Genomic DNA, 72,089 nt, shown 5'->3' on the forward strand with positions numbered 1-72,089 from the left:
GAATTCCTATCAGGTAATACAAGCACACTTTAAAGAAAAGTTGAAGACTGGCACATTAAGGCACTGCGGGAGTAGAGATGAAGGCTTGGCTCCAAAGGGAGAAAGGGATCAGTTTAAAAAGCTGAGTCCCAAGTCCTCTGTAGTGACTCTTCGGGGAGACTCCAGAATCAACATTAGGGCATGAACAGCTTTTCAAGTATATGAAACTACATACATTTCCTTGGTTGTGAAGACATTTCATCTCCAGGCATAGGGGAAATTCATGTGTGTCTTCCCTTAAGCTTTCTCCAATCCAGATCACTGGGTGAATGCTTAGAGGGAGTGATGAAAATCTTTCCTTGAGTGTTCCAGCCTCTGGCTAGCACTGTCCTCTAGTGTGGGACCACCAATTCCACCAGGATTCAAGGCTCCAGGGACTGTCAATAGTATGCCTAGGTCTAAGACCTTATCCTTTGCTTCTGGCCACTAGACTTACTTGGATAAGCAAAGGACATCAGCAGAGACCACTGAGCAGAGAACGGTCATGACTGTGTTCCAGAAAGATAATTTTGGTAGCAGTACAGAGGAATGAATTAAGGCAGAAAGAGAATGATGGCAGGGAGTAAAGTCATAGCTTTTCATATCCTTTGAGTGAGAGATGATGAAAATTTGAAGGAGGACAGTGGCAATTACAATGGCCTGCCTGTGACTACAGTTATTGTTATCATGAACAACCACTGGCTGAACAAACCTCCACATGACCTTAGACCACGTCATGCCTACCATACTGGCTTAGAGTCTATGCCTACTTTCTCCCATGAGATCCTCCACAACCTTCTTCAGCCATGAGTATATATGTCATAAGCATGTCTACCACATAAGAGATGTGTGGTGAATTTATGGTTCTGGCACACAGCCATTTCCTCATCCTGCTCATAACTAAAGCCAGCAGGATTTTCTTTGCCTGAATCACATTTAACTTCTGATCACAAAGGTAGGCAGGGCAGGGATGAGCACATGATGACAGCTACGTAAATGGCCTCTCTCTCTCAGGATGACTAAGGTCAGAAGACCCTACAGCTGAGATCAGTGTGGACTCATACAATAATAATAGGAGTTCCCTTCATGGCTCAGCAGTTAATGAACCCTACTAGGATCCATGAGGATGTGTGTTCGATCCCTGGCCTTCCTCAGTGGGTTAAGGATCCAGCGTTGCCATGAGCTGTGGTGTAGGCTGCAGACACAGCTCGGATCCCACATTACTATGGCCGCATTACTGTAGGCCAGCAGCTATAGCCTTGATTTGACTCCTAGCCTGGAAACTTCCATATGCCACAGGTGTAGCCCTAAAAAGCAAAACAAACAAACAAACAAATAATTATGACAGCTTTATACTGAACACTTGCTTTGTGCTAAACTCTGGGATGTGTCTTACACAATTTTTGTCATTTAGTTCTCACAACAACCCTATGAAGTAGGTAATTAGCATTCCTATTAAAGACAAAACCAAGGCTTAACTAGAATTTAAGAAATCTTAAACAACCTTAAACTTACACAATATGTCAATTATACTCAATAATACTGAGACAAAAATACAGACTATCACACACATACACCCTTAAAATTTCATAGGTAGTAGGTGGCAGAGCAGGGGTTCAAATCTAAGTCTGCCTTATTCCTGAGCTCAAGCTCTGTGACCTTGTACCATGAAGAACACTGGCACCTCATCATGCCTGCACAGATGCTAATCTATTTCTGGTACAACCCCATGTGTAAGGTCAAACTAAACCAAACAGCAGGCATTTCTTCCAGTCTAATTCAATATAGGAAGAAGAATCTGTCCTACATCATGAGAGACTCTCTTAGATTTAATCCAGCACTTGGAACCTGGGTCTTGGCAGAAGACCCAGAACAGATGAACCCTCAGATTCACTACACATGGGTCCAATCCAGGTCTTACAGGAAAGGAAGAGAATGTATCCAGCATCCACATGAACCTCTTTCCAGGGTTGGCCCTTGACAGGCACAGGTTCCTTTCCTCAGTTCATAAAATTTATGAGCCAGTAGATAGTCTTGGCAGACTTATAAAAAGGCTCAGGTGAGGTTTGTACCTGGGCATTAGTGATATATAGTCTCAATGAGCACTAGGTTGTCATATCTGCCAAGAGAAGTGGGTCTATGAGCCAGGGCTCCAAGACCAAGCCTTTACATGCAACTGCGTATTGTCAACTAAAAACTCAGTCCCAAGTGGAGAAGCAGCTTCTGGTCATCAGTTAAGAGTGTATTGCAAAGAACTTCTAAAAATCTGATGGTATAGAGAAAGTAAACAAAAGATTAATATCCGACATTTATATGCAAGCAATACATCATTAATGATCATTATGGAGAACTTGCTTAGTTCAAATGAGGTTCCAGAAGACTGGAAACATTTCACCGCAGCTCCAGTATTTATAACAGCCACCCCGGGGAACAGCAGGCCCATCAACTTGACACAGCTAATATGCAAGGTAATGGAAATAAGCAGAGGTGAAATGGAGCACTGAATTATCTTGGGAGCCAAACTCCATGCAAATAATTAGAGACTGCCCTGTTTATTAGCACAGTGGAGAGGACGTTCCTCAGACACCTTAGGTCACACTTTCACTTACCATTTGAAACTGGCACATCAAGCACCCTGCTGCTTAAAAAATCACAGCAAAGAACATTCTGATGAAATTTGAGGACAGAATTTGTCCACAGGGTTTGGGAAGCAGCATTATGTTGGAGAAGAGGGTGGTCTGGATTTTAGTCCCAGTCCCAGGAGACTCACTGTGCAGCATTTTCCAATTCACTTAAACTACCCTGTCATTAGTTTCCTCAACTAAAAAATGTGGATACTATTGCCTAACTTATCCTATAGTTTGTATAAAATAAAATAGAAGAGCCTACTTGAAAGTGCTTGGTAGTGTATCAGACAGGAAAGGGACATGCAAATGGCTCAATGGATCACAGGAAGGCAAAGGGGGAATTCTGCAACTGGTGATTCAGCTCTTGTCCAGTTTTTTAAAAAAATTAAAAAAAAAAAAACTTTATGGCTGCACCTGTGGCATATGGAAGTTCTTAGGCCAGGGACTGAATCTGAGCTGCAGCTTCAGGAACGCTGGATCCTTTAACCCACTGCGCTGGGCCAGGGACCAAACCCGAGCCTCTGAAGTGACCTGAGCTGCTGCAGTCAGATTCTTAACTCACTGTGCCACGGCGGGAACTCCATGGTCCTCCTATTTTAAAGCAACACTGGAAGTACCTTTTGTGTATGTGAGTGAGAAATCTCTCAACTTTAAAATGCAGCAACCAGGGAGTTCCCATTGTGGCGAAGAGGAAACGAATCCAACTAGGAACCATGAGGTTGCGAGTTCAATCCATATCTGGCATTGCTGTGGCTGTGGTGTAGGCCAGTGGCACCAGCTCCGATTAGACCTCTAGCCTGGGAACCTCCATATGCCAGGGGTGCGGCCCTCAAAAGACAATAAAAAGACCAAAAATAAATAAATAAATAAATAACATGCAGCAACCAAAACAAAAATTTCTAAAACTCTATTCATGCAGCTGGCATTCTATTCATAGGCTATTAGTTTGCAACCTCTCCCTAATGGATCATCTAGTATAAGAGCAACTGGGAATTTTATTAGTTGATAAAAATAATAATTGCTAATATTTTTAGAATGCTTACTATGTACTAGGTACTCTTCTAAAAATTACATGAAGTAGTCCCAAGAAGCCCAAGGCACAGGTAATTTCATAACCCCTATCTTACATATGTGGAAACTGGGTAAGATTATTACTGGCTAAAGTTATCTGAATTTTATAGGAGCTTTAATGTTGTTTAATTCAGCAGAAGGTGTGATGTAGAAACCTCTGCTCTCAACTTTTCTTAACAAAACACTTCTCTGTGGGAATATTTTCTTAAAACATGATTAATTCTTTATGTTGTAGATAAAATATCTACACAAGATGCATAGATATTGCTTATTAATAAATACAGAGAATTTGTCCACATTTCCTCTTATACTTTCACTTTAGCTTACCCTGACCCATGGAGTTAGTAAGCCAAATAAAACTAACATTCATTTTTACTTTGTCGAATAATAATCAGTATCTAGGCTGCAAAGAACAAAGAACTTTATCTAGGGTCTTAAGAATTGCAGTTGAGGAGACACGGATTCAGGTAAAGCTGAAAGATTGTTCCAAGAAAGAGAAAAAGTCAGGGGCTTATAAAGACAAAAAGTCACAAGATTGTTAAAGTTGCTGGGCGAGAATTGTGATTAACTCTGATGCAAGTCAGAAATATTTGTCCTTCAAGGAAATACAGGTTATTTTAGGGTAAGGGTTTGATAAATAGATAGGCTGTCCTGATATTTTAGGGTAAGGGTCCAATAGGTATCTTGGGGAGGACAATGAGTGGTCAAAAGGTCAGGAGATTTCATGCCCAGTAAGACATGCATAGTCCCACTTCCTCACTGGCCTCCTAGCTCCATTTCAGAAAGCTCTCTTAGCAACACCAACTCCATTTTAATTCTCCTCTCAATTTACCTGGGCAAAGCAGGGAGTGGCCAGGGGAGGCAATCTCTTAGCCTGACTTAGATCCTAGGGCTGCACGTGGAGTGGAAGAGGTAAGCTGCACAACCTCCGCCTTGGGTCAGCTTCCAACACCAGATCACTGAGCCCAGAAGTGGCACAATAACGTTTCAACTTCTTGTTATTGTGAATTAAAGACTCCACCAGAAGTCTTTTGTTTGGAAAATAATATGGGAGGGGGGAGCTTTTCAAGTTTAAGAACAGTATTTCCAAGAAGATGGGTAATGAATAGAGAGGAGGCTGACTGCAGAGAGAGGCCTCTGTGTGTGAGCCGTCAGGAGGTCAGGTGGTTATCATTGGAATGACGCCACCTCACCGTCCCTGCCTCGTTCTCCCTTAGCAGGCCTTTGTCAGCATCTTTGCTGGTTAGCATGACTGCCAGAGAGCACATGGAAGAACCCCTGAAAAGCAACGTTCCTCATGGGACAATGAGCAGAAAATGATCACGTGTTGAGATGATTAGAAAAGGACTAGCAGGGAAAGACTTTTCTGAGGCCCTAAAATCCAGGAATGTACAGGAGCCTCCCGTCTCTTGGAGTTGGTACGCCTCCCATCCGGCATCCTGTTCCCCACACTTGCGTTTTCTGGCCCAGCCATGCCCATTCTGTCGCAGCCTGGGGATGAAGAGCTCCCAGGTGGCAGAAGGCAATTAAAAAGTAAGGAGCTGGCCGGGCAAGGTCACAGCAAAGGGAGGTAAGAGATGGAATCTTACCAAGGCTCAGTGTGTGGCACTCGGAAGATTCCGGTGCTGCACGTGAGTGATGAACTTGGGGTAAGAGAAGCCCAAGCGAGCGGCCCAGACGCAGAGGAGCCTGAGGGGCTCGGGGTCCTCACCCCTCCGCTTCCTGTCCGTCACAGGCTGAGTCCTTCCCCAAGGAAATGGCGAATTAGAACAGGATGTGTGTAACCCCCAAGGGAATGTGAAACAAAAGCAAAACAAGAAAAGAAACTTCCCTTCATGTGCCCTTCACCAAAAGGGCATTCATTCTGAGAAGCAGAGAGAGTTCGCTTAAAATGGCGTTTCCTTGGCCTGTGAGAGGGAGCTAGTCAGTGAATTCTCAGAAGCAATGACAAAGGAAGAGTCTTGGGATTATGACAATTTGTAGGTATCCTTGATATTAATCATGAAAGGAAGTGCTGACCATTAGAAAATTCCCATGAATAGGTTATACGGGGACAGAGGGGAGAACGGCACTAATTTTTTTTAAAGGAGCGGCACACCTCTCCTCTGCACTCCACCCCTCCCTGCCCCCCACAAAAAAATGCAGCCTGTGGATCTTAAGCCTTCTGAAACACATTCAACTATTAGGCATTTAAGGAGATGTGCCTAGGACTGTGCTAGGTGTTTCTTTTCATGGCCGTTAAGAGGAGGCTTTTTTCATTAAGCAAAGTCATCACATTGGGAATGGAGCTGGCAGGGTCAGGAGTGGTTTTCAGGCCCCTCAAGCTTAATGAGGATTTTTGTCCCAATCCTCGATCTGAAACAGGAGAACTGCCTTTGTGAACATTCCACAAGTGGGCATCTCAGAAGGTGAGGGCATCCTGACTATGGGAGAAGTCATGGGGCTTTCAGACAACTTGCAGTCCATTGCAGGCCCAAGCCTGATACTCTAGGAGAACTAGACTCGGATAGGCTGGGGGACTGCTTTGCAAGTGCCAAGTTTCCTGCAACTTATGATTTGGAATAAGGAGTAGAGGCAGCCCCAGAGCAAAATGAGCTGAGTCGGGAAAGGGGGAAATAGATTCAGAATGTAAAAAACAAGATTCTTTGATGGGCTGAGGAACTGACACAAGGAAAATGTAATGCATTATTGACAAACACGTATGCTGGCTGCAAAAATAATTAACACAAGCAGAAAAGAAATAGGAATGAAATGGAGCAGAAAGACTTTGAAAGATTGTGAAGTGGCTGCTGAAACTGCCAAGCTAATGTCAGAGAGATGATTAAAATTTTCCAATAGAACAGGTGACTAGGTAGTTAGGAAAGTAGAATGAGAGACAGTGGCTCATTCTATGAATCTACACTGAGGTACTAATCAGCATTTTATGTGAAACTTTGTAGTGCACATTTCAGCAGATGGAGGAAGCTCTAAAAAGCTGCTAGCTAAACCAAGTCTGCCTGCCTTTCTGTTCCATAATAACCATCCTTGCCCAAGTGAGCACTGCAGGAACAGTTCACCAAATAGAATTCCAGACATATCAGTATGCTCACAAAGACAAGATATCTGCAAAACACCAGGACCAAGGGGAGGAAGGGGAAGCAGTGGGAGGTTTCAGTCTTCCTAAGTAGAGGTGCCTGGATGAACAGGCTCTAAACAGGTAAGCTGGAGGCTCAGTAATCAGAACTCAAAGTGAAGATCAAGTAGCAACAAGGAGAGATTCATCTGCAGGCCAAACTCTATGCATGCTCGCAGACACACACACACATCCGTGAAACTGTATTGCTGCCATAACAAAAACAATTAGATGGTGGATTGTGGGTATGTTAAAAGGGAATAATTCTTCATGATCAGAGTGACTTTTTTGCTCATTCAACAGAAAAAAGACTCTTATTTTTTATTTGTTGGCAAAGTCAAATTAGAAAAAATATATATCTTTACGACCATAGGAGACAAATGAATGATACCAAATATCACTAAAAATGCTATTAATCTACAGTGATATAAAATTACCATCTCAGCACAAAGAAAGCCTATATAATCTGAATTTCTCTAGCATCATAAAAACGAATGAGAAGCGAAATTGAGAGTAAGTATGCTTTTGAGATGCTGTTAAGAGTTACATGCATTGTTAACAAATGTGGCTGGGCACACTGGTGATTTACCTTGAGAAACAAATCTATAAAGGCCCAGAAAATTTCCAGATGATACCAACGCATTGCCCTTCTCACTGGCTGATGACACCTTTGATGGTGTCATTCTCCTTTCTTAGATATTTAAGTGTGGCTGACTAGCCATTGACTTTGGGGATTATTTCCCCTTGTTTTCATTTGCCCATTTTCTGCACACTTCCAAAGCCAAAAGTAGCTTAGGGTGGGGGTGAGGGTGCGGCAAGGAAGAGAATACAAGTCAAGCTTCTGCTTCAGGTACCAGAGGGACCCCAGGGACCCTTCCCCCTCCCCTGCATGGCCAGTAAGGAACAGGAAGCCCTGTTGGCTCGATCGATCGATTACTGGGGCAACCCTCCTCAAACCCAAACAAGGCCATCTCTCTGTTATTCTTCCACTGTGGCTTGCCCAGTCTGGGGGAGTGGCATATTAGCTCAATTCAAGGATGTTTCACCAGCCTCTGGATGAGCTGGAAGAGGGTAATAGCCAGGTCAAAATCCAACAGGAAGTAGAGGACATTGGCTTTGGGCTGTTGATGGGGTGGGAGGCTAATGAGGAAATGGCAGAGGAAGAGTTAAGGTAAAAAGACAGAGAAATGGGACTAGGAGGGAAATAAGTGTTTCCGCTTCTTCCATATATAAAAAAAAGAAAAAGAAAAAGAAAAAACACCAGCACCACCATGAGCAACAACAGCACTTTGGGGAAATTTAGCAAGGGACATTTGACAGTTTTTCAACTGGTCTCAAGGGTGGTGTGGGAAGAGCAAATTAAGGTGGTAAAATAAAGCCTTATCAAGATGCTACCTGGAACCTCAGTTTGCCGCCCACCAGGGAATATGCAAGGAGTGAGAGCAATGGCTTTTTCCTTTTTGTTGGCCCCCCTCTTCTGCAAACGTTTTAACATCTATGTTGTAATACTTCTTTGCAGGAGGGACATCCTTGTGACATGAGGAGGAGCTCTTATTTAGAATCCCATTTTATTAACAGGAAAATGTCACAGAGCATTACAGTCTCCTGCCCAGGGACACGTAATTAAAACAAAGTTTATCAGAAATAGAATTATGTCCCACTCCAGTCCATTGTTCTTTCCGTGAAACTGAGCTAGACACTGATTCCTAACACTCTTGTCAGCAGAGATATCCCCTGAGAACACAGGGGGTGTGGGCATGCCTTTTGCATCCCAGCGGAAGTTCCAGGAACAGATCCTCATTTGTGGCACCTGAAGCTTAAAATTTTCACTCTTTAAGAAAAAGAATTATAACAGATGAATGCAAAATCAAGTATGAACAAGAAAATTAATTTGAATGAGTAAAGAAATAGCATCAAATCAGAGATTTTATAAAACTGGAAAATATCTCAAATTTCCAAAAATTCAAGAAAAATAACACTATATTTTTTATTAACTGTCTGATATAGTTCTGTAATGCTGGTTCCCCTACATTTTTTGCCTTCATACTCTTTGATTGCCTCTTGCTATGATAATGATATTTCCTAGAAAGAAGATAGACAGGTAGTTTGATCTTTCCTCTAGCACGGTTGATCAAAATCCATTTATTACTGATGGTTTCAAAATATGACATTTTGCTTCAGCCTTTATTGGCAAGGCAACACCTATAAAGTCCTTCAGCAGTTTCTTGCTTGAGAGGTGTTTCTTAGCTGAGGCCACAGCTTTGGGAGACTGTAGCCATCTGATGGAGCTGAGAGCCTCTCCCTCCCACCCACTGCCCCCAGGCTTAGGTCCTCACCTTCTTCCTCCCCAGACCCTACCTGGAGAAAAGGGGCAGGACTGCCAGGTGCCGTGACCGTGAAGCCCAGATCAAAGTGGTAATGAGCTGACTCCAGTTCAAATACTTTCTCATTGAAAGCAGAGAGAGGTCTGCCCGCCAGAAGAAGCTGTCATTAGGGGCCAGGCCAATGGAAAGGTTGTATTCAGCCGTCAGCCCAGCCAGCAGCCCCAGAACTACTGCAGGCCAGGGCAGTGACACCGAAGTTCTTTGTCTTCTAGCTCAGGTGACTACCTTCTCCTGTGGGCAGGAGCTTTGGAAAAGACCTTGACTTTTCGACTTCTCCAGCTACGATGTGAATTTGCCTCTAGTGAGCCCTGGCCACAGTGTGAAATAGAAGCCTTGTTTTCAGAACCTCACTTTCTCCTGGAAGCATTTCCTGTTTTTGGAATCTAACTGCATTGGAAAGTCATAGATAAGGCATTTACAGTATTAAGTGCTGAAGCTTAGAAGAACTTTTCTAACCTATTGATCAATAAACTATCAAATCTTGATTAATCTTATTAGAGGAAAGACTAAATTATTGTTCTCTCTATAGTAAATATTGCAAAATTGCAATCTGAAGAGTGAATCAGAGTATCCAGCCAAAAACAAAAAACAAAAAAAAACTGTAGTAAAAAGCACTGTAGTGGTTTTGCCCCCCCCCCCAGCTGCCCCAGAACCCAGAGGAGCTACTACCCCCCCCATCCCTGAGATAACCCCAACCCTATGGGGGACTCACTCTTGGCTTCCTGATAGAGCTCATTAAGAAATGCTTCCCTCTCAAATAAATGCCTGGGAACCATTTAAGGTGCCCCATACCTTGAGTGACTGAATTTAGATCAGAAATTTAAAAGAAAAATCGTCAAGATTGTAAGGAACACAGCTGCAACTGCGAGGCTCCATGGAAGCAGTAAGGAAGATATTGTGATAGAGAATGCCCCTCAATTAAGCCAAAAAAATAGGCACATCCATCACATGTATGTATACAGTCAATACCAAGTCTGAGCTTGGCAGGTTTTGACCATCCACCAGCTGTATGAGCTGTAACAAATTTCATAACCTTTTTATTAGTCTTAGTTTCCTCACTGATTAGAAAGGGAATGATGTTATGGTTATACTTAGCTTGAAGGATTTGAAAGCACCTATTGCAGCGCCCTACATATGGTGCTTAATAAATGCTATTTCCTCCTATGACTTTACAATATAGGCTCTTGAATTTTACAGACAGTTTTCTATGGTGTCTTTCATCTTCACTAATGCTTCTTCTATGTAACTTGAGTTCCTGCTGGAACCCAAGAGACCCCATTGTTTTTAAGACCTTACTAATTTTTGACTTTGTCTTCTTCATCCAAAGACCAAATTCTGAACTCTTGCTTCCACCCTACAGTGCCTGTTTTCTATGCGTTGACACTAATCCTTAGAACAAATGAGGTGACAATGTTAGATCATTTCTTCATACAGCTTTTGATGTTCAACCATCCCAGAAAAACTGGTTACACATCTCAGAGGGGGTATAAGCCATCATGATACTTACTACAACTTTTTCTCCTACTCAGACTTCTCCAGGCTGCACATATTTCTAATTTTAAGAGTGCCTGTAAGCAGTTAGAAGTCACGCACTTACATATTCAATGGTATGTGCCAAAGCTGCTCATGTGTGATCAGATATCACGTGCTCAGTTATTCTGAGCCGTTTCCTTTGAAATGGATGCTTTAATGCTTCAAAGTTTTCTGATATTTGGTGATATACTTTCCCAGACCTCTTCCTAAAGCATGGTGATTTTCAGGTCTGCAGTCAAGCTTTTAACTGCTCCTAGCTATTGAATATATCTGGTTCATTTACTATTATATTTTAAATTCTGTGTCTGCTTGTAGAAAGGCAGGGGACTGAGGACAAGAAGGCAGGTAAGGTAAGATTTTGGATTAAAACAAGTTGATTAGAAAGTAGGGATTGCCTTTCAGATACTTGGTATCACTCTCAATTTGAGATAGTTGTTTTCAAAGGTGAAAAGAGATGGCTATAAATGAAGGCAGGTCCACTGGGATATAAAAGTGATCAACCTGGACATAGTCTATATTAGCAGTGCCTTCTGATTGCAGAGGAAAAGGGTACCATGTCTTCCTTCAAACTTATCTGTCTTCCCAAACTTAAAAGAACAAGACAAATGCTTGCAGGGATTTTTAACTTGGACAAATACGCTTGCAGCATTAGCATAGTACCTTGAGCTCTTTGGAGTCAAGCTGCTGGCTAGATTTTCCTTGCTAATAAATGTTTGGCCACCAAGTCGTATCCAATTCCATGGTCTGTGTTGGACATGCAAGTTTCTTTGGTTTGAGCAGACCATTTTGTATTAAAGTTATTTGAAAATCATGATCCATTGCTAAGATGTATCCTCACAAGAAATGAATCCTTATCATGACCACAGAAGCATCAGACTGTTAAAGATAACTTGACCATTGAAGTAAACAGACTGTCGAAAAGAAGCCTTAGGAATAATTTAATTTAATCCAGTCATTTTACAGATGAGAAAACTGAGGCCCAAGTTGTTCATGTGATTTGGTTAAAGAAAGTTAGCAGCCAGCCAGCATTAGCATCCCAGTGTGCTGATATCTGCCTGAAGCCAAGACAAGATGTGGTAATATTTGTACACCATATTGGAATAAACTAGAGGGGACTCGAGGACATCTAGGTGAAAATATTTATTATAATTTCTTTATACTTTACTTTTACGATAAGCATTAGAGATGGATATTAAATATTGGATTTGTGTAAAAGCCCCAAATAAAATATTTTCCCAAATTTTTAATGAGAAAGTTGAGCTTGCTTTCACACACATAACTGTTTTATACCAAGTTTTATGTTTGAAATGGCTAAAAGCAAGTCCTGATGAAGTCTTTTTAATGATCTCTTCAAATTCTTGATAGTCACCATTGAGGAAACTTTGTTCCCACAAGTAGGTGATAAAATTTAAAGCCATTTTTTATAGCCATTCAAAAATTTACAGTAGTCGGAATTATCTTTAAAGAGTTGAAGAACTTTTTTATTTTCTTTGACCGATGTAAATGTTGAAAACGTCTTTCCATAACAGAAATATATTTCAAATCCAGTCAAATTTTTTCACTCTAAGGATTTCAAAAGAAAGGTGCTTGAACATGCAGAATGTGCACGCAGCACTAGAGTTTTGCCCTGCCTCCTGCGTGGACTTCATTAAAAGGCACCCCTATGCAAATAGTCTTAAGTATCAAGTACATGTGAAAAAAGAGGTTCAGAGTTTTTGGAGCTCTGCATCACAGAAGTCCCACCTGGCCTCCTTGCCTCCCTATCTTCCGCTCTCAGCCCAGGTTTGGATCACACATCACATTCCTCAAGCCCTAGGAGCAAAAGTCTCTAGCATCTCTGCAGACTTCATGCCCACAGTGGGTAGCAGTGTGCTCTGCAGTGGACTGTTGAGGTATTTAGCAAAGAGCACCTTCTTGGGAATGCTCAGTGCCTTGTCGAGAAGCTCAAGGACTAGGGTATTGGCCATCTACAGGGACTGTGGGGTGTGCCGTCAGAGCCTCTCAGAGCCTTGATGGGTCCTGGATTAACAACCAGTTCGGGGCCTCAGTTACCCCAGACCTTTGGTGCTGAGGATTCATTAGATTGCAATATACCTGTGACTTCTTTGAGCACAGCCATCAGGAAGCCCAGAGAGGTACTGATAACTGGTCCAGGTGACAAGTGACAGGGCAAGAGCAGAATAGGATTTTCTACCACTCAACTTGCATTCTCTCTCCTTTCCAACATGCATCTTGGTTAATAATCTGGCCAACAGATTGTCCTTGAGGCTGAAGGTAATTTCTCCCCAGTTCTACTGGTAGGTCAGCAAATGTGGTAGGTTTACTTCTGTCTAATAAAGGGTGGTCCTAAAAATTCATACAATTAGTATCCAACTAAAATTTTATTTTGCAAATAAATTATTACACTTAATCCTATTATGCCCACTGTGAGATCAAGCTTTCTTCCCCAAAATGCTCAATGTCCATGAGATCTGCACTATTGACCTCTTTAAAAACAAACATCACCATGGATAGAAAAAGAAAATCAAGCAATTTCTTTATCATTTTTTCACCCAAACTCCATTCATTAGCTGACTTTGCATACACTTCATCCATTTCAATTCCCTTGGGCTGAGCAGTTTATGTTGTAAAGAGCTGCAGCCTGCACGAAAAATGCCCTTCTTCCATCTTTCTTTTCAAAAAGAAAAACTTTTTTCTGTTCCTGGTAAGAAGTGCTGAGTGGACAGTCCTGGCGGCTTCTGTTTACTCTGTGAGCAACTGCAGCACAAATCAGCACCAAGTTTCTCTTGATTTCTGCCTGGAACAATATTATCCTGCAGAGACCCACTCGGGGGGGAGGGGGGGAGGCAGAGGCTGATGTATTCCTTGCTGTCATATGCATGTGCCTAAGAGAGCAATTTTAGCCCCTCTGAGTCCACCAGAAACAGTGGACGGTGATGGGGTGGCACCACGCCACCATATTCTTTGCATAACCCATCAGCAGCACATGTTTATTAAATCCCTATATGTACAAAGCTGTGTGTTAAGTTCTATCTGCTAGCTTTATGTACTAAGTACTATGTACCATCTATGTGCTAAGGATAGAAGAAATAATAACAAATATTTGTTGAACATTTCCTATATGCCAGGCACTAAATCAAGTATGTTAAACATCTAATTAGGCCTCCCTCACTATGATTCAATGAAGGCTTTATTGTTATCCCAATTTTATGCATAAGCATATCCCAAGATTATGACACCTCTATAAAAAGTTTCTCCCTAATTCCCTTAACTGATGCAAGTACATTTTTCTCCATCTCAACTCCTTATTTGTTTTCTTCATAACACTCCTCATACTTTTACATTTATTTGTTCATTTATTGGATTTTGAAGAAATCCCCCAATGAAGTCATTGAGGAAAGACAGCCCCCACCCAGCATCATCAAGGGAGGTTCATGGGTATTGATAACAGGCAATGAGCCAACTAGACCTTTCAACCTCATGCATAAAGTAACTGGAGTGTCTCTGCAGCCCATCACCATGTGCATTCAAATGAAGTCCTCTTCACATTACTATCTCAAATTATTTTCTCTCACAGCCTCACCCTGCTCTAACCTCCCTGCCAAGTCTTCCCAATATATTCTTGGGAGTCCCCAAAGAGTGTTTCATCTGGATTGCACACCTTTCACGCAAGTCTCTGAGCGCTCCAACATTCTTCTACTCCTGCTCTGGATCCTCCACTCATGACACGCTGGAAGAAACCTCACCATAGCAGCAAAGATGATGCCCATGACAGGAGCACAGAATTTATAACACAAGCAACACCTCCCTAACCCACCAATCTGCAAGGAGCCAGAGCTCTCTGGGTTCTTCAGAGAAGGAAGGGTGGATGGTCCTCCCCCAGGTTCTGTGCCACACTTCAATATGCACAAGAGGGGTCACTTTGGGGTCTAGATGACAAGGTCTCTCATAAAAATAGCTCCTTCAGCTTCTCCCATCAGGTGATAATCCAGTCCAGGGAATCTGTTAAGACAGAGGCTAGACCATGTCTTCCGTTCTCCATGTCTCTGTGCCCCTCTCAGAGCCCATGCAAAACAAAACAAAACAAAGCAGCCACTAACAAGGACAATACTAACATACTCCGTCCTCCAGTTCTAAGAACAAGAGCTCTCACAGATACCAACTCATATAAAGTTGTAACCAGAATAGTCACCCAGAACAGAATAGTTGTACCCAGGTACATACTGATGTGTGTATATTGATGTGTGTATATGTGTGTGTATATATATATGTATAAATATATGTATATGTACATATATACACATATATATAAATATATGTGTGTATATGTGTGTGTTTATATATAAAAATAATATAAATATATTTATAAGTCTCTCCTGTTCCACAAGCAACCAAATTCTAACCCTTGATCTGTGTTCAGCAAGAGCATCACACTACCGTGCACCGAGGGTATGTTCTATATGCTAGCCCCTACCGTTCATGGCTTAGGGACTCCACCATCTCGCTCACTCACTGTGGCCTATAAACACATATAATGCATACTTCTTGCCTCCTTTACTTGCTCAGTCAGCAGTTCTGCGTATGTCAGTTAGCTGTCGCCACAAAATGTTACACAACAAATCACTCCCAATCTCAGTGGCTTAAAAGAATAGTCATTCGTTCTCACTCATACATTTGGTTTGGCTGGTCCAGGCTTGGTTCAGCTAGCCTTGATTTCAAGCTACAGACTGGGTCAAGATCTGCTATACATGTTTTTTTTCATCCTTCTTAGACCACCAGGCTGGCCTTGGCATTTTTTTCTCATGGCGGAAACACAAGAAGGGCCAGCTCAAGTGCACAAGGACATTTCCAGTCTCTGCTTCTGTCACGTCTGCTAATATTCCATTAGTCAAAGCAAGTCACCCAGCCAAGCCCACCATCAATAGAGCCGGAAAGTATACCCCTCAGTGAAGGTATGGAGGGGGAAGAGTTGGGGGCAAGCGTGAATATTTGCTGAACAATCACCTCATGTACCACATACCCAAATCCAAATGTACAGGGTCAAGACGTTTACGTGAAATACACCCATGTCTCATACAGTACAAATAGTTCACATCAAAGCATTACCACTTGGCTTCTGGGTCAGCTCCTGGATGACCTCGTTTGAAAGTCATGACTTGACTAGTAAGGGACCCTGGTTTCCAGAACCAATGCAGCCCTGTCATTAAAAGAAAGCACCACTTCTTTCTCTCACTTGTATTATATATATAAGTGGAACTTTCTGGGGTCCAGAACCTTCTGTTTGCTTTCTCTCTCCCAAACCCATGCCCATTTTCAACTCTCTTGGGTTCATCCTTTTCTCCCTGTCCTAGACTACTTCTAGAGTCTGACGGCTTTGTAAACTCAAAGTAAGAGGAGATAGAGATCCCTCCCTAATGCCTTCCTCCTTCTTCTAGTTCATATTACATAAGTGTGCGGAGATCTCTCTCTCCATATATGATACACCACGTTCAGCAACCACACACACAGCACTTACCCTCCCTACAGGGAGGAAGTTACAGCCCCCTGCTTGGGTCCCTTCTTGCCTCTATTGTTCTGCATTGCCTTTGGTCTGAAATAGTTACATAGAAACTTTCTTTTACAGGGACAATGACATAATGTTTAGTCCCATGTTTAATACTTGAAAGTCAATATTTGTAGAAAACATAAGCACAGCATGATGTTGCCTTAGAGTTGTTGATTAATCCCTTTCTGAGGCTTCTCTTCTTTGAATTTCCTTCTTATTTTCAGCTCATCATTAGTCCTGTAATGGAGTGTGGGCCAGTTTGTGTGAGTGCATTATCTTGTTGCCCTAAAGCCTGGTAAGGACCACAGTGAACCTTTATTTTGGATGAAGTCATACAGACCTCCTCCTTCCCATCTTGTTCCGGGAAGAACGATAAGAATGACTTAATCTAGCATCCTTGGGAAACAGAGACCAGCCATAGATGGCTGAGAGAAGCAAAGTTGGTATCGCTGTAATCTGCGAACTAGATGATGAGGATGTTTGTCACCTGTTTAGAAAGCTAAACATCACCGTAAATAGTTCTTTGATATCTATTTCATGTACAAAGAAAAGAAGGCACATGGACATATGAAAAGACAAATAAGAATCACACTCTGAATTGGTGGGGGCTTTAAATGAACTTTAGGAGACTCCGCTTCTCAAGGCATTGAAATTCTCTACTGAGACTTAGCACCATGAATTTTTCATTGTGCAAATCCCCTTTGAAGTGGCTTTTTAAATTTATTTTATTTTATTTTATCTTATTTTATTTTGTTTTATTTTATTTTTTTTTTTTTGCTGTTTTAGGCCACGCCAGTGACATATGAAGGTTTCTAGGCCAGCGGTCAAACTGGAGCTGTAGCATCCGGCCTACAATACAGCCACAGCAACACTGGATCCAAGCTGCATCTTCAACCTACACCACAGGCCATGGCAACACCAGATCCTTAACCCACTGAGCAAGGCCAGGGGTAGAACCCACATCCTCATGAATCCTAGTTGGGTTCGTTAACTGCTGAGCCATGAAAGGGAACTAAGGGAACTCTTAGGTAGCTTTGAGGCGGGAACAATTAAATTGAGAAAATATCAGAAAAGTTCTGTAAGAGAAAGGCTGAGCCCCTTCAGTTTCTTACCAACTTTGTGTTCCTCCCTTCTCAAGGTTTAAACAAATTTTAATCACAAATCTTTTGGCCCACTGGTTTTCCAACCCATCTGTTACAATACAAGATAGGGAATTTTCATTTTGTGTGTCTGTTTGTATGATTGCTTATGTAGCCTGCAGACCTCAGAGAAATATAACACTGGTTTCTTTCATGTATTCGAGCTTTATTTTATGTTCAGTTCCAAAAATGTAAATTATGAATGTCTTAGCTTGGGAACATTAAGTGCCAAGAAATTAGCTGAGTAACGTGGCTCATAGAACTTGGGACAATTACAACTTCTTGCAAAGCTGAAAAGAAGAGCTTTTGAGTCAAGGCCATTCAGCAAAGCTCATGTTTAATAAAAATTCCATTAAATTTTGTAAAATCTTTTTGCTGGGCAAGAAGTAAAAAAATAATTTAGATACCAATGAAGAAACCTAAAAGTCATTCAGACAGACTTCTCTGGGGAAAGGACCTCAGTAGGTTTCTGCCTGTTACTGGAATTCAAAACATCTAATGTCCATTAACTCTTGGGTCCTATTTATTCCCCACCCAGAGCTCCTAGTCCTCCTGTTTCCAGTTCGTCTGTGCCAGCATATCTGTTAATGCCTCAAGTGACTTCCTTTACAGCCGTGTGATCATCTGTGTATTATTAACTAACCACAAATTAAAGTCATTACTTGGTGCTTAATTTTATGTAACATTTCTTTGTAATGTGTACAAAAGAAATTTGTTTTTACAAGAGTTTGGTAAATAGCATGTGCCATGATTAATTAGACAATATAATGGTTCTGCTGATTTGAAATTAAATTCAGTCCAACAATCTTCTCTAAAAATGATTTCTTAAATGACATTTCAAGGTGTGTAAGCCTATTTTAAAAAGTGAACCTCCTGCAGTCTTTATGCCTTGTCCTAGATCTGTTGTATTTCACCTGCTAAATGTCTCATTTTTCTTTTTCCCAAATCTATAGGCACTTTAAGGAACAGCAACTTTCAAAGAGAATTTTTTTTTTCTCTTTTTTTAGGGCCGCACCCACATCATATGGAAGTTCCCAGGCCTGGGTTGAATCTGAGCTGTAGCCACTGGCCTATGCCCACAGACACGGCAACACCAGATCTGAGTCCCATTTACAGCCTATACCACAGCTCATGGCAATGCCAGACCCTTAATCCACTGAGCAAGGCCAGGGATGAAACCTGTGTCCTCATAGGGTTCACCCCTGCTGAGCCACAGCAGAACCCCTCAAAAAGCTATTTTAAATCCTTTTTAGCATGTAAATGAATAAACTAACAAATAAGCAAAGCCCTAAATACTTGAAGGTCAGTTACAATTCAGCTTGGTTCCTTCCCTTCAGCTACACGCACTCTTCCTCTTCTTCATACTCACTAAGTGCATTCCTGCCTCAGGGCCTTTGCACTTATTCTTTCTGCCTACACATATTTCTGCCTGAGCTTTCATGTGACTCAGACTTTAGACAGGGACTTCTCTGACCATCGAAACTAAGGAATTTCCCTGCCCCAGTTCCTATCACACTGCTGTGTTTAATGTTTTATTCACAGGACAAATCACTCTGATTTTATCTGGCTTTCTGTGTGTTCACTGCTGTTCTTCTGTCTCCTTCTATGGAAGATTTTTATTCTCCTTCCTTGAGAATAAAAACTTGTCTGCCTTATCCTCCTTGCATCTCCAGCACCTAGAACAATGCCTGATACATTAGTTGGTGCTTAATAAATCTTTATGAAAGGAATGAATGATTACATTGCTCTTACAAGCCCCTATAAATAATCATGTGCCTAATAGAAAGAAAGCACAATTGGATTTAAAAGTTTTCTTGAAGAAACAGAGAGAGAAACAGTATTTGCTGGCTAGGCATGAGATGGATTGGAAGGAAATGAAAAATTAAAATATAAATAAATTGAACATTAAGAAGAGCAGGAGTAAATATTGGTATTAATTGCTAAGTTTGCACAAACATCAAATACCAACTATGAAGTAAAAACCTTCAATCAGTAGGCACTTTCTTTATAAACCCAACAATTAGTTTGAATTATTCCCATTAAAACAACTTAGTCAAGATACCATCTTTGCTGATAGTAAACAAAAAGATCTGAAGATTCTTTCACCTTTCGTGTATTTAAAACAGAATTCTTGGGACTGGGCAACATTTCACTGTGTGGAGATATGAGGAAGCATGAGATGAGAGTGCTGCAGTAATACAAGAGTTTCTGACAGAGAAGAAACTAAGAGGCATACATTTCCATGTTAAGTGTCACACTACATTAAGGTTTATCCTCAAAATATACTGAAGTCTCTCTTTGTTCCCAGACTCCTGTGCCTTTTAAAGTTTTTCTCAACTCAACACAAAGGCTATATCAAACAATGGGACTGGCCTAACAGTATTAATAAGATTTTATTCCCCAGAAGATGTTTAATATCTGGTTTTCTCAATGTGCTTAGGGTAAACAGACGCTCAGTGTGTAATGAGTTACAATTTCCTCATGTTCAAATCCTATGACTGCCATTTACTAACTGTAAACTTTGGCAAGATACTTAATTTCTTTGACTCTCAGATTTCTCATCTGCCAAATGGGCCTGATGTAACTTTTGTGGGTTAAATGTAAAGCACTTGTTTTCATATAATTGTACATGTCAAACTTTTTACTTATTACTTTAGATTTAAGTTGTAATTTAGAGAGTTGGTCCCATAATGGATTATAGAGTAATACAGCCAGATTTTTTTTTTTTTTTTTTTTTGTCTTTTTTGTTGTTGTTGTTGCTATTTTTTGGGCCGCTCCCGCGGCATATGGAGGTTCCCAGCTAGGGGTGAATCGGAGCTGTAGCCACCGGCCTACACCAGAGCCACAGCAACGCGTGATCCGAGCCGCGTCTGCAACCTACACCACAGCTCACGGCAAAACCGGATCGTTAACCCACTGAGCAAGGGCAGGGACTGAACCCGCAACCTCATGGTTCCTAGTCGGATTCGTTAACCACTGCACCACGACGGGAACTCCAGCCAGATTTTTTTAATATGTTATCCTTTATCTGCAAATTTCCCGATCATTTAAAATTTGTCCTGGTGTACAGTATAAGGAACAGCTTCAATTTTACCTCTGCATATGGCTACCCAGTTATCCTAATACCACTTATTAAAAAGTCCATGTTTTCCTCACTAATTAGGGATGCCCACTTTTACCATATACTAAATTTTTATATACAATTAGGCCTACTTCTGAATTTTCTACTCTATTTGTCTAGCTATTTATGCATTAATACCAAACTCTTTTAATTATAGAAGTTTATGCTGTATTTTAATATTATAACATTGCTTTTCTTTTTGAGGGCTTTCTAAGCTGTTCTTGCATGTTTATTCTTTCAAACACACTATAAAATCAATTTATTGAGCTCTGGGGGAAAACCTGATAGCATTTTTACTAAAATTTTATGAAATTGTTCAAATAAACACAGGAAGAACTAAGATCTTTATGATGTTGAGTTTTTCTATGAATATAGTTCATCTTTCCAAGTTTATATTTTCATGATTGTTTATAATTTTCTTCATATAGGTTTTGAACACTTCTTGTTAAACATATACTGAGGTATTTTATTTTGTTTCAAGCTATCACACACGTGGTCTTTTCTTCCATTATGTTTTCTAGTTAGTTTTTGTTTGTAACCATTGATTCAGTAATCATGTTGTGGTAGTATTGGTATCAGTGTTCTGAAACCGTTGTGTATATAACAAACTGTACATACACTGGTGTCACTGAGAACTTGGATTTGCAGCTTTGGTAAGAGCAGACACAAATGTAAGGTCAAGGAGCGAAAGTAAAAATCCTATAGTTCTGAAAATGAATCGGAGGTAGCAATACTAATTCATAATATGTTTTATGTTTTGAAAGTACTCACATTTTAGTTCTGTCCACTGAAACAGCCTGTAAACAATGGCTAACCCAACAACAAAAAACACTTCCAGAACCCTGATTGTGTCTCTAAATACTATTTCCCACCAAAAGGAACCAAACCTCTTGGAAAAAATGGCTTGATCCTCTGCGTTGTAAACTGTAAATTGGTAGGTAGATATAGAGGCTGGATAAGATAAGATTGAGGTTCAATTATTTTGTCAAGAATATTTCACATGTAGTTCTATTTGGAGGTATATAATCCTTTTTTTTTTTTTTTCATCTTTTTGCCTTTTCTAGGGCTGCACACACACATGTGGAGCTTCCCAGGCTAGGAGTCTAATCGGAGCTGTAGCCGCCGTCCTACACCAAAGCCACAGCAACGTGGGATCCAAGCCGCATTTGCGACCTACACCACAGCTCACGGCAATGCCGGATCCTTAACCCACTGAGCAAGGCCAGGGATCGAACCCGCAACCTCATGGTTTCTCATGGTTAACCACTGCGCCACGATGGGAAATCCAGGAGGTATATAATTCCTGATTGTCTCTTTTTGGTGATGTGCGCAACCGTTGGTGGTCTTTTCCCAGATCCATTAATTCATTAGGAGGTTGCAAATGGTGATATCCTAATTCTGTCATTCCTTATTAGTTTATTTGTTGAAAAACATCTGTAAAGAGAAAGTTCCCTTTGATTCTTTCGTTACTCTGAGATCAGTTTTTTGTTGTTTGTTTTTTTACAGTTTACAACACAGAGGATCACTTTAAACAACATCACGAGGACACAATCAACAAGATCCAAACTGTTAGAAGTCTCAGGACAAGCAGCCTGTTTCTTCAACAGTAACAAACATTTCAAGGAAAAAGAAAACGATAAAGAGATAGTAGGGAGACCTATAAATTTTGTTAGCATGCAAATTTATTTATTTGATCACATTTGAAAAGGTAGAGTAGAATACATCCATTTTCTTAATAGTATCACTGTAAACAGACTGAATTCAGAGCTCATGCTTTGCTTTATGAACTTCTGAAGAGTGAACATTAGCAGCCTAGCAAGCCTTTTCCTTCCCCTCCAGGCTTTCCTGCACTTGGTAGGTGGGGGAAGGGGGTGCTGTTTGGGGGGTTGGTGATAATTGATGCCAAATAAAGAACATATGGCTGAATTTGCCAAACTCTTTCCACCTCCTCCCTCCCCCTCCATTGGCAACAGGTGACTTGGTTTATTCTTTAACTAAAGTCAAGGAGTAAGCAAGTAAGTTTATCAAACACAGAGAGTGGAGGGAGGTTTCCATTGTAGATAACTTCTAAAGGTAGGAATGGATGAACTCAGGGGCTTAATTATTCAGTCCATTCTTTTGCTGACCAGAGCAAGGTATGCTGGCAATAGAGCTCAAAACACTGGTTCATTGAGTCATCAATATAATGCACTCAGTTCCTTTGATTAAAATATGTTGGAAAAGCCATCTTTGGATGGGGAAGAAAATTATTATACTGATATTACTATATGAGGAAAATAAAAGCAGCAAACAGCCAGACAATGACCCTTTCCTCTTGAACTCCATTCCTGTCAGTTCTACAGTCCAAGCAAACTCAACTGGGAGAGCAGAGAGTGAGGTCAAAGAAAAGAGAAGGCCTTTATCCAGATCTGTGGACCACTTTAGATCTTTTTGGATCCTAGCATCCTTACCTTTGTAGGTGAGATAGTTATGGGGGAGTGAAGGTTTAAGACTCCATTTTTTTGACCAGTGCAGTACAATGGCATAATTAACTTATCTTTTTAAGGTACACCACACAGATGCCTTGTTCCTTTCCCATTGTACCCTCCATAGTTTAGATGCATAGATAGCTTCCCCATTATACTCAGTCACTTCCCAGCAGCAAGACACCTTTATTTGAAGATGATAAAAATCTTTATCTTTATCTCAGTTGGTTCAATGTTGAGAAGGTAGTTGGCTCCCAAACTTACTGTCTGAACCAGTTCTGAAATGATTTCATATTCTCTCTCAATGTCAGACATGATCCAAAAAGAGTCCTAGGGTGCCTTGTTCATAGTGGTGAACACCTCCCACTTGTAATCTAGCCATCTCCCTGGCTTGAAGTTACCTCGATAGTTCTAGCACCCTCTGTGACAATAGAAGTATTTCTGATGCCATCATGAATCACTACTACTTCATCCTTGACAAGGCTGTCGTAGAGCCGAGAAAGAAAATCTGTAGAGTTCCAATATGTATTAGAGACATGCTCATTCTACATCAGACCAATTTAAGTCAAGTTCCTACCTATTAACAAGGTCGTGGAGTTCTCTGGTGACTCAGTGGGTTAAGGATCCTATGTTGTCACAGCTTGGTGTGGGTTGCTGCTGTGATGCTGATTCGATCCCTGGCCCATGAACTTTCTTATGCCACAGCCCCAAAACCAAATCAAACAAAAAAACAAACCTCCAAAAAATCAAATTAGGTCAAATAGCTCTGACATTGTTTTTGCACTGAAAAATGCTGTGTTTTGAGGCCATTTTTACTAAAAGTAGGTAGAGTGGATGGAGGCATTCTAAGTGTGGATGGTAGAGCCCGTAGGCATTTGTTCCTCTTCTAGACAGCTGTTCCCAACTCATCAGTTCATCAAAACACAGTGGGGCCTCAGGTCCTCCAAGCTTCAGCTCCAAGACACAGGACTTGGCCAGTTTGTGAGGCCTTGGTGATGCTTTGTGCTCAAGACTAAATATGCAGCCTGGAAGAATTCAGCCCACTAGGGGTGGAAGAGGTGGACAGTGAACCATGCATGGTCCCAAATCCCTGTAGCTGAAGCATGGTGGGTGGTTGTCATGCCTGAAGTGCTGGTACTGGGGTGGCTGCTCCCCTTCCAGTGCCACCAGAACACTCCACACTCCTGGGCCAGCACCCAGAACGTGCCCTGGGGCACTAACACCTCAAATGTTGCCTCATCGAACCAGCCTGGAGTGTAGATTCAGGGCATCCCAGGTGCAAGGGCACCCAGCCTGCACTGAGCCCCAAGCACTCACCTGGCCTTCCAAGTCAGCAGCAGCCATCCCATCTTAAGAGTAAGGACATCTGTCTATTGAAGTTGACTTTTAATTCACTAATCCTAATGAATGGAGCTTGTTTGGAACCTGACTCAAGAAAACATTTTGTTTTGCTTTGTTTTAAGGAAAACAGAACCAGTATGGTGTTTATGAAAAATAGATGAGATAGGCTGCAGAAATCAGAAAGAATTAAGAGTGCTGGGGTCCAGGGAGTTCCTGTTACGGCTCAGTGGTAATAAAACCAACTAATATGCATGAGGATGCAGGTTCAATCCCTGGCCTCGCTCAGTGTGTTAAGGATCTGGCCTTGTCATGAGCTGTGGTGTAGGTCGCAGACACAAGCTGGATCCTGCATTGCTTTGGCTGTGGCGTAAGCTGGCAGCCACAGCTCTGATTCGACACCTAGCCTGGGAACTTCCATATGCCATAGGTGTGGCCCTAAAAAACAAAACAAAACAAAACAAAAACAAAGACTGCTGGGGTCCAGAAGTTGAGGAGGGTGAAAGTACAGGCCAAGTGAGGCAAATGTAAGACCTTCCCCACTAAGTGATACCCATCACAACCTCAGGTATGTACTGTCTCCAGTTTGCCCACCTGGGAAATATTTGGGTTTGACAAGAATCTTAGAATAAGAATCAGTGAAAGATTAGCTGTATTAAAACATGTCCTCCAATTCAACCAGAGATGAAACAAAAGAGGAAGGAGACATATCTCCAAATTCAATTCTCCTATCTTTGCTTATGTTTTATGGAGAACTTATGTCATTCACAAAAGAGATGTAGTTTCCCCAGGGGAGACAGCAGGTGTACATTTTCTCTCAAGGTTATTTAATTGCTGTCAAGAAGACATATGATTAACAAAGCCAAATGCTGGAAATATGAAGTATAGACAATTTTAAAGTTGTTTATATAGTTGATTACAGTATATCATACAATGTGTTTATTTGCCATAAACCTGCCTATCACAAACTGTTTCCACACCTGTGCATCTGCACAGAACATCCCACTGCTTAGCTGTGCGTAATTTCCCAGCTGAAAGAATGGGTGGCACCAGCAAAAACTAGCTTATTTTGGAGTTCCTGATGTGGCACAGTGGGTTAATGATCTGGCTTGTCTCTGTGGTGTTGCAGGTTCAATCCCCAGCCCAGCATAGTATGTTAAGGATCTGGCCTTGCTGCAGCTGTGGTGTAGATCACGCTCTGGCTCATATTCAGTCCCTGGCCCAGGAACTTCCATATCTTGGGTGCGGCTGGAAAAAAAAAAGAAAAGAAAAAGTAGTTTATCTTGTGGTATCTCAGTCATGCCCTGTGCGCTAGCTTTGCACCAGTGAATGTGAGGGCCTGAGTCCTGCTGACCTGTGCATCCCCTGCTTTCATGGGAGCACTTTGAGCTCTATAGGAAGAAAACAGTATGGAAATGACAGGGCTTTGGGGTCCCTCACTGTTCTTTATGACAAGGCTGCTCAAAGTAAGGCCCACAGTCTGTAATCTGTTGGTTCTTTCAGAGATGAGACAAGAACAGAATTGAAAGGAAACATTTAGTGCTGGTGAGAGCCATATGGCAATCTAAGTTTATATTTGTTGAATCCAGTTCAAAAATGGACTTGAATTTTGTGTTCACTGACTTTTTAAAAATACCATTTTAAGTTATTTTTTATCGCACTTTACAAAATAATCAGGCTATGACAGGTTGCTGGGCTGTGGTATAGGCTGCAGATGTGGCTCAGATCTGGCATTGCTGTGGCTGTGGTGTAGGCTGACAGACATAGCTCTGATTTGACCCCTAGCCTGGGAAGCTCCATATGCCACAGGTGCAGGCCTTAAAAAAAAAAGACAACGATGCCCACTTTCACCACTCTTATTTAACATAGTACTAGAAGTCCTAGCCAAAATAATCAGATAAAAAAATAAAATAAAAGACATACAAATTGGAAAGAAAGAATTAAATTTTTTTTTGTCTTCAGATGATATGATCTTATATACAGATAGTCCTAAAGACTTCACACACACACACACACAAAACCTGTTAAAGCTAACTAATCAATAAATTCAGTAAAGTTGCAGGATATAAAATCAACATGTGGAAATCAGTTGTGTTTCTACTCACTAACAATGAAATATCACAATAAAAAATTAAGAAAATAATCACATTCACAATAAAATCAATAACAATAAAATACTTAGGAATAAATTTAACCAAGGAGGTAAAAACCTATATGCTGAAAGTGGTAAGAATGTGATGAACAAAACTGAAAACACAAGTAAATAGAAAGCTATTTCTTGTACAATATTGTTAAAATATCCACACTACCCATACCACCCACAGGTTCAATGCAATCCCTATTAAATTCCAATGCCATTTTTCATAGCAATAGAAAAAAAAATTCTAAAATTTCTATGGAACTACAAGACTCAAAATAGCCAAAACAACCTGAGAAAGAGGAACAAAGTAGGCAGCATCACATGTCCTGATTTCAAACTATACTACAAAGCCACAGTAATCAGAACAGTATTGCACTGGCAGTCACTTGAACATAATGGAGAATAATGTGAGAAAAAGAATTTATGTATAGATATGATTGGGGTCACTTTGCAGTACAGCAGAAATTGACAGAACATTGTAAACCAACTATAATAGAAAAAATAAAAATCTTAAAAAAATAGACACTTGTGCAAATGGAGCAGAATAAAGACCCCAGAAATAAACCACCGTAGAAATAAACCCTTGCATACACAGTCAACTAGTATTTGATAAGGGAGCCAAGAATACTCAATGGGGAAAGGACAGTCTCTTCAATAAATGGTGTTGAGAAAACTATAGATACATACAGAAGAATAAAACTGGACCCCTATCTTACACCACTCACAAACACTTACTCAAAATGGATTTAAAACTTAAACATAGGACATGAAACCATAAAACTCCTAGAAGAAAAGACAGGGGAAAAACCCTTTGACACTGGTCTTGAAAATATTTTTTTTTTAGTATGACACCAAAAGCACAAGCAAAAAAAATCAAAAAATAATACATGGAATGACATCAAACTAAAAAGCAAACAAAACAGTTAACAAAATAAAAAGCCATTCTATGGAATGGGAGGAAATATTTAAAATTGTATATTTGATATGCATTTAATGTTCAAAATAAAGAACTTCATACAACTCAATACCAAAAAACAAAAACAAAAAAAAAAAAGAAAAAAGAAAAAGTCCAATTAAAAAATAAGCAAAGAACCTGAACAGACAGGTCTTTTCCAAAGAAGACACACAAAAGCCAACAGGTACATGAAAAGATGCTCAGCATCACCAATCATTAGGGATCTGCAAATCAAAACCATAATAAGATATCACTTCACACATATTAGAATAGCTATTCTCAAAAAATTAAGATCCTTGGCAACGATGTGGAGGAAATGGAATCCTGGCACACTGTTGGTAGGAATGTAAATTGATGTAGCCACTGTGGAAAACAGTATAGAAGTTCCTCAAAAAATTAAAAGTATAACTACAGTATGATCCAGAAACCCTGCTTCTGGGTATATATTCGATACAATTAAAACCAGGATCTTGAAGAGATACCTGTACTCCCATATTCATTGTAGCATCATTCATAATAGCCAAAAATACACAACCTAACTGTTCATCACCAGACGAATAGAGAAAGAAGATGTGGTATATAGGGAATTCCAGCCACTATCTTGAAATAACTTATAATGGGATATAATCTGCAAAGATACTGAATAAATATGTTGTATACCTGAAACTAATATAATATTGTAAATCAGCTATATTTCAACAAAAAAGAAGATGTGGTATATATACAATGGAATATTATTCAGTCATGAGAAAGAAGGAAATTCTGCCATTTGTGACAACATGGATGAAAGTTGGGGGCATGTTAAGTGAAGTAAGTCGGACAGAGAAACACAGATACTATATGATTTCACTTATGCGTAGAATCTAAAAAAGCCAAACTCAGAAACAGAGAGTAGAATGCTGGTTACCAGGGGCTGGGGGTAAGGGAGATGGGGAAATGTTGGTCAAACTTTCAGTTAGATGATAAGGTTTGGGGGATCTAATGTACAATTATAATTGGTGATTACAGTTAACAATATTGTATTATATATTTGAAAGTTGCTAAGAGACTAGATCTTAAATGTTCTCACCACAAAAAAAAAAAAAAGAAAGGGTAATTATGTGAGGTGATGAAGGTCTTAGCTCCATAGTGGTAATCATTTCACAACATACATGTACTAAATCAATGTTTTATACCTGAAACTTATATAATGTTATATATCATTTATGCCTCAATAAAGCTGGAATAAAAGATTTTTTTAACTGGTAAAATGGTGATCTTGTGGGGGAAAACCCCCACAAAGACATGTTTCTTTTTGCACACTGGTTCTTTTTGCCCTGGATCAAATGCTTCATTCGGTGACTGTTAATATTGCCCATCTCCTCTCTTCAAAATACCCAACTGTTGTTTTCTCTTATGGTTCTTCTTGGAATCTGAAACCAAATATTCTAAAGAAATTCAAGAATCAATCTAAAGAAATTTTAAAATCTACTGTTTAAATAGACTGAATTGTGTCGCTACAAAATACAATATTTTTTGTCAGCTTTCTGTAGTCTAGGCAAAGCATTTCTTTTCTCTCCAAGTCCATGTGGTTGAGAAGCTTACCAGGAGCATTCCCAAAGCTGGGTCTTAATGTTAAAGTACACTCCCAGAAGTGCAAAGATAATGTGTTAAAAAAATCTGTCAGTGATGTAGATGAAAATGAATGTTAGAGCAATTCCTGGGCAGCAGAGAAAGAGCCCAATGTTTTCATAATCCTAATGTGCATACATGGCTTCTTCATATTTTCCTGCTAAAACTCATCTGGCTTTGCTCAAGACCTCAAATGCAGTGAATTCTAGGCAGCACCTAATATTTATTCATGCCATTGTCAAGAGCATCTTTGCAGTTCTTGCCAAGGTCTGTCATTGAATATGTTTATCCAGCTGCATGGCAAAAACATAATACACAGTCATCATTTTACTCAGTCACCTACTCAATATTTTCTTCTATGATTAAATTAACTCATAAATATTACACTTTTAATGCCAGAAAGCTATGGTTCATCCAGCCAGTTGAATACTTGTTTGTCCAATTTCTAATGTTGCTGGGCACTCAGTCATTTCATTATAGAGTTTGAAATAATGAAAATCATTTCATTTACTTAACATGCACAATAAACAGAGCAGAATCCTTCTATGAGCTCCTTTATTATGCAGTGCAAGGTTGTAGGAGAAATTTTGTAAGAGGCACTGAAGAACTGTGGAGGCTGTGTTGGAAATAGTCTTGGTGTACATAAGCAAACAGCCCCTGACTGCCTAATGCAAAGGACAGAAATGCTGGCTCTATTTGCAGCTGGCACAAATTTTTGCTTAACCCAGGAGGGTTTCAAATAAGACATCTTGGTCTTGCTCGTACATGATTCATTACCAGACTGTGCTCACGAACCCTATAAGCTGTTTGCATGTACTGTGGCACTTTTGAGACTCTTTCCTTTAAACATCCACAACCAGTCTGGTTTTTTAAAGCAGCCTCCAAGACGCTTACATACTCATCCCCGCGGTAAAAGGATGGAAGCTTTCAGGCAAGAATCTGCTTTGCCCTCCAATGCTGACCCTGGTGACAACAGCACAATATGCCTCTACATGGATACCTGGCCCTGGAGGCAAGAGCCATGTACCACAGGAATCTTATCAAATCACCTTCTGAATGAAATATTTATAGCTGGCACTGCAGGGCAGTTAGCTTTTCTAGAATTATATCCAAATTTGCTTCATCATTCTGGGAATAGCCTTGGTTAGCAATTGCTCATAATGTCAACGCTTTTGGAAACTTTTTACAGTCGTTTTATTGTTTTTATTTCAAAAATAAAACTTAAAGGAGCTTGAAAAGTAGGTTTTTAGATGATCACACGATGGCCTGATTTCAGTGGTTTCAGTTCTGTGGATTTTACTTTATGCGCACCCACTGAAATTAAAACCAAAATTAATCCATATCTGAACAAAGACAGCGGATACAAATGAGCCCTAAATTCCTAGCTCCTCTGTGCAGTGCTCTAGCTGAAGTGTTAGGAATGCATTGGCCCTGGGAGGCGAAGAAGTTATAGCAAACAACATATGGGCTTTAAAATCTGGAGCTATCCAAGACAGAACAAGAAAGCTATTTTCACTTTCCTTGTTCCTTTTTTTTTCCTCCAGAAGATGAATAATTCCTAATCACATTTTATTTTCATCTTTAGAGCTGCATCCGGAAAGAACCGGGTCGGTTTAAAACTGCTGGTGAGTTTGCAGCCCTGTCCAATGCCAATGATTACCTAATGCATTTGTGTCATCTGCTTTCCTTGTTGTATAAAAACACACTAAGGAAATGTGTAAGTCCACGGAATTGTTCCCAAATCTTTTATTCACCTTTCAGCATGCTAGTTCCTTCCCTTGGCATTGATATCATTATGTATTTGTCAAAGAGAGACTGTCACTATAGGGCCTCTATTATGTGCAAGAATTGGCAGCAAATTTTGCCACTGGGATTTGCTTATATCCTCTGTATGTTATTGTACTTCTTTGGCATTCAGTAAATTCCATACACCCACTTCTTTGATGTTCATTCCAACCCCTAAATGTGGAAACAATGACTGAAATTTTGGATCAAAGCATCTTGTAGATGGCAGGCAACACAGCTCTCTGATTATTCACCAGAACAGAAAGGACTCTCTTCCCCACCTCCCCCTAAAGTCTAGGCCAATAGTCCTCCAGGAACAGCTCTGGCTTCCCCAGTGCAAAGGCAAGGGAGGAAGTTAAAGAAAACAACTCCAAGGTTTTAGGAAAAAGAAAGAGACTAAACCAAACAGCTAAAGTGAAGCTCATGGTCATTTCTAACTGTAGAGAAAGCTAACTACTGTTCCAGTTGGTTTGCATGTTTCTTTCCCTTGGTCATGCTCTAGTCTAGCACTTCTACTGCGCCAGGCTTTTTTTCAGGTTTGGAAAAGTCTTCAGATCTAGTTTCTGTATAACGTCAGCTGTACAAGATGGCCCAGATTTTTATAAATGCATATTTAAAAGAAGAAGTCAAGGGTCTATGAATTAAGAAATTTTAAAAGTAATTGAAAAAACCCCCAGAACTACCAAAATTTCCACGAGTTACTTTTGCAAACTATAATTAGCTGTCTGGAACACATGTTCAGTGTTTGCTTTTGCTTTACTCTTGGGATGCCAGTGAAAATAATTACTTCATTCAATTTATTTCACAGGTCAACTTTGACTCACAAAAGCATTAAAGCAGGTAACCCCCTAGGGATGTTGGGAAGACAGATGAGCAAATAGATATGAAACTGTTGTAAGCTCTTTGAGGGGAAAAAAGGCACTTTATAAATCCAGGGTATTTTATGATTATGTACTCACTTCACCCCATTTGGTATCCAGAATGTGCTAGTTATAATTAATACACAATGTTGGGACGTATTATAAAAGTACCATACTTCTTTTAAATACAGTGAAGAACATAATTGTGTTTGAGGAAGCTCATTCTGTGTAAATTAGAAGAATTCCCAGTAGAGTGCCATAACTGAGAACTAGGGTGACTACACTGAATGGAGAAGAGAGTTGTCTTAACATGATAGCATGTGTTCAATCAAAAAGTAGAGTGTCAAGGAGGTAAAATGATAGCCCTTAAAATTCCAGTTTCAGATTGCCTAAATGGAAAGTTTTTACTGCCAGACGTATGCAACAGTGACATCCAGCGGTTGTGGAGATAATTACAAGTGTATTTCATTTTAAAATATAAAATGTTTTATTATAATCAAAGATTCCATATCATCGTTGTCTACATTCTTAAGTCAATAATTCAAGCTGTATGCCAAGTAAAGCAAAATGTACTTTGTTTATTTCCTAAGTAGTTTCCAAAGTCTGTTATTCTGTTAGTGTTATTTTGATGTTTTTAAATTTTACTAAAATTATAGTGGGTCTACTCTCCAAGGATCTCCCTGACCCTCATAAACACACTTAGATATTTTTGCAAGCACAAATGAGATGGCATACATGCTGCAGACACAGCAAAAATGAAAGCTGTACTTGACTCCTCTGGTAAATACTCCAGGGAAGGCATCTGTGACCCTGAACATTGTTGTGGAATTGCTCTAAGGAGTTCATTACTATTTTTTCCAAGTCATTGAAGATGAAGAGAAAAAAGAAGGGGATAGAGAAGAAAAGGAATGGAAAATAAAGGAGAGGAGGAAAGGGAGGAAGGAAGGAAGAAGGGAAGGAGGGAAAGGAGGGAGAGAAGGAGGGAGAGAGGGAGGAGAAAGAGCTACTCACTGATCTTTAACAAGTTTTAGCAATTAGTCCATTGGGTGACAATATATTTAAAGAGGGAATTCAAAGAGATACTAGCCTCCCCCCAATTTTTTGTTTTAAATTGCATTCCTTCAACTACCAGCCAATTAACTAAGATAAAAATTAATAAAAATAATCATTTTTATTTAAAAAAAAATCTGAGAATAGCTGCTATTGCTTCAAAGTACCTAGAACGGTGCCACTTGTAAGAGGATGCTGGCAAGGCATCCCCCTCCGTCATGCTGGCAAAGAACTCTCAACCGGAGTCTGTTAGGTCACCTGGGCCTATAAGTTATTTATGCCCATGTCAGTGCTGAGCACATCAGGTGACTGCTTACAAACTTCCCATGAGGCACTCCTTCAGAGAAACTGTCATCTTGTGCCAAGTCATTTCTCATTCTTAGATTCCCCCCCAATATTGGGTTTTTTCCCTTTCATCTGCCTCCCTCCTTAGAGTTCTCAAGATGGAAAGAACTTACTGCTGGCCTCTTTCAAGCCCTCCTTGTCAGAGAGGGTAAAAACAAACAACTGAACACCTATCCAACTCCAAGAAGAAAATCAAGCCATAATTCCATAAGAAGCTCCTAATGCCCTTTAGCTCCTATACCTGGATTGTGCCCTAAGAGAGGAGAAAGAACCTCACAGAAGCTGTGGCAGACTGAAGGAGCATGTGTGGTGTGCATGAAACCTGGGACAGGTGCTCAGCAGAAAGCACCAGGACAAAGAGATGGGGATGGTCTCTGCAAGGCAAGTCTGGGAAACCATTCTCACTGTGTCAGTGAGAGTTAGGGGAGATATGCACTGAAACAGAGCAGGTAAATCTGCAGGCTTCGGCCAGGTTTGTTTGCTTTTACAAGGCCTTTGATCTGCAAGCTGGATTATCCAGATTCTGAAGCAAAAGAAGGCGCGTTTCTATCACTGCTCTCCGAATATCTTCACTTGGAGATGCCTCTGGCTTCTTGCTTCTTTGTGAGCAATATACAGAGAATTAGTACACGCGACGCTCACATCTCCTTTCAGTTCTGCTGGCGTCTGGCTGGGCTGGCTCTTATCTGCTCTTATCTTGTGCACCCTGAAACTATGATTTGATGATTTCTCAAGGCTGGGGCCCCTCCAGAGTGAAAGGCAGAACTTTCCCTTGATAGGCCAGGGTCTCCGACACCAAGATGGCCACAGCTAACGCATTACCAGCTCCTGCCAGTCCGAGGAGCAAGAGGCTGGCATGTGGCATCAGTTCCCTTCTTTTCTCCCTAAAGAAAAATCCTGCCTTGCAAGGCTTTCTTCAGAGTTTCAGGACCCAAAAAAAAAAAAAAAAAAAAAAAAAAAGCAGTTGTACAACATGCATATCCTTTCCTGGCTTACAGCTTCGGGTGTAGTTTTACTGCAGTATATAATCTAATAATCCGTTTAATTTCTTCAGAGAGATCTTATAAATATACTGGTGGCATTTGGATGGAATCACATGTCATAAACCTGTCTGCTCCTATCCAGGTTCAGAATACAGAAGAAGAATCTGTTTTACAGACATTCTAGAATTTTTACATGGTCAATTGGCTGGTTGTGTATTCTGGAACATATCATAGCATCTATAGGAAAATATATATATATAAATTCTATAAAATGGTAGCAGGATTTCTGATTTACTGATACTGCTGGTTTGAATTTTCACAAAAATATTTAGCTATAGGACAATGTATTAGGCGTATTCTTAAAGGTAAATAACTGCAGCCAATAAAAGTTTGGCCCATAAAGGGTCCCATCTTCTACTAGTTTTCTGCACCGAGAATTACTACCAGTATAATCATGGCTCCCTGCACACTAATATTTCCTCTGATACAGTATGATCAATGTTGTGGAAAAACATTTATTATATTTCTTCTAGCTACTTAAAGGCATTACTGAATTATGGGCATCGCAAAACGAATCCACTGTGCATTTTTTCTTTATGTGACGTTTTTACAATCTTCATTTTCTGCTTTGCAGCCACTGAGCTATAGAGATCCACACTTTGTCCCTCTTACAACTGCCACTGGGGCCACCCTCTCCTTTCTGCTTTATTACATCTGAAATGCACTTCATATGATAACATTCCTTTTCATTCTGTGCCGGACTCTTCTTTGAAAGGAAGAAGTTATGAAAGAAATTAAACAATCAGTGTTGTTAATAACAGTTCTTAATCTTCTCTCTTAACAAAGGTTATGAAGTTTAGACTGAGAAAAGGACAAGGGGAGGAGATGGTATTTTATGGAACCATTCCAGAAGAGCTGATGGACTCTGAAGAGGTGTGGGTTTTGCAGTTTTGACATTTAACAATTTTATTAACGTCTTTGCTTATTATGCACCTTAATCCACAGGATCTGCAGCTGGGAGAGTGTCCAGCTAACAGCCCGTGTCTCAGGCCCTGCCAGGGGATGAATCAATTAGCAAGAGAAGCAATGATGCAAATGCTCCGGGGTCACTCGGGATGCTGTTTGCCTTTTTGATAGAGAAAGCACGCCATAAATAACATCACACCTCAGGAAATCATTCCGGGAGGCCCAGATGCCGGCAGGGCTGCTGCCTGGGACGGAAGGAATCATTTGCTCATTGTGTGTATTTCCCCCATCTCAGTCAATGGAGGATTTGTAGTAAAATCAAAGTATTTAAAAGGAGGACAGTATGTGGTAACGGAGGCATGTTTAGTAATTTTTTTCGTACCCAAACCCATGATTTATGACCCAGAGTTAAAGCCAACTTTATTACAAAAATGACTTCACCCATAATAACCTTATTCAGGGCTCTCCGGAGAATGATGTAGTATCCAATAGCATTATAACCTAGCAAATACTCACAAACAATTCCCTCCTCAGTCTCATTTCCAACCCCCGAAGAGGCAGCTTCTCCCTCTCCCTGCTGAAAGAGATGGGGTCCCAGGCAATGCTGGTGCTCTTTCTGTGGTGATTTGCCTGGATCAGGCATTTATAATAAGCAAGGGCAGAAGCTGCCTCCTGGGCTTCAGTCGAGTCTCCCCCAACCTTGTGTCCTGAGGAATAATGAGCAGAAGACACCCACTCAGCCTTCATTTCCTCTCTTCACAGAGCCTTCCCACTCCCTGCACTCCCACCCACTCCCCTAGTGCTTAGATCCCCACCACTTCAGAGAGACTTGCTGAAGCTCCCGCCCCTTTTAATTGCCATGGTAACCGCTGGCTGCACTAAAACTGCAGGGGCTGGGTGTCCAGGCAGGTTCCCCTGGGCATACCAGGATCTGGGAACTAGCCTTCCATCTTATTAAACTCTGGTGTCAGTTCATAGCAATTGTTTTAAATTTACACCCTCAGAGTGGCTTAGTGGGATTACATGTCCATTTGCATTAAAACAGGTTTCTGTCATTAAACTGCCACACAATAAGCTTCCTTGGGGCAAATTAATGAGCTCTAAATATCATCAAGTAGAAGTTCACTTCACCAAGATGGCCAACGAGGGGAGCAGAAGGAAGTGACTGCTCAGAAATCTTAGCCCAGGAGAAATATAAGTGCCAACTACAGAGGGAGGTCTTGTTGGGTCCTTCTTCACTGTGAGATAAGTGGTTCTGATTTAGAGCTGATCTGGGAAGAGTTAACAACATTCTTTCTATTCACCAAGAGCTCACCATTCACTTCCTAGTCCCTATTCCAAATACGCCTTTACCCTTGACCATATCTGCTGAAATTTGCCAATAGACTACTGGCCTCTTGACTCTGTGACAGAGTCTCATTCTCATTTGCTTTACCCTGCTGTCTGTCCTTGAGAAACCTGAGTTTACCAGATTGCCTGGGAACAACAGGAACACAGCAGAGCACTACGTGTAGCTGGAGTGAGTGGTCCCAACTTTAAAATGCCTGGTTGTTACGGGACTGTCTGGCCCATGAATCAGGGGCCTGGGCCCTGGGACACTGGTCCTGATAAGCAGCACCCTACTTTGGTCATCTAGAAGCAGAATAAGGAACAGTTTTTAGGCTGGGTTGTCTCTGCTCACAAGGAATGCCAACACTTGCCCTTACAAATATATATGTGTGTCTAAGTAGAAGTTTTTCATCAAAAACAAGTAAATCAACTTCCAAATATTCTTTTACGTAAAAGAGGAAAGACTGGCTGCTAGACAGTCTTCCCAATCCATAGCAGCTATGATCTCATTTCTGTGTAGTCTTAACAGGGGACAGTAATGTATGATTGAGACACTGCTATATTTAGGAATGACAAGATGGGCATTATTAATAGCTTAATTGACATTAAGGCAATTACCCCTACCCTTATTACAGTTTGTAGAATTACACAGAAAATATTGGCTGAGGCCTTTTTTTCCCTAGAGCTACCCAAGGATACAGCATTTTATTTCATGCCAGATCCCGGCTTTGACATTAGATACTTAGCCATAGAATGATTCCAGTAAATCATTATAAATGCATTATAATAAAGATGTTATGAGCTATCAGATATTAACCCCCAACCCCTAAAGAGAGATAAATAGTCCAGTTGCATGATTCCCACTTTTGTTTCATAAGAAATAAGCTTTTGCAAAGAGCAACTGACTAATGAATTATAAAATGGTGTGTTGAGCTCAGATAATTAAACAATGCATTTTAGTGTCTAGTGCAGGATGAACACTAAATCATACACAAATAAAAAGGGAGAAGCCTAAACCCCAAGCTGAACTCCTATTTTCAAATAACATTACAGCTGGGCTATAGTCTAGGAATGCTCAACTGTTTTCTTATCTGATTAGAGGGGCTTATCGAGTATAAGATCAAGACACAAGTAGGTCAACAGACCAAGAGTCAGAGCAAGAATTCTGGAGGTGCTAATTTCAGATAAGCTCACAAGGTTATTTTAATGGAGATTTTACATGGAGATTACCTTTCTTCCCAAAGTGTTTAATGGGGCAAGTCTAGAAGAACCTGGAATTTTCTTTATACTTTTGTTTTTATTTCTGAATTCATAAAAAAATTTTAACAGCGAGGGGGAGTAAAAATTCTGGTACTGATGATGGTCTTGGTCTGGTAGGGCTGGAAAGACAAACAAGAGTTAGCGAGATACAGAGGGTATTTTGGGTTTAACAACTGTCCTCAGTCAGGTATGTCACCAAGCCCAGCAGGGCACCATCTAGTGGTCAATATTGGATCACCATGAAGTTGTTGCCTACAGCAGTACCAATGGATAGTTTGCCATTGGTGGCCATTTTGGCATGTCCTGGGTTGGCCACAAGATTTGAAGCTGAGTCTCAGTATGTCCTGAATACCTGTTTTAGTCTTCCAGCCTCTCAAAGACGTGATGACTGTTTCAAGGCAGTCCTCCGTTTCTTGGTCAAATAGCATATCACTAATGACTGTGTGGACAAAATCAGAGATGGCCTTGGACTCTGTGTGGACAATGACCACCTGTGCTATGAGTAGGACCTGCCTGGAGTGCCTGGTACCTTGTGTTCCACTCAGCCAGCCCTCTCCTGTGCTCCAGTCAAGCCAACCACACAGCCCTGCCCCATGCCACCTCCACTTGCCTAACCCCATATGTCACCGATTCATCAACTGACCTCATCTTTCTAAAGTTTCTTTTCTTCAAATGTAAAATGGGGATACTAACAATGCTTAACTTGGAGAGTTGTGGGAACATTAAATGAGATTGGTTATATAAAAATCTATCTATGTAAAGTAACTATTACAGAGGAAACCCACAATTCAATATTTATTTTTATTTTAGTTATCTTGTATTTTTCCTCTCCTGGTTCTTCTCTCTTCATTCTACCTTTACACATCTTCCAATTCTCTCTCTCTCTCTCTCTCACACACACACATACACGCACATACATCTGCAAATCCCTGAAGGCAGTCTCTGACTTATTCCTTCAAGAATACCTTTTAGTGTCTAGCACAGTGTTTTGCTGATGGTCACACTCTGTGCATGTTTGCTACACTGAACAATACTAATAACATAATGGCTATTACTATTCTGACCACTTGGTATGAACCAGGCACTATGCTAAGTATCATTGCCTCATTTAATTCTTACAACAAGCCTCTAAAACAAGTACAATTTTCATCCTTATTTTATGGGAAACTAAAGTTTAAAGATGTCCTATAACTTGCTTAAGGTCATAAAAGCTCATAACTAAGCAGTCAAGATGCAAATAATTGGCCTAGATTTGGAGCCTCACCTCTTAAATGGCGCTGTGTCAAGCTGATTCTGTCATTGTTCTCCTCTTTTAGATTGGGCTCCTTCAAGGGATCAGTCATGAACATGTACCCTCTCTTAGCTGGATTGAATTACCTTGATCTCTGGTGTTCCAGGAGGTCCAGAAGCCCAAAAATCATTTGTCTGCAAACTCCTGGGTCATTACACAGAACCAGCCAAATAGACTTTACAATTGCAACCCCACAAAGTTAATTTCACTTTGAAAGAATATGTCTGATGGAGGTGATGTACTCAGTTATGTATTCAGGTTGGTGGCCACAACAGATGGAGCTGTCCCATCATCCTTGACACCCTAGTTCCCTGGGAGCCTTGTTCCATCACAGTGTCACAGAGAAGGGATGGCCTCCCAGTCTTAGCTCAGAATGGTTATGCTTCCTAAAGGTCTAAGCTTCACAAAACCCACACCTCCTTTATTAAAGAAGTAAATTAAAAGGAGTATTTCAACTTTAGGGATGAATTATGTTAGTAATTTAAGATAGATGCTTTATTGAATAAAGACACACATGGGTTTATTAAAAATGCTGCCTTCATGAACAAGGAGCTGTAGAAGAGGCTGCCTGAGGTGGTAAGGAGTTTGTGTATCCAGAAGATACACTTGTAAAGAAGCAACCAGAGGGGCTAGGACTGAGGTCTGTTGCTGCAGAACACAGCTGGCTATTTGTTCTATACTTGTCCTTGAGGCATAGCAGCCAGACATTTGGTATCTTCCATGGTCTTCATCTCAAACTTGCTGACCCTGAGTCGGCAAGTGGACACTAATGAGTCAGGTGCCCTATTTGTCAGCCAAGGCTGCACAGCTCAGCCCCTTTGGAGGTAGATAGGCCATGCCATTGGTCTGCTGTTGTGAGCAGAGGTAGTGTGTATCACTTCCAGGCCAAAGCATTTTATTTCCAGAAGATGCTCCAGCTCTCTCTGTCTCTGCAGCAGTGTGGGCTTGGAAGTATGTTTGGAGATGACAGAGGGTGCAATATCCTGGATTCCTAAATGACTTGGTGGAGCCAAGTCCTCCACAGGCCCATGTTGGACATCAGCAAGAAATAAACTTTTTTTGGATTTAGCCATTGACATTTGGGGGCTGTTTATTACCACAAGGAAACCCAGACAATCCTGACTAATCCAGGAACTAACTTTTTGTTCAGAAAATATGGTTCTTCTTTCCAAGTCATAAGGCATTTTTACTTTTTCCAATAGCTTTATCCACCCATTCAGCGGTTTACACTTTTTTTTTTTCATCCTTTTGGTATACTCTCAGATGCCTAAAATTACCAAATGACCCTAAACTGGCAGAGTGGTGGTTTACCTTTCTTCCACTGATAAATACTGGTACTGTGAAACAAGTGGGAGAGACAGAAGAAGACAAAGTCAGCTTTTGAAAATAACATGGCAGAATAAGATAGTGAAATAGAAGGGGAAAACAGAGAAAAAAGAGAACAAGAGAGATAAAAAATGAAAAATATAGAAAAGATAAAAAGAGAAAAGTAGAGAAAACAACACAAAAATGGGCAATTTATTTCAAGTTAGCTATAGCCAATTGCTTGCAGTTGAGAAGGTATTCTCGGGATATCCTGGACTTTTGGCACCTGGTATATGTGCTGAGCATGTCAGGGTCCTTAAGAAATGTTGGTTGAAAGAGTAAATACGGGAATGAATGAATCTTTGTTGTAGTTATTTATTTATTTTTTAATCGTTATTTCCCCAATACAGTTTTTTTTCTACTGTACAGCATGTTGACCCAGTTACACCTACAGGTACACATTCTATTTTCTCACATTATCATGCTCCATCATGAATCTTTGTTTTAAAATCTTGGAAGCATGTATTACTTGAACTGTTCTATGATTATGAATGAACATTCCACCATACATTGAAAGGCAGTGGAAAAAGTGAGAGGGGAACTAGAAATAATTGAATTGAATAGCTCCTCATAACCTTTAAACCTGAGTCCTTGAAAAGAGTAACTATGAGGTCAGAGCAATTATTCTTTGTCCTAGAAACAGGGCATCACTGATGACTCAGAGCAGTCAGTTTAAGATAGCATTTCAAACAAACTGGGTAGAAATGTCCTTGTTTTGTTTGCCTCTTGCTGGGATGAACTGAATGTACAGTCAGCATTGAATATCTATGGCCTTGATGTTGTGGAAGGTGAAAGGAGGGAAATGGAATAAAATCTGCCGCATAATTTATTTTTAAAAAACTTCAAATAAGGCAAGGAATAACAATATTACAAGAGGGTTAATAAGAAGATGGAGCTGGGAGATATTTGGCTGCCAAATGGGAACCTCCAGTAGAATATTCACCTGGTTGGAGTAATTCACTTTCCCAAGACTTATGAAGGGACTCTGGTAGGACTACCCCCCATTCAAGGATGCTCTCTGGTAAAGTCAATGGATACCTGTTCAAAGGATATGGAAGGGAATTAGCGCTTCCTCTGGGGGAAAGTGTGAATCCATTGTCTCTAGTCCGTGGGCTTATTTGTGACTGTGTGTGTGTACATGTGCATGCTCACATGCTCTCACACACTCATGCAAAGTTCAGATGTCTAGGACTTGTGATGGGAATGAAAAGCACCGAATAAACAGACAGTTGCTGCATGGCTGACTGAAGGAGGATGACTGGAGTGGGTAGGAAAACATTCTGCATGGTATGAGTGTCACATGGAAACACAGCAAAGTGCTGTTCCACCCTGGCTACAATTTTCAAGAAAAGGAAGATCTCTTGGGATGAACTTTCTTCTGGGGATGAACATACTGTCTACAGCCAAATTCAAACCCATCAACTTCCACCCGTCATCTCAAGCTACATTCCTCTCCCATTTCTCATCAAAGGGACAAATAGGCATGTTTCCTTTTCTTCTCCCTGCTGGACCATATATCTAGCTGGTCTACCTAATTCTGGATCATTGCCTTTCCCATAGGAAATAAGACCCACATGCAAATAATGAAATACTACCCCATAATCCAAGGCAGAAATGATGAGTGTTATAGGCCCTAAGTACTAGATTTCCCAGACAGTCCAGATTTCATGTAGTTTTATTATTTCCAATAAAGCCAATTTGTTAAATGCGTATGTTGAAAGATAAATTTTTAAAAATATTATCTGATTTTTTTTGCATTTCTTTTTTTCCTCCTTGACCTTCCTCTTCCCTATTCAAGTAGTTGGCCAAGTTTCTTGCTCTTTAACCCAATGAAGGGATGAAAACAGCACTAAACAGAAAAAGTATTCTCTTCCTGACTTGCATATTTCAAAAGCACAGCCCCTTGGGAGGAATAAAGACATTATTATTAGGACAGAGGCAAAAGAGTTGGGGGCAAACATGAATATAAGATGGAATCTACCTCTTCATCTCTTATCAAAGGAAAGACCCCCACTATTGATGGAGAGGGAAGAACTGGAAGGAAGCAATGGAACCCAGATGTTGGGGACTTATAACCCTAAGAATAGGAACTTGGGTCCTGTTGGCTGACTTTTAGATGGTAAGGTGGCAAAACATATGCAGTCGTTTATGGGAGTAGAGGTAGAGGGAGTGAAACTGGCAAGTTAATACAGTTACTCTGGAGGTTAATTTGGTAAAACTGAAACTCGGGAGAATTTTTTTTTTCTTCTTCTCATGGCCACTCCCACAGCATATAGCAATTCCCAAGCCAAGGATTGAATCAGCCACAGCTGTGACCTACAACCACATTATTTAACTCACTATGCTGGGCTGGGACCAAACCTGCACAGCAACTGGAGCCATTGCAGTCAGATTCTTAACCCACTAGATTCCAACTGGAGAAATGTTTACACATACATGTAAAGTATTTGTACAAAAATATTTATTGTGGCATGCCTTCTAATGAAAACAAAACAAAACTTCCAACAACTGCAATGTCCACGTATAGAAGAGGGAATAATTAAAATGCAGAGTTGTGTCAAGCATAGACTACTATATAGCAATTAAGAGAAACTGTCAAAACAATCAGAAAAAATTATAGGGGAATTCAGACCTTAGAATCCAACTGTCTGATAACCCTTAAGAATTAAAATATAAGTGCCTCATTATACAGGTGAGAAAAAACAGTGGCCTGAAGTTAAACAGTTCCTCAAAACCAGCCTAATGTTTAGAATTGCCACCTGGCCTTTGTCCACGATGTCATCTGATACCCCAACACTGCCTGGTATAGTCTTCAGTCTATTCCAGAAAGTAGAAAGTTGTTCCCTCTTACCTGCCCAGTACGCTGGCATGGAAGAACAAGAAAAGGAAGAGAAACAGGAAGAAGAAGAGAGAGATGTCACCCCATGCTCTTGAGATCACAGTCTAGATGAAAAACAGAATCAAAACTGGAAGTCATAAAAGCCCCTTAAATGATCAGTTCCCATATTTCCCATATTCACAGCTAAGGGGTTGCCTGATCCTCTCTGGATCTCCATTTTCTTATTAGCAACAAGGGGTTCAACTAAAAGAATTATATCCGCCTTTAAGTTCAAAATATTATCCTTGCAATGACTCTACTGTTAGCTATAGAATTTAAGCTGTCCAGATTTCACTGTTGAAATCTTCACCCATAAGATAATTTTTCACCTACTTTTCCCAATCTTTTGTCCACACCCTAAAATCTTCCACTAGTTGGTCAAAACTAGAAGCCATATTCAATGTTTCTTTTCCAATACAATGTTTAATTCTCAACACTCCTAAAAACTTGTGGGAAGGATGCTTCTGCTTGAGCTTTCAAGATAGGCAATAAATTAAAATCTCAACACTAAATGTCAATCTCAGCATTTTTTCAAAGACTGGCAGCCCAATGTCAGGGAAATGGTCTTGGCACCACCTCTGTGAAAGCCTGAGGTGGGAGTGGAAGTCATCACAGCCCGACTGCTGACCTCCTGGCATGGTCTGATGGGCTGAATGAGAGTGGGAGTTAGGAACTCCACGTAAGGTACTAATTGTGTGACTGACTTGGGCTGTGACATTGGAAGAAACTGTTCCACCTCTAGGCTTCTTTTGCAAGGAAGAAACAGTTGTAAAAAGTTCCCTGAAAAGTACATTATGTTCTAGAGGCCAAATGTTACACTCATTAAGGAAACAAAAGGAGACTCAGCTTCTTCCTCCGCCACAAGACTGTGTCCTCCTGATTGTCCCTGCTTACACTGACAGTGGCAGGATTTCAGAATGTCACAGCCTAGCCATCAGAAACAAAGACTTTTATGCGAATGGCTCAAATTCACTTTTCGCTTTAAAAGTAACTCACTTTTTAAAATTATTAATGGTTTATTTGTGTGACCATCCATGAGTGAAGGGCATTTCCCTCTCCCACATCTTTAATGGAAATAATTAATGAGGTGTTAGAAATTAACAACAATTAACAGTGCATAGGAACAAGGGCAGAAGATCAGAGACTTCAAAGAAATATGATTTAGCTTCTCGGGTAGAATCTTGCCATTTTAAGGAAGGAGACACCAGAAGCATCTTCCCTGTTAAATATGTCACCATTATACCGATCTTTCAAATGGAGAAAAATTCAGACAGTGGTTCTGGTGGTCTTACATCTTAACAGTAAAGACTTCTCTGATGATCTCTGAGAATCCCTAGCCCTGGCATGCCTTTCTCAGGCACAAATACAGCTGTTGCTCCAGAACATGGACCCAAATACCATCATTTTTTAAGATTAAGCATGTTAATGGAAGGAAGTAAAGTATCTGACATTCCTATCAAGTTTATTCATTTTGCTGAGCAAACAAAATAGTATAATATATTACATTTTTAGCTTAGTATTATTAAACATTGCTTGATATATAGAACAGACTTGTAATTTAGCATTAGTGTGATCATATTAGATTGTACTGGATTCTAGCGGATTTCTGGAAATAACTGCTGCTTTGATCAGTTAGAAATATATATCAGTTATATAAACTGTTTGTGTATATGTGTGGGGTTTTTTATTTAATGATTTTTTCCCCATTATAGCTGGTTTACAGTGTTCTGTCAATTTTCTACTTACAGGAAGGTGACCCAGTCACACATACTCATGAACATTCCTTTTTCTCACATTATCATGCTCCATCATAAGTGACTATATATGTAGGTTTTTTATGTTTAGCTATAGGAGCTCTTTGAGAACTATTGCTATATATAGGTAAATTCATAAATAAATGCCTTAACTTTACCTACCTGATAGATAAGCACCAAAGAATATTACCACAGAGGTACTGCCCCCCCCCCGCCAGCTTCACTCTGTGTGTTTTTTTCCCATTTTCTAAAGTACAGCCAGAAGTCCTTGAGCCCAAGTCTCACATATATCCCAAAGTTGAATATAAAGTCAGAGAGAGTGAGTCAAGCTCAAACGTGTAAATTGATGATCTCACCAAGGATATCCACCAAGGATACCCTACTAGAGAACAGGCATGGGTAGATCTATTCTGCTTCCACCACAAAGTAATTACAATTATAATTACATTACCTGTAATTATAAACATAATTAATTATATTCCTGCAGTGCTTTAGAGCTTACAGAGTACATTCACAGACATTAATTATTTAACCTCATCAGTACTCTGTGAGGCAGGCAGAGCAGAAAAACAGCAGAACAGCACCAAGGGCTTTTCACTGAGCCCAGATCTGTTGCCTCCAGGTGGTCATGTCCTTCTTTCTAATGATTATCTCCTTAAATCAAGCTTATGCTGAAATTGAGAAAAGAACCCAATTTCTAGAGGCAATGATGTTTCTGGCTTCTTGGTCAAGCAACTTCCAAACAAACCAGCACCTGGTCCTCAGAGAGGGAATGAGCCAGGATTTGTGGGAGGGGGTACCAGTCCCAGTGACCTCAAGGCTCTGGTTTGGTTCAGGTATGCAGGGTCAGTTGGCACACCCAGAGCCATAGTCCATGTTTTCGTGGATAACAGTCATTTGCAGAACAATGGACTTTGGGAGCTAGAAGATCTATGGCACATCTAGAACATGCACATTGCTGGGAATGTGAAGAGGGAGTCCAAGCTCCACACAGCTTTGGTAATGGGACAGGACCATTGTCATGATACAACCACTGTCATGACACCATGCAGTTCAGCCCTTGGCTTTTGCAGGTTAGAAACTCAAATGTACACGCTTCTGCCTGCCTTTCAAGGTTCTCCCCCACTCTCATCTCTCAAAATCCAGGCTGACACATCTCCCTAGGCTTATTTCCTCTTGCGCCTTCATATCTCATCATCATCTCACAACTAAGACGCTTTCACTTCCTGGTCCTAGGCTCCTTGTTGCAGGGCTCCCAGTCCTTCCCATCCTTCAAGTCCCAGCCCAAGGCCTGCCTCCTCCAGATAGAAGAGAAGGTAGATGCTGGCCCTTCTCTTGAGAACTTACAGTTTACTTGGAGGAGGAATTTGTACTCAAGTAACTAAAACAGAAGTTTTAAGGTGTTCAGGGCCCTAAAACAGTGCTATTTAAAGTGTCAATGAGCAGGGTCAGTAGCACCTGGGAATTTGCTAGAAATGTAAATTCTTAGGTCCTACCCCAGACATCCTGAATTAGGATCTTCAGTGCTAGGCCCAGGAATCAGTATTTTAACAAGCTCCCCAGGTGAATGAGATATCTGCAAAAGTTTAAGAACCCCTGCCTTAAGAGTTTTTTGTTTGTTTGTTTGTTTGTTTGTTTGCTTTTGTCTTTTTATCTTTTCTGGGGCTGCTCTTGCAGGATATGGAGGTTCCCAGGCTAGGGGTCCAATCAGAGCTGTAGCTACTGGCCTACATCACAGCCATAGCAACGCCAGATCTGAGCTGGATCTTCGACCTACACCACAGCTCATGGGAATGCCAGATCCCCAACCACTGAGTGAGGCCAAGGATTGAATCTGCAACCTCATAGTTCCTAGTCAGATTCGTTAACCACTGAGCCACAACAGGAACTCCCCAAAGAAGAGATTTTTATCCCAAGTTAGAAGAAGTGCTTCCAGGAGGTGGCCCTTTAGGACTGATAGGATTCAGACACCTGAAGGGTGGTAATAGGCATTCCAAAGATAAAGACAACGGGAGCAGAGGCCTGATCCGGGGGGGTGATCTGAGAACAGCAACGACTTCCATATGGCCAGCACCTAGGATGGTTGCTGGATTGGCAATTTTCAATAATAACATATTAATGTTATTAAATAAGAACAGTAATAACAACAATAACAGTTAATATTTACAAAGCCCTTATGCGCCATGCAGCTTTCTAGATACTTTATTCTCTGATTCTATTCTCACCAACAACCCTATTGAGTAGAAAATTATATGATCCCCATTAAACACAAAGAAATGGAGTCTTGGAGAAAGTAACTAAACTGCCCAACTCATTAAACTTGGATTTGAATTTTCATAGCAATGAGGACATAAGTTCGAGTTTTGAGCTTGGCAGTCACAGCTTGACTTTAGGACAATTTGAGAACCATTTCGGGATGATTGAGACACAAAGAGATCATTGCTAAAGAGACTGGTTTGACAGCCACAATCCAGGAGAGACAGGAAAAGGAGCAGGGATTAGCACCGGGGCAATGGGATGAAAAAGAAGGGGCAGTTTCCAGATTGCTTAGGGTCTGAGGAACAGGACTTGACAAGGGATATGATGAAAGGACAGGCTGGAGTCAAAAACTGTTCTGGGAGCTTTATCTGGGAGGAAAATGGAGTCATTAACCAAGGAAGAAAACAACAGTAACAAACACATCACCCTCTTTTTCATGTATTTATCAAATACTTACAGCCTAGATAGTGTTTTAAGAGTTTTAGAGATCTAAATAGATTAGGTCATTTAATTTTTACAACAATCTTAAGAGGTAGTTGCTATTATTCCCATTCTATAGATAAGAAAATTTATTCTACTCTCACTATGAAATAGCACCAGTATCTTTTCAGTGATAGAGATATTTGTTCCGCAAAAGAATTCAAACAGGTTTATTCCAAACTTGGAAGCAAACAGAACATAGCCAAGTAAAGAAAGGTTAACTAACATAGTAGTTGTCAACCTTCTTCATGCACCAGAATCACCTGTGGAGATTTCTAAATGTGCCAGTGCCAGGGCTTCACACCCAGAAATCAAGATTCAGTTGGTCTGGGGTGGGACCAGGGCAGCATTTATTTGTTGCTTAAAGCTCTCCCAGCTGTTTAATGTGCAGACAGTACTGGGCCTACAGAACTGACCATTGAACAAGGTACCGTGCTCCATGCAGTGGTAGATTTCAAGGATGAATGAGACACTGCACCAACTCTAGGATTGATATCTTCCAGGATCTGCATAAGACTAAGAAGGAAGATAGAAACAATATTAGGGAACAGAACAAAGGAGGTGAATTCAGCCAAAGACCCAGGATTAATCCTTGGAGCCTGCTAGAAGAATCAGGGAAGACTCAAGAAGGACAGTGTTTATACTAAACAAAGCAGATAAGGAAACCATCAACGGTTGCTGTGTCAAGTTATGCATCCCCTTTGGAGATTAACTGGCATAGACCAATTTGTCATCTTCTGCCTTCATCCTTTGCAAGTAGAGCTCAGAATGGTTTAAGTATCCAGGCCTGGGTCAGGCTGTGGCGCCTACACCGCTGATGGTGGGGCATGTCTTTCTCTTGGCCAATGGGGTAAAAAGGAAAACATTTCAGCAGCTGCTAAATCCTGGTGTTTTATTTGAACTTCCCCTGGACCAGGCAAGTTAGCGGTATTTATGGCTTAAAAGAATTTCCATCTGCAAGTTTATCTCCTTGTTAAAAATCAGCCATCCCCTACCCTAAACAACCAAAGACAATAAATCAAAGTTTAAGTAAGAAGCAAAGACTTATCTCCACAAATAGGAATCCCTATGATTACTAACATACTATTTTTTTAGTATCAGGCATCGTAAGAGGTTAAGTGATTCGTGAGCAAGGGTGAGCTTCCCTTCAACTGGCTACACAGAAGGCATGGAAATGAGACCAGATGTCCGAGCTGCCTGAGGATGAGCTGGGCTAACATTTCCTGATGAGTACCAGCACCTCGTCAAGTTTTTACCTTTCACAAATGACGCACACTGGGGCTGTTGTTATTCTTAAATGATTTTGCTAACTGATGACTCTCCTCTCCAATCTGGTTCCTTTCTCTTTCACAGAAACAATGGTATCAAAACAAGCAAGTTTCACTCCTGAATACTGAACAGATGTACAGTTCTGTCATTGTCATCTAGGGGATGACAGCTGAGTTTGGTAGCAGCCAACTGGTGCAATAACCTATTACTATTTTATCAAAATGTTAAAAATAAAAAAGGTGCTATTTAATGCCCATTGACCCCCAGATTTCCTCTTCCAAGAAGACTCTGTGCTAATCTTGTTCATCCCTGGGCTCAAGTGTAGTATCAATGATGGGCCCAGACAATAGCCCTTCTACCCTAACGCCCAAATTGCATCTACCCCCATCTACATTGTATCACATGAGTTGGGCGTGTCCTCGTTTCAAGGTCACCCCTATTCATAGGTAGAATAGAAGGAGACCATATAAACAGAAGCCCTTTTACTCCAAATACGTCTACTGATCTGACAGTGTCACGTTGTCTGAAATTCTTTCTTCTCTGAACAATTTCTGAATAATCTCTGGTAACTTTTTCCTTTGGAAAAATTTGGGAGGATTGCTCAGTCTCTCAGAATATCATTGAAAGTACATACAATCTTTGGGATTTTGGTTCCACAGCTTAAGCTACTTTCTATTATTTATTCCCCATGATACAGCAAGTTTTCCAGTACTATAGATTAGTAATAATACACACACAGAGTTGAATTTAAAACCTACAAATCATGTTCATGGACATTATTTATTTTTCTCAAACACTGCTCTATGTGGGCCAAGTGAGCTTAACCTCCCAGTATTAGAAGTAGCTGCGTTTTTCCTAGGAGTGTTCTTGGCTCTGTCTTTGGTGTAGGGTGGGGTGAGAAGTCAGGAGGAGGGAAATGAGCTGTCATCAGCTCTGCTTTCTTCCCGGGGAAGCCAAGCACTCACTCAGTTTTTCTTCTTTTCACAAAGGGAAGTGCACATTGCTTGGGTCCTCCAAAGCTCAAAGGGAAATTGATATGATTCTTTCCCCCTGACAAGTTTTCTCCCACCCCACCCCCCTTTCTTGGGAAATTTAAAAAATACATAAAAGTTAAACTCTCACATTCATACTTCCCAGAGTTAACAACTGTTAACATCTGGTCATATGTTCCTCCAGGGTTTTTTCTTTTTCTTTTTTTTTTTTTTAGGAAATAATATGTTTCAGATTCCAAATTCCATCCCTTTCAATCAGTTCACTCCTCCCACACCCAAGGGAAAGAAAACCACTTTCATGAGTTGGGTGTGGACCTTTCCCATCTATTAAAAATATATACATTTTATACACTGATGCATGCCACAAGTAATATATAGTATTACTTCCTATATGTATTTTGTTATTTAAATAAATGATATCATTCTTTATAGTTTCTGTAATTGCCTCCCCTCCCCTTTAACATTAGGTTTTTGGTGATCTATCCAAGTGAGATATGTAGATCCAGTTCATTTCTTTCCATTATGTATATCTCACTTTTCCAATAGACTATTGATGGATATTTAGGTTATTTTCCAGTTTCTCACTATTTTCTACAATCCTGCAACAAACATTCTTGTGCATGTCCTTTTGTACACACATACAATGGTATTTGTAGGAAATATACTCAGTAGTAGAATCTATAGGCATAGTATATGCACAATTTCTATTTCCCTGAGGTGCTGACAAAAGACTCTGAAAGAGACTCTTCTGATTTACATTCCCACCAGCTGAAGATGACTGGACTGGATCATTTCCCACACATACTGGCCAACACAGGATATTAAGGGACATTTAATTTTTTCCAATTGAATGGTTAAAAAATAATGGCTAAGTACTGATTTTATTTCTTATCTTTATGGCTATTAGTATGTTTAATTATCTTTTCATAGCTTTATTGGCAATAGCAGTTTTCTTTTATCATATCCTTTTCTTATTTTTTGTTGGATTATTACATTTTTATTACCAGTTAGTAAAGATTATATACCTTGGATAGTCATCTTTTGCATAATAAAATAAATTTTCTTTTCTTATTTTTGAATTGGTAATATACTCTATAGTAAAATGTGAAGAGTTACAAGTGTACACAGTGACGAGTATCTCTGTCAATTACCCTCTCCCCCATTCATTTTACCTTCTGGGAGAAAAGCAATATTCTGGGGCAACATTCCAAAGAATTCTATGCATATACAGAAAACAGTTTATATGTTCTTCTACAATTACTTTTTATAAACTCATAAGATAGCATACTTTCCATTTGTTCTGCATCTTGCTTTTTATTGCTTAAAGATATCTTAAAGATCATTCTGAATTAGTTTATATTTATCTTTTCTATTTTATTTTATTTCACTTTATTTACTTATTTTTGGCTGCAGTCTTCTTTTATATTGATGGACCAGAATTTATTTAACTAGTTTCCTTCTGATTGACATTTAGGTTGCCTCCAATTTTTTATTATTTAAAATTGTGTTTCAATGGCTACACTTACACACATATTATTTCATACATGTGCAAATACCAGTAGGATAAATTGTTGGAAGTAAAAATACTAGTTAAAGCTAAGTGCTTTAAAATTTTAATAGATATTAACAAATTATTCTCTGTAGAGGCTGTATCAAATTACACCCTCACCAGCAATGTAAGTGTCACTTATCTTTTTTAAAGATTAATATAATAATAACAGATAACACTGGTTTTTTGTTTGTTTGTTTTATGGTTGCATCTTAGGAATATGGAAGTTCCCAGGCCAGGGACTGAATCTGAGACCCAGGTACAACTTATGCCAAAGCTGCAGCAATGCTGGACGCTTAACCCACTGCACGAGGCCAGGGATCAAACCTGTGCCTCTTAACCCATCGCACCAGAGTGGGAACTCTGGCATTGATTGTTCATTATAGGCTAAGCATAGCTCTAAATCCATTACTTGTATTTTTAAGAAATCATTATAGAAAATGCAGAATGTGAATAAAAGAAAAGAACGTATTGAACTCCCATATACTTCACCCAGCTTCAATAATTAAGAACATATCTACAGTGCTGAATGTCAATTATATTTCAATAAACCTGGAAGAAAAAAAGAACATATGGCAAATCTCCATTATCTATATACCATCCCGTTCTCTTCTCCACATGCCTGCTGGATTATTTTACAGCAAACACCAGTCACTGTACCATTTCATTCATAAATATTTCAATAGCACCTCTAAGAGATAAGAATTTTTAAAAAGTAACCACAGTGTCATTATCATGCCATAAACATTAACAATATTTTTTATGATAACTTATTCACCAGTCAGTATACAGATTTCCCCAATGACCCACAAACATCTTTTCAGAATTGGTTTCTTTGAATCAGAATCTAAACAAGTTCCACACATTTCATTTGGTTGCTACCTCTCTTAAATCTTTTAGTCCCTAACAGCCCTCCTCCCTCTTGGTTTCTCACCACTTCTTTATTAAAGAAAAAAAATGCCAAGATGGTCAAAAGTTACTCTTAGGTACAAAATAAATAAACCATAGCGATGTGATGTATATCATGGTGACTAGAGTTAACAATATTGTATGTATGTTTGAAAGTTGTTAAGACAGTAGATCTTAAAAGTTTTCATCACAGGAAAAAGAATTCTGTGTGATAATGGATGCTACCTAGACTTATTATGATGACCATTCATATATAATCAAAATGTTGTACATCTGAGATTAATATGTTATACATTAATTATACCTCAATAGGGAGTTCCATCGTGGCTCAGTGGTTAACGAATCCGACTAGGAACCACGAAGTTGCGGGTTCAATCCCTGGCCTTGCTCAGTGGGTCAAGGATCCGGCGTTACCGTGAGCTGTGGTATAGGTCGCAGACGCGGCTCGGATCCTGCGTTGCTGTGGCTGTGGCGTAGGTGGGTGGCTACAGCTCCAATTCGACCCCTAGCCTGGGAACCTCCATATGCCGCAGGAGCAGCCCTAGAAATGGCAAAAAGACAAAAAAATAAAATTAAAAAAAAATTATACCTCAATAAAAAGAAAAGTGTCATTTATTCTGTTCAACTGTATTTTAACTCTGTTTATAATGGGTTTTGTTTATTTGTTGCCATATAAAAGAATTAAATTTTGCTCTAGTAGAATTTAAGTACCTTTTCCTCTATAGTGTGTGTTTTTGTATCTTGTTAAAGAAAGCCTTTCCTACTCCAAGAAAAAAATTCTTTTCAACATAGTTATGTGATTACATTTAGAGTTATGTGATTTATATTTTAGGCCTTTAATCCATCTATAATTTATATTTGCATATGGCATAAAGCAGAAATCTCATTTGATTTTTTTCCATAGGTGGGTCTATTCTATACCCTTTCTTCATTGATTTGCAATGTTATCTCTGACACAGTGCATGGCTCTGTTTACAGGTTCTTTCCTTTTGATTGATTGATTTATCTGATTCTACCCCAGTACGTTACTATTTTAATGACTCTAACTTTTTAACATGTCAGGCCACTGTTAGGACAAATTTGGTTTCAATTTTTTTTTTTTTTTTTGTCTTTTTGCTATCTCTTGTGCCGCTCCCGTGGCATATGGAGGTTCCAGGCTAGGGGTCAAATCGGAGCTGTAGTCACCGGCCTACACCAGAGCCACAGCAACTCGGGATCCGAGCCGCATCTGCAACCTACACCACAGCTCATGGCAACGCCGGATTGTTAACCCACTGAGCAAGGGCAGGGACCGAACCTGCAACCTCATGGTTCCTAGTCGGATTCGTTAACCACTGCGCCACGACGGGAACTCCTCAAATTTTTTTAATGTGCAATAAATCAGGGTAAACAGAGCCCTCATATGTGCAAATAATGGTAGATTCTGGCTTGGTAGAAAAATGACATTTTACAGGCTGTTGGAACTGAGGTAGGAGTCTCTGTTGTGCTAATATACAACCTTTAAGAGCTAGATTTACTTTGGGAAGATTTCATATAGTTCTTCCACAAGTACAGTACTTTCCCAATGTCTTCTCAGATCACAAAGGATTTTTATACCCTTTCTTCCTCTTCTCATCCACGTATGTGGGCAGAGAGAAAGGGAGAGAGGAGTGCTCATGAATCCAGGAGGCAGGTGAGAGTAAACCTGCAGTTCTCTGGTTTATGGATTAAGAATAAGAGGCCCTAGAAATGGGAGAAGGTCAAGCCCCAAGTCATAAGACTCTTGTTATTTGCTGTCCTGCCAACTACTAAATTCGGTACATTTCAATGCCTCAAAGAGCCAATAGCTGAGAGGTCATGATTAATTCATCAGACACCTACTGCTGGACCAGTCTTGAAGATGTGGGAGGGATGCAGCAATGAATGTACTGATCTGATCTCAGATGAGAAAGCGTGTTCTTGCTATAAGGGGAACATGGAGAGCCGCAGACACACAGACCTGTCTCATTTCCTCGAGGCTGGTCCAGGGCATGACTTCTATCCTGCCTTGGCATGAGCACCACAGCTCAAGAGCAAACACAGCTTTCTTCACTCCAAGGCTTCAAAGACCTTTGTACATCTTCTTTAAGTCTAGCTAAATGTTTTCATGGTAAGGCATATACAGGTCCAGAATCAAAGAAAACACACGATAAAAATTAACCCAGAATATAGCAAAGTATTTGAGATATGGTTTTTACATGTTGTACAGAGAAAAAGACCTGGTTGTTTCAAGGCTCTGATTTGGTAAAGCCCAAAAGATAATAGGCATTTTCACAGGCATGGTGGTTAAGGAGGATGCTATCTCTTTAGACACTTAAAAAGAAGGGCAAAAGCAGAAAATCCACTAATGCTATATTTTCTAAATGGCATATAGCAAAGAGTGATGATGCCAGTGATTCACTACCATCGAGACAGGAGCCTTTTGTTTGGCAGAATAAGGCCAACAAATAGGACTCTCAATTAGTCATCCAATAAATATTTACTGTCCCTATTAATACTGAGGAACCCATAGTGAACAAGATAAATATGTGCCACCTTTCATGGAATTTCCATTTTAGAGCTGAAAAGGGAAACAAGCATAAATAGCAAGTTTCAATAACTAGTATGGAGGAAACAGACAAAGGGGCTGAGATAAAGGCCAAATGCAGGCCACCTGTATTATGTAGAGTGGTCAAGCAATGCTTATCCAAAGAGTGACACTTAAGTTGAGACATGAGAGAGGCAAAGGAAGTGGCCAAGCAAAGACCAGAGAGTAGAAAGGTCCTAGCGAGTGGATAGCCCCTGAAATGTGCAAAGATTTGTCAGGTGTAGGAACTTGGAGGAGAGGAGCGAGCTGGGGCCTGTGATACCAATTGGGGGTGCAAGGGTAGAAGGTGGTGGCTGGAGATAAGCCCTAGCCAGGCAATGCAGGGCCTTGGAGGCCAAGGTAATTCATTCACACTTGGATCCTAAAAGCAACGAAATCCTTGGGCCATTCTTTGGCAGGAAAGTGACACAATCTGATTTACATTTTATGAAAATCTATCTGCTGTGTTCAGAACAGATGAGAGGGCAGATATTTACGTAAGAGGAGATGGTGGCTTGGACTAACATGGAAAAGTAAAGAGGCAGAAAAATTGACAGATTCCATTTGGAAGTGAACTCAACTACTCTCACTGGCAGACTCCATAAAGAGGGAGAGGAAATGGGCAAACTCAAGATGATTTTCAGGTCCTTTACTTGAGCAGCTGGGTAGATGAAAATGCCTTCTCCCCTTACAGGAAAGACTGGGTGATGGAGGGTGTAGACTAGAAGTGGAAATTAAGTAGTCCCTTTGGACAAGTTTAATTTGTGGGTGTATGATTCTGAAATTCAGAGGAGAGGTTTGGGCTCACAATAAAAATTTGGGAGTTGTCAGCATATAAAAGATACTGGACATGGGAAGGAATGAGATGATGTAAGAAGAGAGTTTGAAGATAAATAAGAGGGACCAGAATCAAAGTCTGAGAAGCATCAACGAAAGGAGCTCACCCAATGGCCTGTGAAGGAAAAGGAAAAACAGTAGATTGTGTTGTCATGGAAATAAAAAATAAAAAGAGAGAGAGCATTTCAAGCAGTATGGAAGGATTGGCTTTGCTGATTATGACCAGGATCCTTGGAGAACAGGACTGAGGGACTAAGCAAGGCGAACGTGCCCAGGATTCCGGCTCCTAGGAGTCAGTATCTCAGGAAGCTTCTGCTCTTCCGTGTGGCTTGTGCACCTGAAGTTTGGGGATTTAGTTATCAAAAGGATTTGTCAGCCAACCCTCCCATCTGGGAGTTACTAGCTTTGAGGCAAACTCTGACAGATACCATTATGTGAGATACGGAACCCAGCACCTCATCCCCACATCACTGCTCTGCTCCTCACTGGCTGTCATAATTCCAGACTTCCTAGCTCTGGTATTGCACACTAGTTCAAGATTATACATTGAAATATGCTTGAAATTGGCATCACATTTTTGAGGAAATTTTATCATAATCTATTAAAATTTTAAATGTTCATACACTCTGACCTGGCATTTTTACTTCTATGCATCTCACAAGAGCTAAGATAAATTTTCAAAAATGTTCAAAAACAATTTGCAGTATTGTTTGTAATAGTAAAAACGTGGAATAACTATAATGTCCCTTCATAGAGAGGTGCTAAATATTAAATTTTGACCTATCAGTATAGTTGAATGGTATGTAGCCACTGGGGAAAAAAAATCTAGAAAGATTTGTGGACATGGAAAGGTGACCATGAGACACTGTGGTTCTGCCTGCCCAGCATGTACTTCCTTCTCCTCACTTTCTACCAGAACCCCAGTTTTGTTCTGGTCATCACCTTCTCCCCAAGGCAGCCCATGTGACTCAGGTTTTAGCTAAGCCATACATTCCTCTAAAAATTCTAAATGTGAAAATCCTCTCCAAATTTGTTCTCAGAGTTCCCATCCTGGCTCAGAGGAAACAAATCTGACTAGGATCCATGAGGACACAAGTTCAATCCTTGGCCTCGCTCAGTGGGTCAAGGATGCAGCATTGCTATGAGCTGTGGTGTAGGTCACAGATACAGCCTGGATCTGGCATTGCTTTGACTATGGTGTAGGTCAGCAGGTACAGCTCCAATTTGACCCCTAGCCTGGGAACCTCCATATGCCTTGGATGTGGCCCTAAAAAGACTATATATATATTTTTTTCAATTCTATAGCCAAAAGAGATTTTTAAAAACCTAAGCACTTCAGCTTCTTCTCCTTGCCCTTGAAATAAAAATCAAAATCCTTTACAAAAGACTATGAGGCCCGGCATGGTCTGACCACTGACTGACCACTCCTCTAGCATCATCACACTCCTGCTTATTCTCTGGACTCAGCCACACTGGCCTTCTTTCTGTTTCTTGAATCAATGTTTCTTTCTGCCACAGGCCCTTTGAACATGATGCTCTCTCTGCCATGATCCTTCAGATAGCTCAAATGTCACCTTCTCAAGGTCACCTTCCTGACCCCTCAAGCTAGATTAGATCCACCTACTTTTAAGCTCCAAGGCACTGTGTAATTTTCCTTTTTAGCCCTTCTTATGATGTATAGTCATGCATTTACTATGTGAGCATTTGATAAATGGATATTTCTCTCACTCAACCCCAAGACCTCTGAGTGAAGAAATATGTCTGTCTAGCCTCAAATCTTACCAGTAGCACCCTATACAGTACCTGGGGCATAGTAAGTGCTCCATAAATGTTTACCAAATTAGTGAATCTGGAATTGTGTGTTATACATAGTTGGCCTCCACTAATAATCACTAAATCATTGAACTGAGTTAGAGACAAGACTTGAATTTGTTCTGTTAATTTTGATCAAATCAACAAATGTGACGTTAAGATTTAAATATAATATATTCTTTCTTCAATGCAATCCATCAGTAAATCCCATAAACTCTAGCTCTTAAACACATTATAATCTTTCCCTCCCCTTCATCTCCACCACCATCACTCTAGTACAAACCAGATCAGCTCTTACCTAGACTACTGAGAGGGCCTACCAACTGGATCCTACTTTTAACTGTTTCCTTCAACAGTCATATTCCACAAACCACATAAGATAAGCTTTTCTTTTAAATTTATTTATTTTATTTGTTTTTCCTTTTAGGGCCACACCTGTGCCATAAGAGGTTCCCAGGCTAGGGGTCGAATTGGAGCTGTAGCCGCCAGCCTATGCCACAGCCACAGCAATACCAGATTCGAGCAGCGTATGTGACCTACACCACAGTGCACTTAACCCACTGAGCAAGGCCAGGGATTGAACCTGCATCCTCATAGATACTAGTCAGATTCATTTCTGCTGAGCCACAATAGGAACTCCCAAGATAACCTTTTAAGTAAATCAGATCATGCCAGACCCATGCTTAAAACTTCCCATCATTTCCCAATACATCTAGAAACCCACCTGAGATACAGTTCAGATTCCTTACCCTGACCTGTTCTGGCTCTGAAGACCTCTTTGACATAGTCTTACACTGTACTCATCAACACACTGGCATTGTATGCACAACATAAACAACATGACTTTGTTGTAATCTAGCTGGCACTTATCTCTACCTGGCATTTTTCTTATTTTGTTCTTCATTGGTCTTGTTTTCTGCTATATTCCCATACCTAAAACAGACCCCTAGTTGGCGGTTAATAAACTTCTGTTGAATGAAGGAACATTTTTAATCTCTTACAAGTTGATTTCCAACCCTATTAATTCACTAAAAGGACTCTCAGGTGCCTCTAAAAATGGCTTTTTAGTTCTAATTTTGACCTTCCTCCACTCCACCTCTGCTGTGTATTAAATACCTTTTTCTTTCTAGTGTTTGTTTCCTTTCCTTTCAAAATACCTCTCTCCAGCCACCTAGCTGATGGCTCTTTCTCTCTCCCTTTCACTGGCTCCTCCCCATTCTCCCACTTAGAATGTCTTCTGTGGTTTAACTTTATCTCTTCTCCCTCTCTTAGAAACACCCTACCCCCAAACCCGGGAGTGAGTTGTGGTTAATTCTTGTTTTCCCTTTGGCCTAGACAGCCAAATTGTCATCTCAGCCTTCTGAGTCTCTTTTTCAACATTTCTTGCATTCGCCACTTTTACCATTCCCATTGCAGGCCCTCTCTGTTTTTAACCTACAGTAAAACAAACTTTTCTTAGTTCTAAAACTCAGAATCACAAGACGGTAAAACTGAAAGTATTCCTTGCAGTAACCCATCCAACGTCCTCATTATTATTATTATTATTATTATTATTATTATTATTGTTAATTTTGGTCTTTTTAGGGCCGCACCCGCAGCATATGGAGGTTCCCAGGCTGGGGGTCTAATCAGAGCTACAGCTGCTGGCCTACTCACAGCCACAGTAACATCAGATCTGAGCCACATCTACAACCTACATCACAGCTCACGGCAACGCCAGATCCTTAACCTGCTGAGTGAGGCCAGGGATCAAACCCACAACCTCATGGTTCCTAGTCGGATTTGTTTGAGCTGTGCCATGACGGAAACTCCTACTTCCTCATTTTTTGCAAGTCTGAAACAGAATCCCAAAGCCAGCTCCATGGTTGCTCAATACTTAAGCATTCACTTTACAGATTTTTCCACCTCTCCTTCTAGGCGATCTTTTTCTTTATCTCCAAAATGTTCTCCTCTACTTGGCTTGCTTTCCTCCACAGACATCATGTCAATCTTCTTCAAGATGGAAATGATCCCTATATTCCCCTACTCAAAAAAACTCCAGGGACTTCAAATGATTCAGTTAAACTGAGAAGCCTACTCCCTGTTCCTAGAGATACTCCTCACAGATTTCAGCCTGACATTTGGACTCATGTTTTCACAAGCTGATACTTCTGTTAGCCTCAAAGAACAGAAGGGAGATCGATAGGAGCAAGATATTAGAAGATGAATTTCACATCAATTAAAAGTTTTCTAATTATTAAAATTGTTCTCTAATGACATGGGATAGATAGTGAGCCTCCGGTGAGCTTCAGTGTTAAAAAAAAAAAATGTTAGGCACACAAGAAATGTTGGAAAGGTGGCTCTGATCACAGAGATGGGTGGGGGAACTGGTTGAGATAACCTCAGATTCCTTATAACTCTCAGTCCTTAAGGCCCGGCATTCTCCCCATAGTAACCCACCTCAGTGTTCCTTTTCATAACCCCCTACCCGCTGCAACTAACTGAACTACTATCTGTTCTCCATATGGCCCCATACTTTCCAATCCTTCTATGCTTTTGTTTACGACATTCTTGCTGCCTGAAGTATCTCTTTCAACCATCTCCACGAAACCAGTTTAAATGTCCCCTCTTCTGTGACACATTTGCAGATACCTCAACTTAGGTTTATCTCTCCGATTCTCTTAGCATAGAATCATGTAATTGTTTTCTCCAAGGTGGATTGAAGGGAATGTTAATGTACATCTGGTCCAAACACCTGTGACTCTGTTCCATTGCTGCCTCCCCTTCCGAGGAGTCTTGCACACCGTTGCTAGATAAATCCATATACTCTTCCTTCCACTGCATTTTTTTCCCCATTATGGAAATGCCAGCATCCCTGCCTCAGATATGTGCCCCTCAGCTCTGCAGTTTAGGGTCTCCATCGTAAGTGCCCACAGCTGACTTTCCCAGCAAAGAAGCCCTCCCCTTCAGTCAGTTGGGCCCCATCTACATCTCCACTCATGTTTCCTGATTCTTCTTCGCTGTATGCTCAGGCGATTTTTTTTTTCAACTGCAAATGCTTTTCCCTTTATTCTCTTCTAAGAAATGTTTTATACACCCTTCTAGAAAGACATTCTTGACTAAGAAGGCTGCTCTTTTTATTTTAGATTTCTTCATTACTTGGCTAGGCAGAAATCAAGTGTCTGGCTCTCTACTGATAGGAATTGTTTTCTAGCTGTTTTGAGTATTACATCTTCTCTCCCTACTAAGAACATCTCATATGTCTTTTGCCCATTTCCATCCACACAAGGTATCAAGTATACAGGAGACAATAAACACTTTTTGATGTTCATTAAAGTTATATCTTATCAGCAGCTATCTTATCAAACAATAACCAAACCATATTTTGTGCTGAGAAGCAAGACCAAATAGAGAATTTTTAAAATTTAAAAAGGTGTATTGGGAAGGGGAGACTAAATGGAGAAACTGTACATCAGCAGTGAAACAAAGAGGTAATAAACCCTTAATAGTTTCCTAAAGGAGCAGGCATGACTGCTTTAATTGAAGCAGAAAGAACAAGATGAATTAGAAAAGCTGCCCCAAATATTTTTTTCCTGAGTGATGTATTATGTGATGAAAAGCTTATAATATGTTATGGTTGTACCTTTGACATATGATTTAACCCATTGGGTTGTGTCTGGACTTTTTGGTTTGCCTCTGTCTGTGTCTGGCTATTAGAGAGGAGATTCTGAAATAAGAGCAAAAATGGAGCTCAGAAGGGTTTGATGTGGAGAGTGAAGCCTTTCTGCAGATTTATGCTGAGAATTTACAGTAGCTTAAGAAGAATTGCAAAACTGAACAATACAAGATGAAAGTTATTCCTCAGAGACAGATCACTCTGAAGTCTGGCTCCAAGTGGTCTTCCTGCTTAAGCTTCCAGGTCAAATGATGGCAGAGGAATATATTGCTAGAAATTGAAGATGCAGCATTCACTCTTCCAAATGTTTCCAGAAAAGTAACTTTTACTACAGGAAAATCTTTGGTACAAAGCAAAAATAAGCCATGGTGTAGACCCTTACTCTGACCAGGCTAAGAGAGGTGGTCAATGCCTAACGTCCATCAGAGGGTTCTGTGAAGGGATCTTTGAACATTCTGACATAGACTCAGTGAAATCAGATCAGGAATGGAAAAACAGGGTCCTCTCTGCACGCCCTTTGTGTCCCATTAACCCATACAACCCATGGGCATGTGCTCAGAAACAACTAGCTTAAACCTTACTATCTTTCACAGTAAAAGTATTTTCAAATTTTTTAACAGCACGTGGTTTCGTCACTTCAGTGCTACACTGCTAGCTCATTTTTAAAAAGTGCATTGTGACCTTTAAGTATTTTTCTGCCATGCTTCCATGAAGCTAGCCCAGCTACATCTCATATTTGGCAAGTTTAATGAGTTTCCTCTCCTATCTCTCTTTTCCATCATAAAGATCATACCCGAAACATTTCAACAAGAGTGGGCTCAGCCCAATACTCATAAACCTTGCCATCCTCTGCCTTCTGAGTCGTGCTGACCCAGTCTTGGGGTAACCACTCTGGCTGTATTCTGTTAGCTAGTTGAACACCCATCTACTGGTGGTGTGGTGTATACAGTGTCTTCTTCTGGATGACTGGTGACTATGGCTTGCCAGAGAGCATTAAAAAGCCAGAGTGAAACAGAAAACAGAGCTTGTAATTTGCTTCCTTTCAACCCATCAGGCCCATCTCATAGTCTTTGATCCAGGCTAGTTAACAAAATATTTTCTGACTGCTACCCTATTCTTGAAAATATTTTGCAATTACTTTGCTGAGTTTAGAATAAATGCCTCTTTGCATTTGGTAGAGCTTTGAATACCATCTGTGGCAATTAGCCCTAGATTGTTTTATGTCCACTTATGAAACAACCTCACCACGAATTCCATATCTCAATTCCATGTGCACATGATTCCAGACTCCTTCTTCCCCTGTCTCCTTGCTCAGAGGTTACAGTCTGAGGACAAACACAGAGCAGATTTTAAACACAAACCTATTTATTTTCCATGGTCTCTTTTTCCAGTCATTTGGTGAATGCATAGCCTGTCTTTTCTTCCAGGATTGTTCTTTCACAGGAATGTATACAGATTAAATAATAACACTCCTCAACAGCAAACTTGGGAGGTGGGGGGGGGGTGCAAAGTGCCTGACTCAGGCTTTCCCACAAATCTGAGAAATGAATCTAGAGAGTTCTGTTATTCTTTAACGGCTGTCTTTGAAGGGAAAGAGATGGAGCAAGAACAGATGTTCTGAGCCCACCGAACAAAGTTGATTTCCTTGAGTCAGGTGTGGAGCCAGAAGGACCCACAGCGCAGCAGGCGGACAAAACAATGAGATCTAAACCTTCCATCCCAAGATTTGACAAACTGGGTGTTTCCTTTTTTAAAAAGCTTCTGCTTTGAAGTGGGTGTTCCAACTGCATGGTGGGACTCTACAGCTCAGATCAGGAATCTAACTTTTGCCTAAAGTTAGGACCTCCATTGAAAGAAAAGAGAATATAATAGATTCTAGGTTATCCTATTCTACTGACCTAGCATGAAATCATCAAGAATATTTTAGCTACTCAACCCATTTTGGATTGAAATGACAAGCTGTCAACTCTAAAAGACTGAACCTAGGAAAACTAAGTTAGGGTATTTAAAAGGCTTTGTTATGAACACTAATAACAATTAATTACAAACATTTATTCTGATTTATGGACACCTGCTTAGCATCAACAACACAGACCCACCCCTCCAATTATTCAGTGATACAATGGCACATTCATGTTGTTCAGAGGAGCCAAGACTTTTCTAATTTCCTGTGTAGCCACCTTCAGCTCTGTATATATCTTCTTATTTTAAATTGCCACCAGGCCTCAAACATATTTGCCTGGTTTTGAAAGCAGCAGGAGGTGCTTTTTGAAGTTACTGAAATGCATACACGTGTGTAAGTGCATATGCGTGTGTGCACACACACAGGTCATTCAAGCCACTGGCAACATGATAAGATCCCTTTTGTGCAAAAGTTCTTCAGGGACTTAAAATCACTCAGATATACAAAACTTTTCTCCCCTTCTTTTAATGATCTATCATAATTAGAAGGGTTTCTTCTTTATAACACTATTTTTTGCAACGACAAAAATATGGGATAGTTGATGACCAAATGACTCTAGAAGTCAGCATAGGACATTATTTTCTGCTATTAGTCCTTACCAATGTCAAGTGCAAAATTTAAATTAACAAGCAGTTCCCTTATTGGAATGACTTCAGCACTTCTGCTGCCTTCCATTGATTTCTATTTACTTTGGCAGGCACGGGCAAGAGGAACATATTTCTGTGCCTGAAGAATCAACCTATGCCTTCACGAGAGTGTATAGATGTGAGTGTCATGATGAAATGTTGCTGTGAGGTTATTCTAAGAATTAACATAATACAGAAGGAACACTATTTATGTAGTGTTCCTGCAGGCCTTAACTTCCCGTTAGTGTTGGGTTAGAGCCGTCTCCTGGCTGTATTTCTCATATTAACAACTGGTCTATAGTTCTTTCACCTGGCAGTAAACATGATGTCAGAGCCATTTAAAAACTAAACAGCCTACCTGCAAATATGTCATATGCCAGATATCCCCAACTAGAGGTAACCTTGACCTAGCTCATGGGGAGGAAGCCCATGCAGCTACTGCGTCACTTAAGTTACCGTTGGTGACTGGCATGTATAAGGGATTATTCTTCATTAGAAACACCAACAATAAACATTTTCACGGCCCAAATTGGCTTCAAAAAGGTGTAAAAATCTACAGAAAGGCCAAAATAGCTTTGGACCCATGATCCAGTTGTTTTTTGTTTTTTAATTCTTTTAATCTATTATCCTCAGTTTTCTCAGAGTTGAAAAGCAAATGGAATAAAGCAATCATAAGATCCTCCTTCCATTTTTTCTCTTCTCCGCCTTATTAACTGGAGTAAAACTCCAACCATATGATAGCATGTTCAATTCATCTACCAAAGGCGACTCGCAGAGATGTGAGTCCCCATGATTTTCATGAACCCCGTCTTCTCTACACTGACCTTGCAAACGCCAGCATTTAGTGAGTGGCCCCACTGGATTTATCAACAATATAGAAAGAAAGTTAAGGTAAAATTTTTAAAAGTCAGATCAAACCTAGAAAACTGCAAAAAACATTTCCTTACTCTGCTTTTGAACTAAAAAAGGCCTTGTCGATCCACTATTAACCTCAATCCTCCTTCTAGGACTGGTGGTAGCAGGAAGCAGCCCTGGTATGGGGACAGAGGACCCAAAGACACACCAGAATCCTGGTGAAGCTGGATAGGAGCGGGGTACTTGACAGGCAGGAGGTAGCTCATTCAGCTGCACCTCAACCAGAACCCTCAAGCTAACAGTACCTCCAGAGTAGACAGAGGGGGGCATCGGCTCCTTTAATGACCCCAGTTGTCAGGACCTCTGTTTTATGTCTTATCGCAATGACTGGGAGATCAGATAAGTTAAAGCAGCTGCAGGCCCACATGCACATGAAACATGGATGCACTGCCGCTTCAGCTCTCACCATACAGGCACCCACCACCCCCGACTTGGGCCAAATCCATTTCTTTTAGGTATTATATACAAAAGCTGCTTCTCAGAAATTCTGAACCACTTTTGAATGCTGCTATGTACTTATCTTCACCTCTCTAAAACACTAACTAATGATACACAGAAAAATCGAAAGTGGACAATTCCTAAGAAGGAAGTTTCCACAGCAGAAAATATTTCACAGTGCCTCCTGCCATTTTGATAGGTGACTCCTAAGCAGCAGCACACTAGTGGTCTGTCAGTGGCATTATTCAGTCAGGGCCTCACCCTGACTCACCTTTATTCTCTTTTAGCCACTCAACAAACCTTTCCTGACACCTACGTGCCAGGTGCTAGGGATAAGCCAGGAACAGTTCTGACCAGGTCTTGCTCTCATTCAGCTTCTAAGTCAAGGGACACCTCATCACTGTAAGGTGGAGTTAGTGTGCAGGAAATGAGAACAAAAACTATATTAATGATGACAATGGAGGGTCTCAGGCCAACCACACAGAGGCCACCTTCTCTTCATAAGGCCAACCTGAAAGGGGGCAAAGAAAACTTTTAAACTACTTTGTTGAAAAAGGAATGTATAGTCTTTCAGTCCCAGATATGATTTCTGCGTGTATCTCGGAAGTTTTCCAGGTTAAAAAATAAAATCTAAATGTGAACCTCTGCTTCCTTAGAATATGAGCAAAGACTGGATTTTGTTAGATCCTGCACCCAGCTACCAATTTCTTTAAATGTTCATTCCTAATATACATTGGGAAGTAGTCTTGGGGGATTTAGAATGCACTTTTCTGTTAAACAGATGTAGAAGTAGCACTTAGTTTTATTGGTCCAGCAATCACTTATTTAGGCCTCACTGTGTATCAGGTACAGTTCTAAACACTACAGGGTTTTGGGTTTTTTTTTTTTTTTTGGTCTTTTCTAGGGCCACACCCGCGGCATATGGAGGTTCCCAGGCTAGGGGTCCAATCAGAGCTGTAGCCACTGGCCTGCGCCACAGCCACAGCAACGCGGGATCCGAGCCATGTCTGTGACCTACACCATAGCTCACAGCAATGCCAGATCCCCAACCTACTGAGCAAGACCAGGGATCAAACCTGCAACCTCATGGTTACTAGTTGGGTTCGTTAACTATTGAGCCATGACGGCAACTCCAAAAACACTAGAGTTTTAATTCATGAAAGCTTCATTTGAACCCTATGAGAAAGGTGCTATTATTAACCCCATTTGCAGATGGAGAAACTAAGCATTGAGAGGTTAAGAAACTTTCACAGGGTCACACAGAAGGTGGGAGTATCAATTACCACAGAGTCCTTTCTTAGCTGTCTGGACATCTGTTTATTCTCTGAGAATGACAGTCCGAACAACCCATTCTCACCCCCAAAGTACCCCATTCTCTGCTACCTGCTGGAAGAGCTCCCACCTGGACCCTGTGTCTAGAACAAAATCTGCTCAATGCCAGGACAATCAGGAGATTGTCCATGCAAACACCTTCAGGTCCCCGAATCTAGGGAAGGAAGAGAAAAATCAGAGTCCACTCTGTGGCTTCTTGACCCTAGATTTGTGGGAGGAGAATTTTGCACCAAAAGAGATCTCAGGGGAAAACAGTCTAATGATAAAAGCTTGAAAAGATGCCAGACAAAACCTTCCCCACAAGATCTCTAAGAGCCATTGCTGCAGGCTGGGTGATTGCAGAGACAGGGTAGGCAGCAGGTGGTAGGGGGCAGCTGGGCTCATAACCATCTTGGCAATCGAATGCCCGGGTGCTCTGGACCAGAGTGCCCTCCTGGCACTAATGGCACAGAAGATTTGATAAGGAAAGAGCAAGCACTTGTTTCTTTCCCAGCAGTAGATATAAGGTGTAACCTTGACCATGTCAGTGTGATAGAAACCATCAGTCAAATTCCAAGCATTCTGATGGAGAACTGTCCTTGCAACATAGGCAAGAGGCATTTGCAATCTTCCACCACAAAATTAACCCCATACAGTTAACAGAACAGAAGGAATCGACTCTAAAGATAAAGCACAGATTAAAGTTTTTTTGGTTTTTTTTGTTTGTTTGTTTTTTGTTTTTTTGTCTTTTTCTTTTCTTAGGGCCGCACCCACGGCATATGAAGGTCATTATTAAAGATATTTTTTAAAGGGACATAATAAGTCCCTCGACACTGGAAGTATTCAAGCATCACCTGGCCCTTATGTTATAAAGGGAATTCGGGTATCTAGGGGGCTCAACTAGAGCAATAGCTTCCAAACCTAGATGTTCACCATAGTCTCTTGGAGAAGTTTGAGAAAATATGTACTGCCAGGCTTTATGCCATGTGGTCAGATTCACAACTTTTGGAGTGGAACTTAAGGAATCTATCATTTTCATAAAAGTTACAGCTATTCTATTGCCCCCCAGGATTGGGAATCTTTGGCTAGGGTAACCTTTGTAATTCCTTTAAACCCGAGAGTCTTTGATTTCTTGCCAAGGCTCTGAGCCTCACCCACCACATAGTTACAGGTAGAAAAATGCTGGTGTAGATTGCTTGTCACTGGGGAATGGTTTTTACCCCCACACAATGCAGTGGTTTGCATATTTGCTGATGTTTCCCCCCAAAAGCTTACGGGAATGAATCATTATTGAAACAATTTACTTTCGGTTAGTGCATGAATGCATTCCCATGATGCTCTGATGCTTTGTTTGTCCTCCTATAAAAATTATTTATGACCCAAGTGTGATCTTTTAAATCAGAATACTTATTCCTGAAATCAAAGCTCTAGCATGCTAATGCAAGTAGAAACCTTGATAATTTTTCAAAGCCATGTTGAATATTCAAAAGCTGGAACTGAAGGAAAGGAGTTAACATTAATTAATATTTGAAGCAGTAAAATAAAAGCAACAGTGAAGCTAATTTTGCAGGACAATTAATCATGAGTCTTGCTAATTACACATGGGATTTTGCAAATGATTTTTTTCTCAGGTAGCAAAGTAAAAATGATAATCCACTACCCATCAAAATCATTGGCTTCTCACCAATGTCCCCAGCAAGAGCAATTAGTGGGAACAGCAGAGCCCTAGTAATTGCATGTCAAGAGAGGAGAATGTGAGAATTTTAATTGCTCTAAATAAAGACCACTTGCTCATATGTACACCTGATTGTCCAAAACAACTCTGCACGCTGGAGCAAGTATGCCTCCACTTCCAGGTGCCCGCATAAAAATAACTCTGGGGGAGCAGTATTCTCCCAGCAACCCATGCAGTTTCTGGAAGAAAATATCAATATGCATTCACATTCTGAACTGCAGTGTCATCACTTGAATATAAGAACTGAAAAAAAAAAGAGCACCCACTTGGGAAAATGTGCATATTCTTTATATTTGCCAGATATTTATTGCTGACATTTTTTTTGAAGAACTTTAACTATCTACAAGGTGCCAAGGGCTTCAAATTTACTGAATTTTAGGATCACCAATAAAATGTTTTTAACAAGACATCTCAAGAGGGCATAAAATAAAAAATTACCATATTCATGAGTATAAGCCTCTAAGATTGCAATGCTATAAACTGGATGTTTATAATTTGCTCGTGGCTTTCTTAATTAAAAACTGGTAATTAGAAACTCAAGTACTATTTTTACACTTCATCTTCTACACTTTCCATGCTACTGTTACTTTTCAGTTTAATATATATACACATGGATGCACACAATTGCAAATGATCAATAATATTTAACTGTGTGTCTAAAACCTAAATGATGATGGATACATTTAAATATTGCTTTCCAGGAGATTATTATTCCAATGGCCATGTCGTGGCTTAAACATTTAGTTTAAACAAGACAGCTACCATTTTTTGCTCTTCCAAACATGCATCATTTACTCTCATTTTTAAGCCGGTTTGCTGAATTGCCTTCCAAGTACTCCTGGCATCTATTGTCTGCACGCCTAGCCTTGCATCTTTAAGTACACCATATTGAGGTGCTAAACCACCACCGCTCTTCCTGCTATTAGCTTTGTCGGATGGGTGTTAAGCGAGCAGCAGTAAACCCAGCTTACCACCATATCTTCTTTGCATGTCCAAAATTGTGCACATGGTTTACTACACCAGAACTACTTAACAGCAACAAGCAGGACAAGGAGGTGATGCTTCCTTTACTGAATTACCAGCAGATCACAGGTGTGTATCTGGCTCCCCGAGGTGATTCAGGTAATAACCCTAGGATGGTAATTTAAATGGTTAGAAGCTTTTCCAGGGAATGCGGTCCTCACAGTCATATCATTTTGCAGCGATTGCTCACAAATGGCAAATTATTTACACAGCCTCCTTAAGTGATTGCTTTTGATTTTGATTATGTTTTAAAAGAGAAACCTTTGAAGATGGATGCTCTCCTGTCAAGGCACAGTCATTATGCCATCCTTAAGTTAGAATTCCTTCTTTGGGTTATCATATATGCATATTTCATGAGACCTTAATCTAAGCTCCTTTTTTAAAAAAAAAAATCAATTTGGGGCCAAAAAAGGATCTGAGTCAGAACAATCATTATTTACTTAGAAGCGTTCTACTAAGACACAAAGAACATGCTGTTTATTTTCGTAGGAAGAATTTTCAGAAAGCTAGGAATGAACTGACAAAGAAATCCATAAGGGCAACAACGCTGACTGGGTAACACAGACTTGTGGCTACATCTTAGGTAGCCCTAAAGAACCTGATATGAATTATAAGATGATTTTTAGAAAATGCATAGTTTTTTACAGATAAAGATTATAAGGACATACTATTATTCTAAACTTCTAAAGAGCAGAAGGAATACAGTGAATAATTCTCCAAGTTTCTTCCTTGGGCTGGAGAAAGTCTTTGAGCAGCATCTAAAATACTTACATATACGTTTCATTTCCCAGGTTGTCTGGCATTAACATCCAGGGATTTCTAAAGTACTATTTACATTGCTACTTATTACTAGGCAGGAGAAGGACAAGGAAGCTTTTTGATCAAAATGTGTAATTTCCCAACATTAAATGTTTATTAAAGGGTATTACAGTAATAAGGGTTAGGTGTGCCAGAAGTTTCCAAATCAAGGGCCAAATCACTTCAGAATGAACTTGGTATAAGTATTCCTAGATTCTAGTTGCCCATTAAGAGAACAGAATAGAGCTTGGCATGAACTTCATTAACAGCCATAAAGAAAGAAGAAGGAGGACGTAAGCACTTCTTCCACTGCTGGCCAGAGCCACTTGAAATCTCCATGGCCTGAGAAGTAACAGATCTTTTATGAGTTAACACCTATGGGGTTAGTGAGTTGGTTGAAGTTAGCTATATTGTTATTATAACAACACTGCAAATTTTGTTTATTCAATTGCTGGAAATGAGCTATTACTGTGGCCTCCACAGTGGACAGTCTTGCTATGTTCATAGGGTTTTTTCAGCTTGTGTGATAGATTTTGACAGGGCTGCTAAAACCAAGATGGCCCATTTCCATTTTCCAAAAAAAGGCGGGGGGGGGGGAAGGAATGTCAAGACGTTGAAAAGGATTGAATTTGTGGATGCATAGAAAGTCTGGGATTAGCTTGAACTAACCCTTTAAACACATCCAGCAGAATGAAGTGAAAGCACACGCCATGGATTATTCTGTTCAAAACAGAGAGAGCTCTAAACGTGTTTGCACAGTCTGACAGTAATGGAATGTGAAGGAGAAATCAAGGTAGCTAGAGAGAAACAGGTAATAAAATAAACCGCTTGGATTCTTAAATGGCAGTTTCTAATTTTTTTAATGTAAACATAGAGGTGTACATTTCCTCAATTGTAAATTAAAGCGGTGACCTAAAAGGCCTTCTCTAGCATTAGCAGCCTGAGAGTATATCACTAAAGACAATAAAGAAAATAATGCGCTTGTTAAGATATGAGAACAGCTTACAGGAAGATCTTAAAATGAGAAGTTATAACAGGAAGACAGAAACACAAGCAGAAGTAAGATGCCTCAGCAGAGTGGTCTTCCCTTCTCTCATTCTGTGCTGTCACACTCAGCAGGGGCTCATCAGGACTGGATATAGGCAGTATTGGTTTGGTGTATTAGTAAGGACACTCAGGTATTACAAGGAATAATTGCCATTTCATATATGGTTTAGTGACTTCAAATCCATATGGTCCAGGACACCCAACATGGAAGCAGATACAAAATGATGTTTTATTTGTGTGCTGACCCAAAGAAAATAAACTTTATTGGGCTCTTATTAAAACAGCTGACCTGTGAGAAATATTTCCAGCAGAAAAAGAAGTACGCTGTGCACACTGAGGCCAAAGCAGCCTTTCTAAAACCAGAGATGGCTGGGTTATGGCATGTCAATGAGCTTCCCCAGGGAGCAGAGTTAGGCTGCTATGGAAGACTGAGAAATGGCTTGAGTCACGCGCAAGTCAGGCTCCACTGGGTCAGGCTTGAGCTGCCCACCACTTTTTCCTCCCAATCAGATGATTTTCTAAGTACCATGAATTAACATGCCCAGGTAACTTTAGAGTACCCAGACTCTGCATTTAAATGAAAACACTGCTAATAACCCCAGAGAGAGATAAAGGAATGAGTGAAGAAACATGGACATTAGAGCTTTTTGGACAAAGGAGGGAAACCCCTATGGTTCAGCCTTCTCTTGTCTCTTCATTTCCAAAAGGCATTGTTTTCACAAATTCAAGCAACTCTTAGGCAGTAAAGGAAATCAGCTGGAGCCAAATCATCATTTTCCCAGGCATCAATCACTCTCCCTCCTTCTGTCCCTTGAACAAAACATACATGCCTTCTCTTTCCCTATGTTAACGTTTCCTTCTTGGGAGCTCCCATCTTAGAAACAGCTGTTCCATGTCTCCACTGTATTTCTGTTTCTCTTCTCCTTGACCTTTTAAACAAGTTGTTTTGGCCATTATCAAAG

At 40.3% G+C, this 72,089-nt stretch overlaps 1 pseudogene; it reads right to left on the reverse strand.

The window, feature by feature from the left end:
• Positions 21,844-38,986, reverse strand: LOC110256916 (annotated as a pseudogene).

The sequence above is a fragment of the Sus scrofa genome, chromosome 15 (genome assembly GCF_000003025.6).
Source record: "Sus scrofa isolate TJ Tabasco breed Duroc chromosome 15, Sscrofa11.1, whole genome shotgun sequence".
NCBI classification, from domain to species: Eukaryota; Metazoa; Chordata; class Mammalia; order Artiodactyla; family Suidae; genus Sus; species Sus scrofa.